Source organism: Camellia sinensis, chromosome 2 (genome assembly GCF_055761805.1).
Source record: "Camellia sinensis isolate YWXY chromosome 2, ASM5576180v1, whole genome shotgun sequence".
Taxonomy (NCBI): Eukaryota; Viridiplantae; Streptophyta; class Magnoliopsida; order Ericales; family Theaceae; genus Camellia; species Camellia sinensis.
Genome location: NC_138962.1, coordinates 136297793 through 136369881, shown reverse-complemented (window position 1 = coordinate 136369881; position 72089 = coordinate 136297793).

The following is a 72089-nucleotide window of genomic DNA, read 5'->3' as shown; positions in this document are numbered from 1 at the left end:
CAAAAGGATACGAAAAGGATACACCTTGTATTGGTTGGAGTGCTACGCACGGCAGATGCAGTCCGAAGTCAAAACGGAGGCCGGTTGAGCATCGGAAATGCACTTTCTTGCACTTTCTTGAGCTATGAAGACCAAAAACTTCTCACATGGCCTAAACAAGGCTGTGGGAACACCACCGGCTGGGAGGGGAGGCCACCGGCTGTCCACCGGCTGCAAAACAAGTCCATCGGCACAAAAAAGTGCCGGCCGGCACAAAACATTGCTGACCGGCAAACAGTTGCTGAATCGGGGCAGTTTCGACTTTTCACTTTGGGTGTTTTAAAATAGGGTTTCAAACCCTATTTCCTCACTTCCCTACCGCCGAAAACTCATGCCCTCTCTCTCTAGAGCGTTTTTGTCTCCCCGTTTCTCCGTTTCTTCGCGTTCTACGCCCGTTTCGTCGTTGGATTCGCGATTTTCTTCGCGTTTCGGACATTTTCAACCGATCACATTTTCGTTTCGGTGCCTCGTTTGGCGTTCCCACCTTTTCGGGGTTTGTTCCCCTTGTTTTCCTCTTCATTTCTGTGCCTTTTCACATTCCAGCCTTTCCGGCCATTTTCGACCCTCTCGGGAGTTGACTTTTCGATTGACTCTTCGTATTCCGGCCCGGTTTTCCTTCCTCCGGCCATTTTCTCATCATTTTCGATATGGCGGACGACATTCCACGTGGCGGGACTCCCCCGAACCACGAGATGGATCCCGGGGTCGAGCTCTTACCGTTGAGCGAGTGCCCGTTCGACCCGGCGACCTACCGACCGGCGATCCATGCTCTGTCCCCCGACGGCCTGCGTCAGTTCCGGAGCTTCAAGAGGCACGTGGCGCCTGAGCTACTACTGCGCGAGCCTACCTCCCACCTTTCATTCGGTGTTTCCGAGGTAACTTTCTCTCTTCTGCTTTACTTTTCGCAATGTAGGATACATAACTGTCATAGCTAGTTGTATTCTTTAACTGCTGAAAACTGATATGCTGTAGACTGTAGTTGACTGTAAACATACATGCAACTGATATCTGCTCGAGACTGACACATGCACACACACTGCACTAACCCCGGAATCACTCAAACACACTGCATTCATTGTATTCCACTTCATACACACTGGCACCCAGTATTTGTCTGAATCTGTTAAATTTGCACACATGCTATATCTGTTCCGAAACACCCAAACACGCTGACACATCACACGTATTTCACTGTAAGCACACCGGCACCCGGTATTCGTCTGAATCTGACAAACTTGCACACATGCTTTATCTGCTTTTTCAAAACTGCATTTTGAATGTTGTCTTGCAATTGTTATTTTCTGTTTACAGGAGGGTTCCCATACCATTCGCGGGTATGGGAATACTGGTGCTCGGGAGTGGTACGGTGAGCTCCCTGATGCAGTCCGGCGCATTGTGGATCGAGCGGGTTTCGGCGCCTTCTGCCGAGGACTCTCTAGGCTCTCCACATGCAGGCCTCTCCTTGCCACTCTGGCGGAGAGATGGTGGGACACCACCGATTCTTTTCACTTTTCTACTGCAGGGGACATGACGATGACCCCTTACGATTTCTCGATGCTCACTGGCATCGGGGTAGGGGGGATCCGATCCCTTTCGACATCGACATGGATGAGTGGACCGCCGCTCAGGTCCATCTACTGGGGGAGGCGCCACCCCTAGCTCGCCCAGGTTTCGTTCGATACTCCTGGTTCGAGGTCCAATTTCGGGTCCAGCCCGTGTTGGAGGAGGAGGCGGAGATGACCCAGAAGGACGTGGAGAGGTATGCTCGCGGCTTCCTTATGTTCCTGTTTGGGACGACCATCTTCGCCGACCGGGCGAACACTGTGCCTCCCTGTCTTCTCAGCGCACTGGTGGACGTCCGGGACATTTTGCACTATGATTGGGGCGGCGCCGCTCTGTCCACCCTCTACGGATCGATGAGCTCGGCTTCGCGCGGCAGCGGCCAGCTACTCGGAGGCTACTGGCGGGCTTGGCAGGTACACTTCTTCTCTGCTTTTTCATTTCTGTCTCGTACTTTCTGTACTCTGTACACTACACACACTGTAGTCTGCTTTACACTTGCTGTATACTGTACACACGGCACACACATACATTCTACTTTACACTGACTGTACACTGCTCACACTGTACACTGCACAAAATACACTGCACAACACACGGCTCTGCCATTTCTGCTTTATTCTGCATTCTACTTCAACTGATAAATGCACTGGTATTTATCTTGTAGTTGTGGGTTTACGCCTACTTTCCTAGGCTTGCTCCTGTGCCAGTTGCGGAGACTCCTCTGGCCGTCCCGTTTTCGCAGCGCTTCGACGGGAGATGCACCCGGCGACCACGGGAGACATTCGGCTTCTTCCGCCGATACTTCGACACCATCACCCTCGCGGAGGTATGTTTTACTTGCAGTTCATTTAAGCTTCGCTTTTCCACTGCATATTTTCAAAACAATAGATAACAAATCGTCTGTCACTTTCAGATCACATGGCGGCCGTGGGCTCCCTTGCCGGCGGCGATGCAAGATTGGTTCGCTGGTGCGGAGGAGACCTCGCATTTCCGGATCTTGCTTGAGGGCCCGGTCTGTCAGGCTTGGTACCTGTGGGAGCGTTTCCTACGCCAGACCCTGGGGTTACCTGAGCAGATAGTCCCGGTTCACCCTCCTGGGGATATGAGGGAGACCGAGGGGCTCACCAGTGAGCAGATGGACGACTACACCATTGGCTGGGAGGACGCCGGCTTCAGAGGTACCAGAGACTATCAGGAGTACGTGCGGACGTACCTGATGCGACCTTTGAGCAGCCGTCGAGCAGAGGGGGCTAGGCCTGTAGCATCGGCGGCTGGGGCCGGAGCGGGAGTTGGAGTAGGGGCTGCGAAGAGGGCCCGAGTTCGTGGCAGAGGCGGGGAGATGGCTGGCCTGCCCTGCCTGTTGTACTGACTTTCCAGGGGCAGGGTGGGTCGACCTATCAGATCCCTTTCGCCCCTCCACCGACTGGTCACGAGTTCATCGACGTCCCCGACTTACCACCGGTATGTATCACTGCACTTCGTACAGTCATTTCATTTTAGTTTATTTGATATTCCACAGAATATTGATGCATCTGATACTTTTGCAGGCTTCTTCTGGGTACACCCGTCAGTCGTTGGCGATGAATGCCTCGATGATGGGGATGCTCCAGCGAACATTTGATCTCCTAGCCCTCTACAGCATACCGGTATGTCCATCTGACACCGGCCTCAAACCATTCATACACTGCTTTACATAATCTGACGCACGGCACAACACCTGATACACTGATCTCATAGTATCTGACACACTGCATACACTACATTCTGCACTGTTAAACTGCCCACGGCATTCATACACTGTACTCACACACTGCATTCTGCACTGATAGACTACTCACGGCATTCATACACTGTACTCGATATTGCATTCTGCAATGATAAACTGCTCACGTCATTCATACCCTGGACTCTGCATTGCATTCTGCACTGATAAACTGTCTATAGTATACTGATGCATTTCCCTTTTATGTACTTTTTCAGCCTCCTTTCCAGATTCCCATGGCAGGAGGTGCTCCAGCTCGGCCTTCTGTCCCTGCCCGGGGGAGAGATGAGGAGGGCTGGATATTTCCCCGTACCAGGGGAGGGCGTACTCACGTCGGGAGTAGCTCGCGAGCTCCAGTCCCGGACGATGATGATGATGAGGAGTCAGAGGCGGAGGCAGAGGCGGAGTCAGTGTCATCAGAGGGGGAGACCGGAGGAGGCACTAGCTCGGGCTCTGACGACGATGCTGATGATACTCCTGGACCCTCGTCCAGGAAGAGGACTAGGACGGACTGACGGCCCCCCGGAGTGCTCGACATGGATGCAGATTTTTGCTATCTTTTCTTCTTTGTACTTTTCCTTTTGTTGGTAGTTAGATTACCTTGTACTGCCGCAGGCAGATTCTTGTTTCCAAAACTTGTACATTCGAAAAAGATTATGAAATGAACAGATTTTTGCTTAAAAAGTGTTACATTTACATATCTCATGCATTGCATCGCATTCCATCATGTTACACCTCAATGTAAATGAAATTGATTGGTTGTCTGAAAATTGAACACTCGCACTGTAATAATCAGATAACTTAAACAGCCAGCAGCAAAATAACCCAAGCAATCCACTGCCTGATTCCAGATACACAGCCCTTGCTCTACCGGGGATTAATCTGTATACAGCCCTTAACACAGCATTCGGTTCATCCTGCACACAGTAAATTCTGAACAAAACAGCCCAATCTGACAAGACGGAGCTCAAAGATGGAACCGGTTGGAGTCGAAACACGTTCAAATCTAGAGAATGGCATAGCATTCCGAGTGTAAATGATTTTTGAAATCGAATGAGGGTTTTTCAAACCGGGATATCGAGCCTACAACTGAACACAGCGGAAGAGGACTCAAATAAAAAGGTACACGACCTAACACAACGAGACACGCTCGGAAAAGACCTAAAACAAAGGTTGAGGTAAACAAAACCAAAGACACGACATACAGACGCGTTAGAGAAGATGGGGGACCTCGGACCACGAGGAGCCAGTTCAACCTGGGTATTGTTTCTCGTCCTCTTCTCATTTGTGATTCTCACATCACTCGGCTCTCGAGCTCGGATTTTCTCTCAAAACCCTTTTCCTCACTTTTCTCTCAACTTGCACGTCTCTATTCTTTATTCTCTCATTTTTCATCCCTCCTCGGGGTGATTGATGGATAAATAGAACGGTGTGGGTTCATGCTCAACACCGTTAGCTCACAGCCATTTCTTCTGGCGGGTAGAGCACTCTTCTGGCAAGTACGTCGATGACGGGGGAAAGACAGAACGCCTGGCTCAACTGTGCCCCTTGTCCATCATTTTAACCATTCTTTGTTTTTGCTTTCTACTAAAACAATTTTGATCAAAATGAGAGTCGAATTAACGTACTTTTTCGATTTTTGATTTGAAAAGCATGCAAGTCAGGCAGCAAGCACTGAAAATTTTCCTTTTTTGGGTCCAAGACAATGGTCCAGTTTTGGAAAATGAAATAGTTTTCGAGAAAATAGTCAGCCTCAGTAAAAATTTTCAAAAACTATTTTTCAAACAGCTGATGCTCAACGAGCATGGAACTTACTCTTCGAGATGCGCAACCTCGGATCGGAGGCAATGGAAAATTGCCCCTGGTTTGAAGGGAGTGGGAGGCAACGGAAAGTTGCCCTTGGTTTGAATGGCGGCTCACGGCGGCTCGTGGCAACGGAAAGTTGCCCCTTGTTTGGGTGGTGCCGTAACAATCTGCAAACAGTCTTCATTGGCGGTGGTCGAACTCTTGGACACAGCGATGACGAAGACGGTCACAACAAATATATGGGCACAGTCACCTTGGAAGCGTTGGCGACTGGGTCTTGGGATGAAATCGAAACCATTGCACGGACTGAGACGCTATGTAAGTGTTGGGGGCTGGACTTCATGATGAAGTTGCCTACGTATCCCAAACATGGGAATCAAGCCTCACGTAGTTCCGGTTAAGGTACACTCGGGTATTTTAACCTTCACTTTTTTAGGCTCTTACTTTTGCCAAGGTGCCCGATGCGGGTTTTCGACCTTCCGAGCTTCTTTCATTTTCTATTTCTTTTCTTTTTTTGATTTTCTTTTTTGTTCTTTTCTTTTCTTCTTTTTTGTATTTTTTGCTTTTTTGTATTTTTCTCTTGCTCTAACTTTTGCCTGGGTCGCCCTTCCGGGTTTTCGGCCCAGCGAGCCTCTCAAAGGGTAAAAGTGTAGCAAGTCCATGCCAAATGGTTTTTTGAATTGAAGCCTCTCTGTGTCTAGGGGTACGGCTGTTGCAATGATTTGCGGAGAATCCATCCCGGTTACTCCACAAGCTTCTTCCGGCGAGATCTAGTCCTTCCGATTCGGCTTTCGTGCCTCTTGCTCAAGGGCTGCTTCGAAACTGGCCGTACAGACCTTTCATGGCGTTTGTCCGTTGAACTTTCTGAACGTTCTGAACGGGTTCAAAGCCGGAAAACAAACAGGTTGAATCTTGAGGCTGAGAGCGATCCTAGGCTGCGCGACCTCAAGAGGGATTCCACACAAGTCTTCACAGGGCCGCGTAAAACATTTGTTTTTGAAAGTTTTTAAGAAAGCGACAAATCGCTCGCGCCGAAGATAGTGTGGAACCAATCTGGATCAGGCCAGGATCCTTCTCAGTACTCACGCTGACAAGCATGGTTCCATTCATAAAAAGGCTTAGCACGCTTCTCTTTCTCTCAAATGATCAAAATTTTGCAAAACCCGAGGAATTCCTTCCTCTTCGTTTTTATCACCGCAGTGTTCAAAAGGTTTGCTTTTTGAAAAACCTAGGTTAATGCAATGAGTTTGGCTTGCAGGAGAGCAGACGAGATGTACTGTCAGCCCAATCAAATGCTCTGGCCCTTATGCTGAAAGCAAGCACGAAGTTGAGATAGCAACAGCTGTTTCACTCGGATTTGTTGGTGCAACTGGCCCCTCGGCAGAAACAGATTCAAAACAAAAACAGATAATTACAAGACAAAACGGTGTTCGGGACAACAACCCCAGAATCACCTGGTATTATATACAAAGGGGACTGACTCGATACAACAAGACAGACCCTTAAGCAAAAAGACTGACTCAAGACAAAGAGACAGACTCAAACAAAAGACTAACTCGATATCCAAGCCAGGATTTACAAAGCTCGGTTTCACCGATGCTCAAAAATGCGTGCCAGACGCTACATCCAAAATATACCAAATGTCGCCCGCAGGCGGTCCACATCACATACTCGCAGTATCTGAGCCCTCAAAATCCAACAACTGGGTGGTGACGGACTTGGCCGAGGTGGGTGGAAGGATAACCTTGTTATCAATCAAATCCTGCACTTCATGACGAAGGCAGGAACAACCATCGGTACTGTGACCGGACTGTTGGTGGTACGCGCAGTACAAGGTAGCATCATGCGTGGGAGGAAGATTCTTCGGGAGTGGCCGAGGCTCCAAGGGTTTAAGATGCCCATTCTTCACCAATATTAGCAACGCCCTAGACAAAGGCATGTGGAGGTCGTGAAAGACCCTGCGCCCTCGGGGCAGGTACTTTGAAGTTTGAGGATTCTTGCCAGATGCGCTAGCGAAAGGGTCGGCTGGCGCTGCCTTGGCTTTTTGAACCTTTCCCGGTGCAGGGTTGGGAACTACAGGAATTGTCTGGGCATGACGGGGCCCATCCCGATTTTCTACCTGGCTTGAACTGCCTTTGATCGGAGCGGGGAAAGCATCATCCACAGCTTTGATCACGATTGCGGATGTTTGTTGCTTGTTCATCCCTCTGACTTTCAGAGCCTCGACTGCCCACAGCAGTTGTTCAATAGGATCGGCGTCTACCTTTGCCTTGTCTTTTCCTCTGGCCTCAGCCTGATCAAGGGTCTGGGTTGGTGCTGGTATGTCGCGGCTGTAGCTGGAAGCCACCTCTGGCTGGCTGAGCTCTATCACAATCCACCCCAGTAGCGGGGGCTCCTGTGGTACGAAATTCCCGGCATACGGCGCCGCTGGCGGTGAAGCCGACATTCCATAGGCCAGATCGGCCACGGACCTCTGGAGGTCACCTATCATTCCCATCAATTCAAAGGTGGTGGGCTCACGAGCCTGGTATAACTGGGGAGCCCAGACCGGGTGCACAACGGGCGACCTGGGTGGGTGTGACATACTGATGCTGGCCTCACTCTGCGGAGCGGTCCCCTGCTCCAATGCAGCCGTCATAACCACAACTTCTTCTGTATTTTGTGCCGCCATAAATCCTGCCTCGGCAAGGGGAGACACTGGCTATTCTGTATCAACTCTGCAACTCTCTGAACTGAAAGGAGAAAAACAGACAGCATTTCAGCCTAAACTGATCAAACACGGGTGTAGCCAAACAACTGTACCCTACTGCTGATCACTGTTCCCAGATTTCTGTTCCCAAAATACTGAATCTGATAACCGCGGATAACTGATTCCTGATAACTGATTCTCAACAATACTGATTCTGGTGCCCTCGGGCCCGATACTCAAACTCGAAAACTGGTATATGCGTTCCTGTTGAGATACACTCTAAAAGCACATAGCAAGTAAGTGAGAGCCAAAACACCTCTATGTTGGGATAGGGTTTCCCTGTCCTATTTTGTCAGGAGCTAGGGTTTCACTACGCACACAGCGGTTTTAAAACAACCTAACATCGGGTAAGCAACCTGTCCTAACGTAGAATGGTCACTATGGATCCGAATATGTACTAGGTCGAATGGTCAAAGAGGGTGCCCCGGTAAAAACCGGGGTTTGTGTTCCCATGCTGTCAGAGCCCATAGCCGGTCAGCCTTATGGACATGCCTTGACAAGACAAGCATCCGGCAAACCGTTCAGGAATGGCAGATGGCAAACACTGTGTTCCTAGGCGCACCAATGCACATGGAATGCAAAGAAACACATAAGCGAAATCAAAACAGGATATCATGAGTTCGAGTCAAACTCTCTAAACTCCCCAGCAGAGTCGCCAGAAACTGTAGCAAGCCCGTGGGCCTCATGCTACAGTTCGGACTCGATTTGTGTCACAGTTCTTAATCTGAACCAAAGAGTCCAAATCTGGCAAATCGTTTTGAGAAACAGATTTTTGAAAAAGTAGCGCCAAACATGGACTGCTTTTCCAGATACAGAGTCGCCACCTAAATATTTTTAAAATGGGAAAATTTAGGAAACCCTGACTCGGTGCCGAAGGCCACATGTCCGTCATCACCGGAGTTGTCTCGGCTCGGGAGCTTGGGTACGATCGGGGAAGGTCAGCTATGAGCACCCCCTTTCGTCCGGTCCGAAGACCGGCCTCTACTAACCGTGATATCCGTTTTTGAAAACTTTATGTGTTCTTAAACCAATTGTTAGCCTAGAATTACTATGTTATGCGCGCAGCAAACAAATATAGACTAGATTGCCTAATTTGGAAAGAAACATTGCGTATCCGTTTGTTTTGAAAATGCTTTGGAATTTGCTACTCGCAAGTAGGCTAAAACACGGATTTCAATGAGTTTTTCCAACTCAAACAATCCAACCTTCACCCACAGGCATTCAAACAGTTTAACCCATAAGCATTTAGCCGCATGGCAAGCATACTGTCATGTTAACATTCACACACATGCGAGATGCTAAAGCATAAATACTTTCATCGTACTCCGTGCCAAAACAGTAAACTAGTTAGCAAACACGCGTGTCCTAGTTCATGTTAAAAATGGCTAATGCATCACATGCAAAAATGCAATCTAGGCAGGCTCGGCTAACCCTAAACATGGCATGTGAAATGCGGTCAACTACCACATATTCAATTTGTGAATTGAAATACAAATGCAGTTAGCGTGATGTACCGAACCTAATGCATGCAACACAAATGCATGAATGCATGCATGCATAGCATAAGGCATGCTAAATTAAACATGCCCTAATCTACCATCATAAGCAGGTAAATAAAAGGGAAGAAAGAAGTGGGGGTTGGAAGACATGCACACACACGCACCCACACTTATTACAGATTTGCCCTCACTCGGAGGGACCGAATAAATAATACAAATTAATTAACTACGCAAGCTAATTAAATATTACAAATTGCCTAATCAACTAAGCAAAATAACCTAAGCTAAGAAAATAGGAAAATCGCCTCGGGGCGAGGGCCAGATGCAGCACATGCTCGGGATTAGCTCGGAATCGCACTGCCATGCATAGTTTGCCTCTGTTTTCCCTGCTCTGCTCCTCTGAAAACTGCCAAAGTCTCAGGGATGCCTCTCGGGACACTGGGGGATATCATCGGCTGAGCAGAATTACCACCGGCAGTGGTGTGTGGCCATCGGCACAAACTGGATCCACCGGCCATCGATTGACTGCCGGTCGGCACTAAATACTGCCGGCCGGCAATAAATTCCTGCAGAACCTGCAACTCACAGCAGCAGAGGGCAAAATCTTGCATGGCAATGCAGTTCAAGTAATTTATGCAACAATCATGTCCCTTATCATGATAATGACTCAAAGGGGCACGTGCCTCGATTCTCGGACCACCAATCACGCATTTCTATGCATGATGGCCCAAGGAACCAAGTATGCAACTTTCATGTCAAATGAAATGCAAACCAATCAAGCAAAACAAGGCCCAATTCCCATCACCAATTCAAGGAACAAGGCATGCATGCAAGATGCAATGCAACCTAGGCATACAAGCTAAGGATGCAACATGGCATGGCAACAAACTTATGCAAGCATACAAGCAAACATGAGGCAATGCCAATGAATGTCAAGGTGGACTTATACATGGTTTAGGTAGCTCTAATAAGGCCTTAAACAAGGGCCAAAATGACCAAAACAAGGGACCAAATACACATGTACGCATACACATGTTTAAGGGCCAACACTTAGGCACAAATTAGACAACCCTCAAGCACACTTGAAAGGGACAATCATGGACAATTAACATGCAACATAAGCATTGAAAGTCATGTTAGGATGGTGCCAAACCAAGCAACAAGATAAGCTAACATTAACATGCAAAATGGTCCGAGTACTTGAGACAAGTCATTAAGCTTTGAAGCACACTTAGCACAACAACCATGGCATGCATTAAACAACTAAAAACAGATTTTTAGCATGTTAAAACAAGACTAAAGGACTCCTTAGATGGCATCTAAGTGGCTCAAATACAAAGGCATACACAATAGCCAAAACATGGAGCATGCAACACATGCTTCCAAAACGTTAAAGGGACATGCAAGGCAATCAAACAAGCATGGAAATGGGACTAAAATAACATGTAGGGTGGTTCCAAACCACCTAAATGATGCAAGCAACGCGTACTACACATCCACATACTTGAGGCCAACAAGCCCGAATACAAAGGAGCTATACTAAGCATGCTAAAATCAACCCAAACACTTCTGGACAGACCTAAAACATGGCAAAACATGCATAAAATCTTCACAAGACTAAGCCTAAAACATGCTCCAAGAAAGGCTAACAACCTCAGACATGTTAAGGCAATAACATGGCATTACAAGGCAACTATGCTAAGCACGCATGGAGTACCAAAACCAATTTAAAATCATGTTATATTATGGATATATAAGCATGAAAAATAGCCTAAACATGCTTAACACACACTCAAGCATAGGCTTTCTTTAGAGACCAAAATATGTCCTTTTCAAGGACAACAAGGAGAGGGGGTGGCCTTCTCCTTCTTGGGACTTCAAGGCATCATCTTCACCACTGAAATCCCTCAAGATTTCAGTGGTGAAGAGACCCCAAAACCAAAATCCCGGAGCTAGCACAAAATGGCTCAAAATGAGGCCTTTCAAGGCCTAAGAGGGGTCAACTACCCTCAAACCAAGAAACACTCTTAATAAACAACAAACAGGGCCTAAAAATAGAACTTTTTTGTGTTATACAATAAGCACGAAAATAGCTCTATGATAGGTAGAAAATCAATGCAAAAATGGGGAATAAAGGTGTTAGTTTCTTACCCTTGATGACCCCTTCAACAATGGTGCTCCAATGGCCTTCCTTAGCTTGAATCCAACACCAAAACTCCAAAACCAGTCCTTTAGAACCTCAAGAGCTAAAGGAAGGTGAAACACTATGTGTTTGTGTGCAATAATAAGACACAAGTGCACTAAAACACACACAAGAGGGAAAAAGAGAGAGATAAGGTGTAACAAACCCTAACCCTAGAACTCAAACCCTAACAATGGCTGTCGAAGCTCTCAAAATATCCTAAAAAATGTCCAACCTCTTAAGCCAAGAGAGCCTTCTGTCTCTATATGGCACTTCTTGTCTTGTAAAGCTTACAAGACAAGCTACATAAGAGGGAGATCCCTCCATACACGTGTATGGAGGGGAGCAAAAGCAAGACAGCTGTCTTAAAATATCTGCAAAAGCAGATGCACAATAATCGGCCGGCCAAAAATGCCATCTTGGCCAAAAAGAGTGCCGGCCGGCACTAAAAAGTGCTGACCGGCAACAAATAGTGCCGGCCAGCAATATACATTGCCGGTGGCAGCAAAAACCAGCCGGTGGCCTCTAGCCACTGCCGGTGATGGGTGGGGATGGTCTAGAAGCCCTACCCTGCCTCTCCAAGGCAAAACACAAGTGTTTGGTGTGAAACCAGACACTAAACAGTCGAGTTCGGAGATCCTGAGACAAGGCGCGCGAGCCGAGACCTCCGGGAACTCCAAACGAACACAAACATGGATGATCACCGAGTGTTCAAACGGTGACGTCCAAGTCTTGAGGACGGTCAAAAATGCGGTGTCTACAGTATGCTCTTTAGTACATGCATACCTGTGAATCTTTTGTATAAAGTATAATGCAAGTTTAATCAGATAGTGAGAACAAGGGGTGATGAGATAAAGGAGTCTTCTACTGCCAGAATGGATAGAATGGAAAGACTGATTCAGAAAATGGCAAAGACATTGAGGCAACAACAGTAGTGGCAACAACAGTGGCAACAACCACACCCTTCGCCTCCTCCTCCAGTACCACCTGTGCAAGATAATCAGAATCATGATCGAATAATAGCTCTCACCAAAGAGTTTAAGAAAATGAAACCGCCACAGTCTCATGGGGGATTAGATCCGTTGAAGGCCGAAGCATAGGTTCTCCACATTGAAAAGTTGTTTGAGGTATTTCCTTGTTCAGAGACGCAGAAAGTACTTTTAGCCACCTTTATGCTAGAAGATGAAGCAAGAATATGGTGGATGTTAATGCGTGGGAATCATAAAGACATTGGCTGGGCAAAATTCCTAGAAGTCTTCTATGATAAGTACTTCCCTCAGTGTGTCCGTGATAGGAAAGTCTCAGAGTTCATGGAACTTAAACAAGACAGCATGACAGCGGCTGAGTATGAGGCCAAATTCACTGAATTGGCCAGGTTTGCACCACATGTGATCTATATTGATTATAAGAAAGCGAGGCATTTTGAAGGTGGGCTTCGAAGCGACATCTTAGGAAAGGTAAATGTCTTGAAGTTGGAAACCAATATTGGGGTGCTAGACAGGGCCATAATATCAGAAGCTAACATAGCTAGACAAACTAAGCCAACAACTGACTGGTAAGACAACAAAAGACAAGGCTTCTTTTTGAAGAAGAAATTTTTGAAGAAGCAGAATACAGGCTCCTTGAGTACTTCAAATTCTTCCCAAGATACATCCTTAATGTGTAATATTTGTAGTAAAAGGCATCATGGGGTTTGTTACCGTGTGTTAGGAGCTTGTTTTAAATGTGGCAAACACGGGCATATGGCCAAAGATTGTAACCAAAACAGTGGGAAATTAGCTGCCAGTTCAACAACATCAATCCCAAAACAGGAAAGTACTATGAGATCTGCTACCACCGGAGATACCGTGAGACAAGGAAGAGTTTTCGCGCTTGTTCCGGGCGATACTCGGAATACCAACGCAGTTGTCTCAGGTACTATTTCTATATGTAACCAGGAAGCTTTTGTGTTAATTGACTCCGAATCAACACATTCTTTCGTAACATGTGCATTTGTATCTAGACTGAGTAGACCTCTAGTATTATTGCCATATCTGCTATGCGTATCTGCTCCATCCGGGGAATCTGTATTATGTGAATCTATATATCGTTTTTATGACATGCGAATTGGGAATGCTATTCTGTATGTAAATTCATTGCCCTTGAACTTTAAACATTTCGATGTAATTTTGGGCATGGATTGGTTAACTAAATATTGTGCCACCATTGATTGCGTGACAAAAACGGTTGTGTTTAGACCACCAGAACAGGAAGAAATTGTGTTTGTGGGTAACGGGGTAGTACCTACACCTTATTTAATATCTGCAATGAAGGCATGTAAATTAATCAGGAAAGGGTGCCAGGGTTATTTGTGTTATGTGTTGTCTGAACAATCTGTGAATGTTGAATTGAGTAGTATCCCTATTGTTAGAGAATTTCCAGATGTGTTTCCAAATGAATTACCTGTGGAATTGGTAGACAAGGAGATAGAGTTTACAATTGAGATCATGCTGGGCACCCAGCCTATTTCTAAAACTCCCTATAGAATGGCTACTGCTGAAATGAAAGAATTGAAAGAACAGTTACAAAACCTGCTTGACAAAGGGTTTATCCGACCTAGCACTTCGCCATGGGGTGCACCAGTGTTGTTTGTGAAAAAGATAGATGGAACCTTGTGCCTGTGTATTGACTATCGAGAACTGAACAAGGTGACAATAAAGAATAAATACCCTTTACATCGTATTGATGACTTATTTGACCAGTTGCAGGGATCACAAGTGTTTTCCAAAATTGATTTGAGGTCCGGGTATCATCAGTTGAAAGTAAAAGCAAAAGATGTTGAGAAAACCACGTCTCGAACAAGGTATGACCATTATGAATTTCTTGTTATGCCATTTGGAGTGACTAATGCACCTGCAACATTTATGGACCTAATGAACTGAATTTTTAAAACCTACCTTGATGAATTCGTTGTGGTTTATATTGATGACAGTTTGATATACTCCAAGAATAGACTTGAACACGAACATCATTTGAAGACTATCCTGCAAACACTTAGAGAAAATATATTATTTGCCAAACTAAAGAAATGTGAATTTTGGTTGGATGAAGTTATCTTTTTAGGGTATGTGATCAACAAGGAAGGAATTTCAGTGGACCCACAGAAAATAGAGGTAATTGTGAATTGGCCTACATCGACAAATGTAATAGAAGTCCGTAGCTTCATGGGCTTAGCTGGGTATTACAAGAGGTTTGTGAAAGACTTTTCGAAAATAGCAGTGCCTCTTACCCAACTGACATGCAAAGGGCAACCATTTGAATGGAACGACGAAAGAGAATCTTCCTTTCATGAATTAAAAATGAGACTGACCACCGCACCAGTTCTGACATTGCCATCAGGTACAGAAAACTTTGTAATTTTCAGTGATGCATCTTATAAAGGTTTGGGTTGTGTATTAATGCAGAACGGAAAGGTAATTGCTTATGCCTCCCGACAGTTGAAGCCATATGAGAAAAAGTACCCATCACATGATCTAGAATTGGCTGCAGTTGTTTTTGCTTTGAACATCTGGTGCCATTATTTGTATGGGGCAAAGTGTGAAGTCTACACGGATCACAAAAGTCTGAAATACTTCTTCATGCAGAAGGAGTTGAACATGCGGCAGAGGAGATGGCTTGAACTAATTAAAGATTATGATCTTGAAATCCAATATCACCCTGGGAAAGCCAATACAGTTGCTAATGCTTTGAGCAAAAAATCGATGGGAAGTTTGGCTTGCTTGCTTACTGAACAGAAAGAGAATCTTGCAAGATTTTGAGAAGTTTGAAATTGAAGCGGTATTGTGTGAACAGGGCAGATTGATAGTCGCTATTTCAGCCGAACTGGCGATCATTGATGAGATTAAACAGAAACAAAAGGAGGATTACTTCCTCAAGAAAGTGATTGATGAATTTGAGACAAATCTGAAAGCAGATTTCAGCATTGAAGGCAAAGTGTTGAGATTTCAGAACCGAATGTGTGTCCCAGATATTCCGGAACTAAAGAAAAGAGTTCTAGATGAAGCTCACAAGTTGGTATTTTCCATGCATCCGGGTAACAATAAAATGTATCGGGATTTGAGGCAAAGCTATTGGTGGCCTAAAATGAAGAAAGAAATTGCAGAATATGTGTCCAAGTGCCTTCAATGTCAGCAAGTTAAAGCTGAACATCAGAAACCAGGTGGTCTACTCCAACCTCTCCATATTCCAGAATGGAAGTGGGAACATGTGACTATGGACTTCGTCGTTGGTCTACCTCGGACTCCTCAAGGTATGGATTCTATTTGGGTTGTAGTTGATAGACTGACTAAATATGCACATTTTCTACCTGTTAGAACTAAATTTGATGCTTATAGACTGGCTACTATATACGTTGATGAGATTGTTCGTTTACACGGAGTTCCAGTATCTATTGTCTCGGATAGAGATCCGAAATTTGTCTCTAGATTGTGGAAAAGTTTGCAAAGGGCTATGGGGACGGAATTGAGGTTTAGTACCGCATTCCACCCATAGACAGACGGACAATCAAAACAGACTATACAAATATTAGAAGATATGCTAAGAATGTGTGCCTTAGATTTTCAGGGGAGTTGGGAAGACTATTTGCCACTAGTAGAGTTTGCATAAAATAATAACTTCCACTCCAACATCGGTATGGAACCATACAAGGCTTTGTATGGTAGAAGGTGTAGATCACCAATTTGTTGCACAGAAGTCGGGGATAGAGCTTTACTTGGGCCTGAAATTGTGCAAGACACTTCTGAGAAAATTAAAACTATTCAGCAAAGGCTCAAAACAGTTCAAGACCGACAAAAGAGTTATGCAGATGTTCGAAGAAAACCTCTTGAGTATGAGGTTGGTGACCATGTGTTTATCCGTGTGACCCCAATGAAAGGCCAAGTCAGGTTCAGAAAGAAGGGAAAGCTATCGGCCCGTTACATTGGGCCACTTCAAATTCTAAAAAGGCTTGGTCCAGTTGCGTATCAAGTCGCTTTGCCACCGGGATTCGAACAAATCCATAATGTGTTTTGTGGAGAAGTGGTTTGGAAATACTCTTCAGATCCTGGGAGACGCTAGTGATCCTCAGCTAGTCACCTGAAAAAGTACAAACACTCCGGTCGGGGGTGCCGGGATTAGCACTCCGACGGACAAGTCAGTTCAGACACTCAAGATAGCTTGTTTACTAAGTTAAGTGAAGTGATTCTTACATACCGTTCTCAATCCATTGTTCCTGTATTTATACCTGTTCCTTTTGATCCTCGGGGCCAGGGCCTACTTTTTAATCATCGTCCTTTCTCCTATTCGGCTCTAAGGATCTACACTTATTCGGCACATATATTATATTTGGCTTCCCATTCTCGTAGGATATAGCCGATTAATATCAGTCTTCTAAGGTATGCACCTTCTGATTTTGCCATATATTCAGCTCCCACATGTTTCATGTATCAATGTTGAGGGGTTATCTTCGAGACCCGTTTCATGTGATTGATTATCACTAGGTAGCTCTTGATGAAAATATGGAGTACGCCGAATAACCGGAACAAATCATTGACCGGCAAGTGAAACAATTGAGAAGCAGGTCCATCCCAATGGTGAAAGTGGAATGGAAAGAACACTATGGGACGGATGCCACATGGGAAAAAGAGGATGAAATGCGACTACGCTTTCCACATTTGTTTCCCGACGAAGGTAACATAAGTTTGGAGGACCAAACTTCCTAAAGGGGGGAAGATTGTGATAACCATAGTCCGTATTATGCTAATTAACCTTAATTATGATTGTGATTATGCGTTTGATATGATTTTGTGTGCCATTTATGTGAATATATGTGGTTTTGATATTCTATCTGTTCACCGTAGGGATATCTGTTCAACTTACTGTTATAAACTGCAAATTGAAGGCCTTATCGGCCACAGAAACCGAAATTGACTACATCAATGTGATTTGCGTAATTTTTGGAGCCTACGGTGAAATTTAATTGAAAAATTGATTTGGGTCAGAATAATTAGATTCAGAACGATTAATTAAGCACTATTGTTAACCTTAATCAAGGGTGATTAGTGAGAGACTATAAAAGGGGCCCTAATACACTCATATTCATTTGTTTGAGCCCAAAAACCAAATTTTACACTTTAGTGAGAGAGAGAGGCCGACTCTAGAGAGAGAAAGGGGGAGAATTGTGTATTTTGGCTCAAGGTTTGTGAGATTGGAAAGCTAGGCTCAAGAATTAAGTTCAATTGTGAGGATTGAAGCTCCTAGGTGAGTAATCAACTCTTAATTTATGAATTGAGTATGTAATTTTGTGAATTCAAGTAGTATGGCAGCTCATGGCAAAGATTGAGCCAAATATGAAGTTAGAATGCACATGCATGCATGAAATTACAATGAATCGCCATGAATTGCCATGAATTTGCATAAGCTATCATGTAATATGTTGATTATGAAGAATTGAGCATTAAAGCATACATGCAATCATGGTTTTGTTGAGTTTCATAATTACGGACACCATTGGTGCCATTTGAAATGGAATTAGGGTAAAAAATAAGCATGCATGTATAATTCAAGGAGTTTATGGGGTTTGATATTGAAATTGAATTTTGAAGCTATGTATTTTGTTGTGATGAATTGAAGGTTGGATTACGATTTTGAGCAATTGGACTCATAATGCTTGTATACTCATGATATACGTTGCGTTTCCATGTTTTTTTAGCCAAAATCATGTGTTTAAAGCCTTTGAATATCGAAATTGAGCCTCAAGAATAGTTCTGGAAAACCCAGAATTTGGCTTGTCCGCTCAAGCGAGGAAAGCGCTGCTCGAGCGTGAAATGCGAGCTCCTAGAATATTTTGCAGACATTGATGTCCACTCGAGCGGGGAGCTATGTAGAGTGACTTTTAGCTTGAGCGTCCGAAGTCACGCTCGAGCATAAAAATGAGGCAACCAATACTTTTGCAGACCTAATGGGCCGCTCGAGCGAGAAAGTCCACGCTCGAGCGGGGACCCCAGTTTCAGAAAATTTCCAAAGGTGTTCTGTGTTTCATTTTCTGTTCTCTTTCACTTTTAAGTACTCTTAGGCTTATATTGAGCATTATGAATGAATTAAAAGAATAAGAAAGAAGCCTAAGAGGGATTTATGAATTAAGGAACAGATTGAATCATTTGTGACCCATGTGTGTTATGTAATATGTAGGGTCAAGCTCAACGGTGAATCCACCAGTAGAACACTGTGAGTAATATCTTAATAAAGATACCCGAAGTATGTTATTTGTCCAATTGCTCACTTCTATGTAAGTCTTATAAGTTTGTTAATTAGAATTGTGGGCAAATGTTTGTTATGCCTAATGAATGGCCAGAGGCCATTTGACATGAATGAAAGAATGAATGGGCCAGAGGCCGTTTGACATGAATGAAAGAATGAATGGGCCAGAGGCCGTTTGACATGAATGAAAGAATGAATGGGCTAGAGGCCGTTTGGCATGAATGAAGGAATGAATGGGCGAAAGGCCGTATGACATGAGTGAGTGGACGAAAGGCCGTATGACATGAATGATTGGGCCAAATGCCGTCGGATATGAATGAATTGGGCCCGAGGCCGTATGACGTATTTTGGACCGCCGTCACTTGACCTATATATATATATATATACTAGATAGAAATATGGATTGGGCCCAAGGCTGTTTGATGTATGTTGATCTAAATACCGTTCGTATATCTTCTTTATTTGATATTATTCACTTGGCTTTCGCTCACGCTAATTCATGTGTCTTTAGGTGAGCCAAGGGAGGTCCAAACCCAGCCTCAGTGAAGTTTGTTAGAAACAGTCAAGGTTTTGAAGAGTCAGCCCATACGTCTCATGCACGAGACTTGTTTTCGCCCTTTTGCTATTTTGCTATATTTTGTCATGTTGGCGAGAACTTTGGATTACGGTTGTATATAGTTTTGATTGGCTGACTTAGCCTTGAATGATCATGTATGTACAGAACTTTGTGTTCTTAAATATTTTGATGTGAGTTATTAACATGCACATGTATGGATTGTTATGATGTGCCATGTAAGCACAGCTCTATAGACAAACGTTTTGAAATTGTTTCCGTTTGGCCCCTTTACTCTGATGAGTTATGTTTGGGTTGGTTTGAGGCCGTAGGTAATCCCTTGATTACTGGCCGGCTATGTCCTTAACCCATCAGGGCGGCTTCGGGTCATGACAGTGGGTCAGCCCTGCATAAAAAAATTAGTAAGACCCACCATCTTGCAAAATAAAAATAAGGTTAGTATAATTTAATCATAAGTAACTTGTTGAATAAATATAAAAATGCACCGTTTCATGCTTAAATAATTCGAATTAATCAAAACTCAAAGAACAAAAGTTGTACAAAATTAAATTTCCTAACAAACAAGGAGGTTGAGAGAAAAACTTAATAGAAAATCCTAAACGAAAATTGATCGAAAAATCTGGAACTGAAAACAAAACGAAACTGTTGTAAGATGATTTTTTTTGAAATAGTTCAAGAAATGAAAAGTGTTTAGAATAACATTTTACTCAAGTTCACGTGAAACCAATAAAAAGAGTTCGTTTCGTGGGTTAAAACAACCTCTAAAATCTGCATTGTTAAAATAAATCCAAACTACTATAACCACGATCATCCGATTATAAGTTCTAATCGATCTTTTCAATAAAAAGTTAAAATAAAAAAGCTGTCTTGAATCACTACACATGCTTTTGCTAAAATTTCATAATTTATAGAGGTCGTTTACTTTTTTTTTTTTCAAGATGTATAAATCAGTACAATTCACACTATAACAACAAACTCATAATTAAATTCTTGGTACCTTAACACCACCACTTCGGCCTTCACTTTCGGCCTACACATAATTCCCATGTGCCTCCCATATACCTAACACCGCTCCGAAGCCAAACTTGCATGGAGATATCGTCCCAAGTTTGACCCACACTCCCCGGATAGTTAGCATATACGTGCGCAAATAAATCAAAGCACTCATCTACTCGCGAGAACGAGGCAACAATATATATATACAAAACAACTCACTCATGAGAACAAACATAACAATGCCAAGCCTAAAGGCATTCAAATAAATCACAAAATCTCACTCTTTTTATATACTCTTTCTCACCAACACTCAAATAAAACAACAATCCATGTAGTCATGGCAGAGTGTAAGGAATTTATCTATGGGTTCCTAATTTATTTTAATTTCATATATCCATAAGTGTGATTACAACCATAAAATAAATACATATAAAAACTCTAAACTTGGCATACACAACTAATCAAAATAATTAAAATTAATCAATCAACTAAAAATCCTAAACCTTACATACACAACTAAACAAAATAATTAAAATAAATCAATCATCTAAAAACCCTAAACCTTACATACACAACTAATCAAAATAATTAAAATCAATCAATCATCTACATGCAAATATGAAATCAATTCAACATCAAACAAATAAAAATAAATAAATAAAAACAACGAATTATATATAAATCAAGGGAAGTAGGTTTTGTACTCACAATATTATTTTGAAGATCAAAGAATTATTTGAAGAACTAACAGAGCCACCAAAACAAAACCCAAATCTTTTTCTTCCTTTTTCTTTTCTCCTCTTCCGTCGTCCCTTTTCACACCACACACAGTACTATGTCTTGATCTCTCTCTCTCTCTCTCTCTCTCTCTCTCTCGGTGCCGCACCACAAACACATGCCTCTTTCTTTGTTTTTGTTTTGCTAATAACCTAATTTTCCTATATAACCTACTTTACTACTATATTTATATTTTATTAAATAATACAACATAATTATAACATACATAAATATGATATATATATTTTTATCAATATATAAAACATTCCTTTTTTTTTTTATAAACAATATAAATATATCAATATTTGAATTAATTATATATAACTAAATATCACATTAAATTAATTAATTACCACATTAAATTATGATGTAATCACACAATTAATGAAGTCCCAAAATAAAATAAAGTGGTAATAAATAATAATAATAAATAATGACTTACGAAAATTAAGGTCGCTACAATATACACACCTCAAACGAATCTCGTCCCGAGATTCGATAAGAGAGAATACTAAGCAAAAAGCTCCAGGTGCATATGCTGAACTTTCTTTTCTAACTCCCAGCTAATATCATTCTCATCCTCGCTCCATTGCACTTTCACCAAGTTCACTTTCTTACACTGTAACTGCTTTACATCCCGATCTAAAATAATAACCGGTCGCACCACATAGGTTAGATCATCACTGATCACCAACACCTCTGGGGATGCTGCTTGGGAAGGGTCTTGCACACACTTTCGCAATAAAGATACATGGAACACATTGTGAATCATAGCTAAAGCAGGTGGTAGGGCTAATTTGTATGCCACATTACCAATCTTCTCAGTGATCTCATATGGTCCCACAAATCTAGGTGCCAACTTTCCCTTCTTTCCGAACCGCATGATACCCTTCATCGGTGAGACCTTCAAAAACATGAAATCTCCAACATTCAACTCAACCCCCTTACATTTTCTATCAGCATAACTCTTTTGACGACTCTGTGCAGTCTTAATACGTTCCCGAATAATATTCACCTTCTCTGTGGTCTCTCTCACCAACTTTGGCCGTAACAATGGCGCATCTCCTACCTTCACCCAACTAGTAGGTGATCGAAATGGCCTCCTATACAAAGCCTCTAAAGGTGCCACCCCGATACTGGAGTGATAGCTGTTATTATAAGCAAACTCCACCAATGGCAAGTGTTCTTCCCAACTGCCTCCAAGATCGAGGACACAAGCTCTCAACATATCCTCCAATATCTGATTTACTCGCTCAGTTCGGCCATCCGTCTAGGGATGATAAGCCGTGCTCCTGTCTAGCCTAGCACCCAAAGCATGCTGAAAACTCTCCCAAAACTCTTCTATAAACAACGGATCACGATCCGAAACTATAGAAACTAGTGCGCCATGAAGTCACACGACCTCCCGAATATACAGCCTAACCAGTTTATCTGCAGTTCGGTGAACACTGATTGGAATAAAATGAGCAGACTCGATGAGTCGATCCACTATCACCCAAATCGATTCATTGCCTCGCTTAGACCGCGGTAATCCATCCATGAAGTCAATAGAGATGTACTCCCATTTCCAAGTAGGAATCTCAGGAGGCTGCAAAAGTCCAAACGGTTATTGGTGTTCTGCCTTAACCTGGCAGCACACATAACATCGAGAAAGATACTCTCCTATGTCTTTCCTCATAGCTTCCCGCAAAAACGTCCTCTTCGGGTCATGATACATCTTAGTCCCACCAGGGTGAATGGTATATTAGGACCTATGGGCATCATCCATAATCTCTTTCCTCAATTCAACAATGATAGGTACACACAATCTGCCCTTGAATCACAATCCCCCATCTAAGTCCACCGAGCAATTAGTAGGACAATCATCAATCAAATCCACTACAAGGTCATCGAGCTTGCTGACGAACAACCCATCTAAATTCTGCATCTGATGAACTTTACCCAGTAACGTCGGCTGCACGGTCAAACTACCAATGTATGCCCTCTCAGCACTCTCTGTTGGTTGAATATCATGCATTGAAATTAACTCGAAGGAATTTCATTCCTGAATCATGAAAGAAGCTATAATCCCATGTTGTCGACTAAGTGCATTTGCGACCATATTTCCTTTCCCTGGGTGGTAAAGTATCTCAAAATCATAACTACTGGCGAATTCAACCCACCTCTATTTCCTCCTGTTCAACTCTTTTTGAGAAAAAAGATATTTGAGGCTCTTGTGATCAGTGTATAACTCAAAGCGCTTCCCAAACAAGTAGTGTCGCCACACTTTCAACGCAAAAACAATTGCTGCCAACTCTAAGTCATGAGTAGGGTGTCGTCTCTCATGAGGTTTGAACTGTCGAGAAGCATAAGTGTAGGTACCCCATTTTTGACCGTCCTCAAGACTTGGACGTCACCGTTTGAACACTCGGTGATTATCTATGTTTGTGTTCATCTTGAGTTCCCGGAGGTCTCGGCTATGCGCCTTGCCTTAGGATCTCTCGACTCGACTGTTTTGTGTTTGGTTTTGCACCAAACACTTGTGTTTTTGCTTCTGAGGGTAGGGGAAGGCTTGTTGGCCATCCCCACACCTCACCGGCCATGGCTTGAGGCCACCGGCCTTGTTTTATTGCCATCGGCCTAATGTTTGGCCGACCGGCACCTTTGGTGGTCGGCCGACCATGGTTTTGGCCAAATTGTCATTTTTGGTTGGCCGATCACTGTGCATCTGCTTTTGGCAAATATTTTATGTCAGCTGTGATAGTTGGCATACACTTTGCACCCCCTCCATACACATGGAGGGATTTGCTTCCTTAACTTAGCTTCCCTTGGAAGCTTGGATTGGCCTTGTCTATGAGACGAAGGCCTCCCCTCCCTTTCCAGAGGTTTGAACAACTCTGAGATTAGGGCATTGTTATGCACGTTCCAATTGCATTGTTATGCACCCACTTCACTAGCATTGTTATGCACCTTTTCACTTGCAATTATCATTCTTTCTCCTCGCGCGTGCGATGAGTTAGACCTTCTTTGGTTAAGAGCATTCGGAATACGTTCCAATGCTCACACCATTCCGAAACACCGGGAGATGTCCCTATGCTTCTCATTCTCTCCGAAACACCGGGATACGTCCTTATGTTTCTTCTCCTTCCGAAACACCAGGATACGTCCCTATGTTTCTTTCACCTTTTTTTGAAACACCGGGATACGTCCCTACGTTTCTCTCTCTTTCCGAAACACCGGGATACGTCCCTATGTTTCTCCACTCTTTTCGAAACACCGGGATACGTCTTTATGTTTCTCTTACCTTTCCGAAGCATCGGGATACGTCCCTATGTTTCTCTCTCTTTCAGAAACACCGGGATACGTCCCTACGTTTCTCTCTTTTTGAAACACCGGGATACGTCCCTACGTTTCTCTCTCATTCTGAAACACCGGGATACGTCCCTACGTTTCTCTCTCTTTCCGAAACACCGGGATACGTCCCTATGTTTCTCACTCTTTTCGAAACACCGGGATATGTCCCTATGTTTCTCTCTCTTTCCGAAACACCGAGATACGTCCCTACGTTTCTATCTCTTTCCGAAACACCAGGATATGTCCCTATGTTCCTCCTCTCTTTTCCGAAACACCGGGATACGTCCTTATGTTTCTCTTTCCATTCCGAAGCACCGGGATACGTCCCTATGTTTCTCTTTCCATTCCGAAGCACCGGGATACGTCCCTAATCCTTGGGATACGTCCCTAATCCTTGGGATACGTCCCTAACCTTTGGGATACGTCCCTAATCCTTGGGATACGTCTCTAATCTTTGGGATACGTCCCTAGCCCTTGGGATACGTCCCTAACCTTCGGGATACGTTCCTAACCTTTGGGATACGTCCCTATGTTTCTCCTTCTTCGGTTAAAAGCGTTCGGAATACGTTCCAATACTCACACCATTCTGAAACACCGGGATACGTCCCTATGTTTCTTCTATTTTTCTGAAACAGCAGGATATGTCCCCACGTTTCTCCTTCTTTTTCCGAAACACCGGGATATGTCCCTATGTTTCTCATTCGTTTCGAAACACCGGGATATGTCCCTATGTTTCTCCCTCTTTAGTTAAGAGCATTTGGAATACGTTCCAATGCTTGTACATTTTCGAAACACCGGGATACGTCCCTATGTTTCTTGCATGATCATAAGTTATGCTCGGCTTTGTGCATTGTCTTGCATTGTGCCCCTGCCCTCGGGCGCATACCTTTATTTGTAGCTTGTATGCTTTGTCTAAGTCTTCGTCCTTGTCAAAAATGGGTCGTCTCTGGGCTTGGACATTCACTCCCGTCATTTTTATGACTTTCGAGTTCTGTCAAAGAGGGGCAACTGTAGACACCCCATTTTTGACCGTCCTCAAGACTTGGACGTCAACATTTGAACACCGGGTGATCATCCATGTTTGTGTTCGTTTGGAGTTTCCGGAGGTCTCGGCTACGTGTCTTGCCTCAGGATCTCCGAACTCGACTGTTTAGTGTCTGGTTTTGCACCAAACACTTGTGTTTTGCCTTGGAAGGGCAGGGAATGCCTTGTGAGGCATCCCCACACACCACCGGCCATGGCCAGAGGCCACCGGCTGGTTTTTGCTGCCACCGGCAATGTATATTGCCGATCGACACTATTTATTGCCGGTCGGCACTCACTTTTGCCAAAATGGCATCTTTGGCCGGCCGACTACTGTGCATCTGCTTTTGCAAATATTTTATCACAACTGTCTTTCATTTGGCTCTCCACGTGTATGGAGGGATGGACCCCTTGTTAGCTTACCTTGTAAGCTTTACAAGATTGGCTCCTCTATAAGAGGAGCCCTCCTCTCCCTTGCTTAGGGTTGGTTGGGTTGGACATTTTAGAGATAGAAAACACAGAGGAAAGCTCTAGTTTTAGGGTTAGGGTTTGATACATATTCTATCTCTCTTTCACTCTCTTGAGTGTTCTAGGTGCACTTGTTCTTACTATTGCACACAAACACCTAGTGTTTCACCTTCCTTTGGCTACTGAGGTTCTAAGGGGCTGGTTTGGGTGTTTTGGAGCTGGATTCAAGCCAAGGAGGGCTGTTGGAGCATCATTTGTGAAGGGGTCTTCAAGGGTAAGAAACTAGTCCCTTTATTCCCCATTTTTGTATTGCTTTTCTACCTATCTTAGAGCTGTTTTCCTGCTTATTGTATAAGACAAAAAAGTTCTATTTTTTATCCCTCTTGATTGTTTATTAAGAGTGTTTTGTGGTTTGGGTTTGTTTGACCCCTCCTAAGCCTTGTAAGGCCCCATTTTGTGCTATTTTTGGTGAGTTTCGGGACCACCTTGTTTGGGCCTCCTCACCACTGAAATCCCTCAAGATTTCAGTCGTGAGGATGGTGGTTTAAGGTCCTAAGAAGGATAGGGCCATCCCCTCTCCTTGTTGTCTTCAAAACTTGTCATTTTAAGCCTCATGTGTGAGCACCATTTTTGAACTCATGTTGGCCATGTCTTAAGTAGTATTTGTGCTTATTTTTCCATGATATAGAACTTTTTTAAGTTGGTTTAGACACACCATGCATGCTTAGCATACTTGTCTTGTAATGCCATGAAATTGCCTTAATATGCTTTGTGCTTTGAGACTTGTTTCTAGCATGATTTTGGCTTAGCTTTGTGAAGCTTTTATGCATATTTTGGCATGATTTAGGTCTGATTTTGGTTGTCTGGGTCATCCATGACTTTCTTTGTATAGATACCATGCAATCTAGCTTGTATGCTTTGAGTGTTGGCTCCTCTACCATGCTCTATTTGCATCATTTCAGTGGTTTGGCACCATTAGCTATGATATTTCATTCCTTTCTCTATGCTTGTATGCTTGCATTTGATGCCTCTTTAATGCTTTAATAGGTTGGTGTTTCATGCCCCATGTTTCGACCTTTGTGTATGCTTCCTTGTGTAGGCCATTGAGATGCCATGTAAGTGTGTTTTGGGCCTTGTCTCAACCTACATTGGGACTGTTTTGAGTCCCCTCGGCCCTTTGGGGCTTGCTTCATATAGCCATGGTTTAAGCCCCTTGGCTTGCCTTGAGTTTTGAACATAATTGCATGCCTTGCTTGCATTGATAGGTTGACTTGGCATCATCCCTCATGTATTTTTCAGAGTTTAATGTGCTTGCCATTTGTCCATAATAGTCTCTTTTAAATGTGTTTAAAAGTTGCTACTTTGTGCTTAAGTGTTGGACCATGTGTGCATGCATGTTTGTATGAACATTCGCCCTCATTTCCATAGCATTTGACCACTGTTTCGGGCTTATTTGAGAGCTGCCCAAATTAGTCTGAGTCCACCTTTTGCATGTTGCTCAAATGTTGTCACATTGCTTCATGCCTTACATGCTTGTTTGCTTACGTTGTGTGCCTAATGTACATTACTTGCTAGCATGCTCATATTGCATATTTAGCTCACATGTTTAGGTTGCATTTGGCATGCATGCCTTGCCGCTTGAATCACCATGATTGAGGTTGGGTTCCTTATGTGTTTGTATGCATTACATTTGACATTAAAATGCACGCTTTGACTCTTTGGGCCATCACGCATTGAAATGCGCGATTGGTGGTCCGAGAATCGAGCACCATACCCCTTTGAGTCACAAACATGATAAGGGATGTGGTGGTGTATACATTTACTTAAAATTCATTGCCATGCCATGTTTTGCCCTCTGCTGCTGTCAGCTGCAGGTTTCAGCAGGAAGAATTGGCCAGCCGGCAGTGTTGAGCGCCGACCGGCAAAACATGTTTGGCCGAGAGCATAAGTTTGCGGCCGGTGGCCATTCTCCATGGCCGGTGGTATTCCCACTTGGCCGGTGGTGCTTCACAGCACTCAGAGAAGCAACCTTGGGAGTTATGCAATTTTCAAAGAAGCAGAACAGTCAAAGCAGAGGCAACTTGTGCATGGCGATGGATTTCCGGGCGAAGCCAATCCAAGCTTACATGCGTCCCTCTTCTCGAGGCCATTTTACTGCTTTAAATAGCTTAATTAATTTGTTAATTAGTTAAGGGTTTGTAATATTTAATTAGCTTGTAGGTTAATTAATTTGTATTATTCTTTCGGTCCCTTCGAGCGAGGGCGAATTTGTAATAAGTGTGGGTGCGTGTGTGCATGTCTTCCAACCCCCACTTCTTTCTCCCTTTTACTTACCTGCTTTTGATGGTTAGTATTAGGTCATATTTAAATTAGCATACATTATGCTATGCATGCGTGCATCCATACATTTGTCTTGCATGCACCGGGCTCGGCGCATCATTCTAACTGCATTTGTATTTCAATTCCAAATTGAATACGTGTTAGTTGTAGCATTTCACATGTCATTGTAGATTAGCCGAGCCTATCTCAGTTGCATCTTGCATGTGTTGCATTAGCCATCTTAACATGAACTAGGATCATGCATATGATTATTAACTAGTTTTTGTTTTGGCTTGGAGTACTAGGTGAGCATTTATGCTTTAGCATACCGCATGCGTGTGAGTGTTGCCATAACAGCATGATTACCATGAGGCTAGCTGCTTATGTGATATAACTGCTTGAATGCCTGTGGATGGAGGTTGAATTACCTAAATTGGAAAAATGCATTAAAACTGTGAGTTTTAAGCCCACTAGATAGTGGCAAAATCATGTTTTTTTAAAAACCCGCTCGAAGGTGGCAAAACCCGCATTTTAGCCTACTTGCGAGTAGTAAACCATTTTTCAAAACAAACATGAAATGCTTTGTTCCAATTTAGGCGATTTGGTCTATACTTGTTTGCTGTGCGCATAACATAGTAATTCTAGGCTAATAATTGGAATAAGAACACATAACGTTTTCAAAATCGGATATCACGGTTAGTAGAGGCCGATCTTCGGATCGGGCGAGAGGGGGTGCTCATAGCTGACCTTCCCCAATCGTACCCTAGCTCCCGAGCGGAGGCAACTTTGGTGATGATGGACACGTGGCCTTTGGCACCGAGTCAGGGTTTCCTAAATTCTCCCATAATAAAATATTTAGGCGGCGACTCTATATCTGGCAAAGCAGTCCATGTTTGGCACTTCTTTTCAAAAAATCTGTTTCTCAAAACGATTTGCCGGATTTGGACTCTTTGGTTCAGATTAAGAACCGTGACACAAAACGAGTCCAAACTGTAGCGAGGTCCCCCGCGGACGTGTTACAGTTCGGACTCGTTTTGTGTCACGGTTCTTAATCTGAACCAAAGAATCCAAATCCGGCAAATCGTTTTGAGAAACATATTTTTTGAAAAGAAGTGCCAAACATGGACTGCTTTGCCAGATACAGAGTCGCCACCTAAATATTTTAAAATGGGAGAATTTAGGAAACCCTGACTCGGTGCCGAAGGCCACATGTCCGTCATCACCGGAGTTGTCTCGGCTCGGGAGCTAGGGTACGACTGGGGAAGGTCAGCTATGAGCACCCCCTCTCGCCCGATCCGAAGATCGGCCTCTGCTAACTGTGATATCTGATTTTGAAAATGTTATGTGTTCTTATTCCAGTTATTAGCCTAGAATTACTATATTATGCGCACAGCAAACACGTATAGACTAGATTGCCTAATTTGGAAACAAGCATTGCACATCCGTTTGTTTTGAAAGACGCTTTGGAATTTGCCACTCGCAAGGAGGCTAAAACACGAATTTCAACGAGTTTTTCCAACTCAAACAATCCAACCTTCACCCACAGGCATCCAAACAGTTTATCACATAAACATTTAGTCGCATGGCAAGCATACTGTCATGATAGCATTCACACTCATGCGAGATGCTAAAGCAGGAAAATACTTACATAGTACTCCATGTCAAAACAATAAACTAGTTAGCAAACATACATGTCTTAGTTCATGTTTAAAATGGCTAATGCAACACATACAAGATGCAATCGAAGTAGGCTCGGCTAACCTAAGCATGGCATGTGAAATGCGATCAATTTGATGCACGTATTCAATTTGAAATTGAAGTACAAATGCAGTTAGCGTGATGTACCGAGCCTAATGCATGCAATACAAATGCATGAATGCACGCATGCATAGCGTAAGGTATGCTACATTAAACTTGTCCTATTACTAACCATCAAAGCAGGTAAGTAAAAGGGAAGAAAGAAGTGGGGATTGGAAGACATACACACCACTCACACACACTTATTACAGATTTGCCCTCGCCCAGAGGGACCAAATAAGTATTACAGATTAATTAACTACGCAAGCTAATTAAATATTACAAACCAATTAATTAATTAACAAATTAACTAATCTAATGAAAGCAGTAAACGGCCTCGGGAAGAGGGCCCAATGCAATTCGCGCTCGGCTCCGCTCGGAAAGTCACTGCCATGCACAAGTTTGCCTCTGTTTTCCTTGATACCATCCTCTGGAGATTTCCAAAGTCTCAGGACTGCTTCTCTGGACATTGAGGAGTTCCACCGGCTGAATAGGATTGCCACCGGCAGTGTGGTGTAGTCACCGGCACAAAATGAATCCATCGGCTGGTGATTTACTGCCGGTCGACAATGTATACTGCCGGTCGGCACAAAATGCCTGCAGAACCTGCAACTCACAGCAGCATAGGACAGAACTTGCATGGCACTACAATTCAAGCAATGTATGCACCAATCATGTCCCTTATCATGTTTGTGACTAAAAAGGGGCATGTGTCTCGATTCTCGGACCACCAATCACGCATTTCCATGCATGATGGCCCAAAGAATCAAGTGTGCAATTTTCATGTCAAATGAAATGCAAACCAAACAAACAAACCAAGGCCCAATTCCTATCACCAAGTCAAGGAATAAGGCATGCATGCAAGATGCAATGCAACCTAGGCATGCAAACTAAGGATGCAACATGGCATGGCAAGGCACTTGTGCAAGCATATAAGCAAACATGAGGCAATGCGAACGGATGAAAAGATGGACTTATACATGATTTAGGCAACTCTAAATAGGCCCAAAACAGTGGCCAAAGTGACCAAAATAAAGGACTAAATACACATGCACACATGCACATGTTAAAGGGCCAACACTTAGGCACAAGTGAGGCAACTCTCAAGCACATTTGAATGAGGCAATCCTGGACATATGGCATGCAAGTTGAGCATTGAAAATCATGTTAGGATGGTGTCAAACCAAGCAAACAAAGTGGACCAAGCATGCAATGAATGGCTCAAGTACTTGAAGCAAGTCAAAGGGACTTGAACCATGGCTAAGCCGACCAAGCCTCACAAGGCTAAGAGTTCTTAAAATAGGTTCAAGACAGACCTAGACCATGCAAAGGGGGCCCCCTAGATGGCATCTAGGTGGCTCAAATTCAACGGCATGTATAATGGCCAAAACATGGAACATGCTACACAAGCTTTCAAAGCATTGAAGAGACATCCAAAGAAACCATATGGGCATGCCAAAGGGACTGAAATAACATGTAGGGTGGTTCCAAACCACCGAAAATGATGCAAGCAACACATACTACACATCCACATACTTGAAGCATACAAGCTCGAATACAAAGGAGCTATACTAAGCATGCCAAATCCGACCCAAACAACTATGGACAGACCTAAAACATGGCAAAATATGCACAAAAGCTTCACAAGACTAAGCCTAAAACATGCTTGAACAAAGGCTAACAACCTAAGGCATATTAAGGCAATAACAAGGCATTACATGGTAGGTATGTTAAGCATGCATGGTGTACCAAAACCAACACACAACAAGATAACATCATGGCAAAATAAGCATGGAAAACAGCCAAGACATGATCAATACATACTCTAACATGATGCTCCCTGAAGAGGCCAAAAAGGGTCCCATTTCAAGGACAACAAGGAGAGGGGGTGGCCCTCCCCTTTTGGAGACTTCAAGGCACCATCTTCACCACTGAAATCCCTCAAGATTTCAGTGGTGAAGAGGCCCAAACACCAAAGTCTCGAAACTTGCACAAAATAGCACAAAAATGGGGCCTTTCAAGGCCTAGGAGGGGTCAAACACCTCCGAACCACAAAACACTTTAAATAAATAATTTAGAGGGCCCAAAAATAGAACTTTTTTATGTTATACACTAAGCACAAAAGTAGTTCTAAGATAGGAAAAGCTAGATGCAAAAATGGGTAATAAAGGGACTAGTTCCTTACCCTTGAAGACCCCTTTAACAATGGTGCTCCAACAGCCCTCCTTGGCTTGAATCTAGCTCCAAAACCTCCAAAACAACCCCTTAGAACCTCAGTAGACAAAGGAAGGTGAAACACTAGGTGTTTGTGTGCAATAGTATGGGCTAAAACACCTAGAACACAAAGAGAGAAAAAGAGAGATAGGAGATATGTATGAACCCTAACCCTAAAACCAGAGCTTCTCTGTGTGTTTCTCTCCCCAAAAATTTCTAAAGTCTCTCACCTTAAGCAAGGGAGAGAAGGGCTCCTCTTATAGAGCCTCTTGTCTTGTAAAGCTTACAAGACAAGCTTCTAAAGAGGGAGATCCCTCCATACACATGTATGGAGGGGAGCCAAATGCAAGACAACTGTGATAAAATATCTGCAAAAGCAGATGCACAGTAGTCGGCCGGCCAAAGATGCCATTTTGGCAAAAGGGAGTGCCGACCGGCAACAAATAGTGCCGACCGGCAATATACATTGCCGGTGGAAGCAAAAACCAGCCGGTGGCCTCTGGCCATGGCCGGTGGTGTGTGGGGATGCCTCACAAGGCATTCCCTGCCCTTCCATGGCAAAATGCAAGTGTTTGGTGCAAAACCAGACACTAAACGGTCGAATTCGGAGATCCTGAGGCAAGGCACATAGCCGAGACCTCCGAGAACTCCAAATGAACACAAACATGGATGATCACCGAGTGTTCAAACGGTGACGTCCAAGTCTTGAGGATGGTCAAAAATGGGGTGTCTACAGTTGGTCTCTTATGCTCCATGTTTGGACCTTTGTGCATGCCTTTAGACTTAGGCCATTTAGATGCCATCTAGGTGGGTTTTGGGGCTCATTTTAGCATGTCATATCTCTATTTTTGGTCGCTTAATTCATACCATATTTGGTTGCATTAAGTGTGGTGTAATGCCTCTTTAGTGGCCTTTTATGCCTCATGCATTTGCTCCTTTTGTTTTAGCTTGTTAGCTTTGGTCATCGCATGTGTTAAGCTTACTTTGCCATGCTTTAGGACCATCTCGAGTCATATTTGCCATATGCCCTCTGTTTTGCATGGTTTTGGTTCAAGTCCTCTTGCTATTTTTGGGCTTTAAGCTTTATTGCATGCCATGTTTGGTTTGTTTATGTGATTTGGCATCATTCTTAGCGCCATTTCAGAGCTCACAACATTGTCACATTTGCATGCTTTTCATCCTCTTTTAAGTGTGCTTAAAAGTCCCCTCTTTATGCGTAAGTGTTGGACCATGTTTGCATGCATGTTTGTATGTAAATTTGACCTCATTTCCATAGCATTTGGCCACTGTTTTGGGCCTATTTGAGAGCCGCCTAAATTAGTTTAAGTCCATCCTTCGCATGTTGTTGCATGCTCACCTCGCATGTTGTTGCATGTTTGAATCACATTGCATTTGGCATGCATTTTTCCTTTGTTTTGGTTGCTTAACATGTTACATGTCTTGCACGTTTGCATGTTTACATTGCATTTTGCATGCTTGTTACATGCTTGTACATTGCATACCTAGCTCACATGCCTAGGTTGCATTGCATTTGGCAGGCATGCCTTACCTCTTGAATCACCATGATAGAGGTTGGGCCTCTTATTTGTTTTGTATGCATGACATTTGACATTGAAAATGCACACTTGACTTCTTGGATCATCACGCATTGAAATGCGCGATTGGTGATCCAAGGGTCGAACACCATATCCCTTTGAGTCATAAACATGATAAGGGGTGTGGTGGTGCAAACATTACTTTGAAATGCATTGCCATGCCTTGTTTTGTCCTCTGCTGCTGTCAAAACAGGATTCTGCAGGCATAGATGGTCGACCGACCACATTGAGTGCCGGCCGACCACAAATCTCTGGCCGAGAGCCATACCAATGGTCGATGACCACTTTCCCATGGTCGGTGACCATTCCTCATGGCCGGTGGAACCCCACAATGTTCAGAGAGTGCTCCTTGGGACTTGTGCCATTTTCAGAGGCATAAAACAGTGAAAACAGAGGCGGCTTGTGCATGGTGGTGGATTTCCGAGCAGAGTCGAGCACGCATGCATTGAACCCTCTTCCCGAGGCTGTTTCATCGCTTTATTAGCTTAGTTAATTAGCTTAACTAGTTAATTGGTTTGTAACTATTTAATTAGCTTGTTAGTTGATTAAATTGTATTATTCTTTCGGACCCTCTGAGCGAGGGCGAATTTGTAATAAGTGTGCATATGTGTGTGAATGTCTTCCCACCCCACGTCTTTCTCCCTTTTACTTACCTGCTTTTGATGGTTAGTATTAGGGCATATTTCAATTAGCATCCTTATGCTATGCATGCATGCATTCATTCATCTGTATTGCATGCACCGGGCTCAGTGCATCATACTAATTGCATGGTATTTCAAATCTAACTTGAATACATGTTATCTGTTGCATTTCACATGCCATCTATAGATTAGCCGAGGCTATTCTACTTGCATTTTGCTTGCGATGCATTAGCCATCTTAACATGAACTAGAATCTGTAGACACCCCATTTTTGACAGGCCATAAGACTTGGGCATTACCGATGGTTTACTTGGTGATAAAAGCTGTGCAGGGCAAAGATCCAGTTTCTTCGGCAAGGAGAGAGACAAGTCTCAAATTCACACCCCATTTTGGACCAAAGCTATTTTGGATGGTTTTTAGACCTTAAAACCCTCTCTTTCAAAACTTTTTTGAAATAAAGTTTCTACGATGTTCCGAGGCTCGCATTTTGTCAAACGTTGCGCTTTTCAGTAAACCGAGCAGGGACAAAGTGGAAATGAATGAAGGAGAGATGAAATTTTTGAAAAATCTTTCAAAACACCTTGCTTAGGGGTTTGAAGTTGAAGAAAGGAGGGGAAGAGAGAAGAAACCAAGTTGGAGGAGAAGACAGGCATGAATCCGGGTAGAAGGGAGTCGAGCAGTCCTCGCTGAATCGGGCTTATTAATCTGCATACTTGGATTTTCGCTATGGAGCCACCACCGTCGGAAAGCTCACTTCCGGGGCTTCATTTTTCACTCAAGAATCTCTTAAAGCCAAGTTCGAGTGGGGGAGATATGATCAGTTGAAGTTGGGCATCATCTCGATTGGATCGAATCTGCGCGGTTTCACCAAAAAGGGCATAACTTTTTGCACAGGAGGAATTTTAATGCAAGGTTTGCAGCATTGGAAAGCTAACTTCCGGGGCTTCAATTTTGGTTACCCACCGGCCATTTTTTGACCTTGGCAGCATCTATCGGCAATCTATTTAGCCGACCGGCAATTTATTGTGCCGACCGGCCATTTATTTTGGCCGACGACCTCCTTTTCTGGCCGGTTTGACCTTTTTGCACCTTCCAGGCATGGTGCATGCCAGCTGTGGCAGCTGGGATGCACAAACCCGTCCCCCCATACACATAGGTGGTTATTTTGAGCCATTGACCCCTTTTTTTTGCACCCTTTGCTCAAGGCTTCTTGAGGAAGCCTTGACCCCTTATCTTGGCTTCGTCAAGAAGCTTGGCCGGCTGTCTTCGCTTCCTCTTGAAGCCTTGACCTCCTTTGCCCCCTTTGCCCCTTTCACTTAGCTTCTTTGAGAAGCTTAAACCATTTCCCTTTGCCTATATAAGGACCCCTCTTCTCTCATTGGCAAGGGTTAGAGATTTTGAACAAAAAACCAAAGATTATACATATATACATCTGTCATATACTCTCTCTCCCTCTATATTTTCCTCTCTCTCATCCTTAGTGTGTGTTTGAAGGCCTAGAAAGTGTGTTTTGGCCTTATTTTTGCACTAAGACACACACCATTACACCTTGCTTCGACCTTGAGGGGCTTTGAGGGTTTGTTTTTGAAGTTTTGGACTGATTTTGGTCAGAAGAGAGTGGCTGGACCAGCTGTTCTTGAAGTGTTCTTCAAGGGTAAGAGTTTTGCTTTATTTTCCCCAATCTTGCATTAGTTTTTGACCAGCCTTGCATGCTGATGTAAGCTTAGTGTATAACTGAAAAAAGTCTTGTTTTAGCTCCTTTTCAAGTTTGTTTAAGAACACTTTTGTGTTTGGGGTTGTCTACACCCTCTTAGGCCTTGTTTGGCCTCTTTTTTGTGCATTTTTTGTGAGCTCCGGGACAACCATTGTTTAGGCCTCCTCACCACTGAAATCTTAAGGGATTTCAGTGGTGAGGAGGGTGTGTTAAGGTCCTAAGAGGGAGAGGGCCATCCCCTCTCCTTATTGTCTTCATTACTTGCATTTTTCGCCTTACAAAGGGGCCTATGTTTGTACACTTCTTGAGCTCGGTTCAGGCATTTTTCAGTGGGTTTTAGGACCCTTAGAACTCATTTTCAGAGTTGATTTGGTCTTGCTAAATGTCTACCTTGCATGTGCTTAATAACTCCTTGCATGGCCCTCTAAAGTAACTCATCATTTTTGCATACCATGGTTGCATATCAGTGGTTATTTCGGCCTATTTTCACATGTTTTGTTCACTAATTTTTTGATGGTTTGGTGAGATTCCATGTGCATCATATACTTGCCATTCAACCCATGTTTGCTAGTCAAAGTTGCATGCTATTTTAGTCCATCTTGCTAACATCTTTTGGCCATGCTTTGAATTGATTCCATGCATGTTTTGGACTGCCTTAGCACTATTTTCATGCCTCATTGTTGAATAATGCTTGTTATGCATGCTTGTAGTGCAATGCCCATGCCTAGCTTTGAGTTTTGAAGCTTCTTGCATGCTTAAATGGTAGTGTTTTCATGTTTTGGGGTCATTTTGGAGTCATTTGGTATGCCATTTCAGATTTGGAACATGCACCATTGTATGCCATATTCCATGCCTTGCCATGCTTTGGTAGAGTGGCATTTGATGCCTTAGGTTCGGTCCTCGATTTGCGTGCATGCGTGCACGCATTTCGAGTGTCTCATTTTCATCTGATGGCCACTGTTTTGGACCTAGTAGGGAGCTATCCAAATTAGTTTAAGACCATCCCTTTGGAATGTTGTTGCATGCTATACATGTTTGTATGTTTTAGGTACTTGGTCTATCAACATGTTGTATGTTTAAGTGCCATTGCATTTGGCATGCTTCTTGTGTTGAGTTGCTTTGCATATTTACATGTGTTATGCGTTTCATGCTGTTCCATGTGTGTCATTAACATTGATGTTATATGCCTTGCATGTTTACTTGTTTAGTTCATGGCCCATTGCACATGGTCTTGTTGTTTGCGTGATCATGTTGCATACTTAGCTCACATGCCTAGGATTGCATTTCACTTGCATGCATGCTTGGCCTCTTGAAATGTTTGTGATAGAGGTTGAGTCTCTTCGGTTTGTTGGTTTGCATTACATTTGACATCAAACGTGCATGCTTGGTCTCTTGGGCCATCACGCATGGAAATGCACGATTGATGGTCCGAGAACCACGGAGCATGTCCCTTTGACTCATTTACATGATAAGGAACATGTTTGGTACATATATGGCTTGAATTGTATTGTCATGCTCTGCCTTGTCCTCTGCTGCTGTCAAACAGGTTCTGCAGGAGCTTTCTGCCGACCGGCAGTGTCATGTGCCGACCGACAATCCTCCCTCTGCCGATGGATTCATTGTGTGCCGGTGACCACATGCCACTGCCGGTGGCAATCCCATTCAGCCAGTGATGTCCCCCAACGTCCAAGGAAGAAGTCCTGAGACTTTGGAAGTCTCTGGAGGAGTATATCAAGGAAAACAGAGGCAGCCTATGCATGGCAGTGCACTTCCGGGCAGGACCGAGCATGCATTGCATCGAGCTCTCTTCCCGAGGTGATTTACGGTTTTTCCTAGCTTAGCCAGTTTGTTAACTAATTAGGTAATTTCTAATAATTAATTAGCTCGTGGGTTTGTTAATTTGTAATATTTATTCGGACCCTCCGAGTGAGGGCAATTGTGTAATAAGTGTGCGTGAGTGTGTGTATGTCTTCCAACCCACGTCTTTCTTCCCTTTTATTTACCCGCTTATGATGGTAGACTAGGACATATTTAAATTAGCATACCTTATGCTATGCATGCGTGCATTCATACATTTGCCTTGCATGCACCGGGCTCGGCGCCTCATTCTAACTGCATTTGTATTTCAATTCCAAATTGAATACGTGTTAGTTGAAGCATTTCACATGTCATTGTAGATTAGCCGAGCCTATCTTAGTTGCATCTTGCATGTGTTGCATTAGCCATCTTAACATGAACTAGGATCATGCATATGATTATTAACTAGTTTTTGTTTTGGCTCGGAGTACTCGGTAAGCATTTATGCTTTAGCATACCGCATGCGTGTGAGTGTTGCCATAACAGCATGATTACCATGAGGCCAGCTGCTTATGTGATATAACTGCTTGAATGCCTATGGATGGAGGTTAAATTACCTAAATTGGGATAACGCATTAAAACTGTGAGTTTTAAGCCCACTAGATAGTGGCAAAACCATCTTTTCTAAAAGCCCACTCGAGGGTGGCAAAACCTGCATTTTAGCCTACTTGCGAGTAGCAAACCATTTTCAAAACAAGCATGAAATGTTTTTGTTCCAATTTAGGCGATTTGGTCGATATTTGTTTGCTGTGCACATAACATAGTAATTCTAGACTAATAACCGGATTAAGAACACATAACGTTTTCAAAATTGGATATCATGGTTAGTAGAGGCCGATCTTCGGATCGGGTGAGAGGCGGTGCTCATAGCTGACCTTCCCCAATCGTACCCAAGTTCCCGAGCCGAGGCAACTACGGTGATGACGGACACGTGGCCTTTGGCACCGAGTCAGGGTTTCCTAAATTCTCCCAAAATAAAATATTTAGGTGGCGACTCTGTATCTGGCATAGCAGTCCATGTTTGGCACTTCTTTTCAAAAATCTGTTTCTCAAAGTGATTTGCTGGATTTGGACTCTTTGGTTCAGATTAAGAACCGTGACACAAATTGAGTCCGAACTGTAGTGAGGCCCACGCGGGCGCGTCTACAGTTTCTGGCGACTCTGCTGGGGATTTAGAGAGCTTGACTCGAACTCGTGATATCCTATTTTGATTCCATTTTATGTGTCTCTTTGCATTGCATGTGCATTGGTGCGCCTAGGAACACAGTGTTTGCCATCTGCCATTCCTGAACGGTTTGCCGGAGGCTTGTCTTGTCAAGGCATGACCATAAGGCTGACCGGTTATGGGCTCTGACAGTATGGGAACACAAACCCTGGTTTTACCAGGGCACCCTTTTTGACCATTCGACCTAGTGCATATTCGGAAACCATAGTGACCATTCCAAGCTAGGACATGTTGCTTACCCGATTATAGGTTGTTTGAAACTGCTGCGTGCATAGTGAAACCATAGCTCCTGACAAAATAGGACAGGGAAACCCTACCCCAACATAGGGGTGTTTTGGTTCTCACTTATCTGCTATGTGCTTTAGAGTGCGTCTCTACAGGGAATACGTGTATCAGTTTGCAAGTCTGGGTATCAGGCCTGTGGGCATCAGCATCAGTATTTGGGGAATTAGTTTTAACCGAGGGTATCAGTTTACGGGCAGATATTTGGGAAACAGTGATCAGTATTGAGTACAGTCATCCTAGTATGCTCAAATCCGTTCTACTGAAATTGTGCTGAGATGTTGTCTATTTTCTCTTTTGCAGGGTAGTCCTGAAACTATAGCTTCAGAAGGCCCCGATATCCCTGGCGTACGTTGGACTAGTGTTGATAGACTTTGTTAGGTCAGAAATTCAATTCAAGGGCAACCAGTGTTCTTTCGCTGAGGCAAGGCAAAGAAAGGCCAGTCAGGGCTCACCGGTTCATCTGATCCGTCAGTCGCCAGTCACATCACCTTTGTTCAGACTCAGCAGACCATGATGGCCCAGGGTTCAGAAGAATTTGTGGCAGTGATAGCAGCGTTAAATCAGGGAACTGCCATGCAGGCTGAGACCAGTATTGAAATGCTGCGTCCATCTGGGGCATCTGCCTCACATCCATCTTTGGGACCCCAGCCGAACTTTGACCCACCTCTGCCAGTTGAAGATTTGCAGTGTCCGAATCCTCGAGAAAGGTTGACTCAAGCTCAGGTGCTCAGACCCCTGCTACAGCCTAATGAGAGGCTTTATTCCCTTGATGTTAATGAGCTCGATCTGACCGCAGCGAAAATTGCAAACCTTGAGAAGTAATTCAAAAAGACACAAGGCCTTAACTCCATTCCCGACATTGAGGATAGGTACACCGAGTCTGCCATACGGCTCCCAGACAGATTTAAAATGCCATATATTGACCGTTTCGACGGGTGTGGAGATCCAATGGTACATATCCGACTTTTCTTGGATGTCCTGAAGCCGATGGGTCTGACTAAGCCACAGAAACTCTCTCTGTATGGAAGAACCCTGTCGGGTGTAGCAGCCACTTGGTATACTAAGTTGGAAGATAAAGTGAAGCAAGACTGGGAAGAATTGGCTGAGGCCTTTGTTTATCAGTATTCCTACAATACCCAAGTTGAAATGACCATGCAAGAGCTTGAAACAACCCGCCAAAACCCAATAGAGCCTTTTGTGGAATTTATTGCAAGATGGAGAGCAAAGGCAGCACAGATGACAGATCGGCCTTCCGAGAGGGATCAAGTGCAGATGGTGGTGCGAAACCTCGAGCACGATATGTTGCAAAAGTTGATAGTCGCTCCACTATTCACTTTCAAAAGTTTGCATGAACTGGGGGTTCAGGTCGAGAATGCGTTCAACAATAGGATCATCCCCAGAACAAGTGAACCGACAAGGAGGGTGATTTCAAGGAGTACCAATGCTGGTAGTAGCACTATTCCCAAACCCACCGAAATCAATACAGTTGCCACAGTCGACCCTTTTGCCAATCCAAGCCTACAAACCGCCGGCCCAGCCCGAGCTCAAGGCAGAACTTTCACTCCCCTCTATAGGAGCCTGACTAGCGCACTAAAAGCCATGATGGAAAGAGGGCATCTCAAACCCCTCGATCCTCAACCTCTGCCTGACCCACTTCCAGCCAGACATAATCCCTCCAAGTACTGTATGTACCATCAGCAGCGCGGTCGTGGCACCGACCGTTGCTACCGCCTTCGTCATGAGGTCCAAAATCTCATTGACAACCGGACGATAGCTCCACCTTCAGCCCCCGATAACCAAGTACCTCATCCACATCTCAATCTGATCCACACACTGGCCGTCCCTTACGACCCCAGCGTATACATCACCCCGGCCCATCTACCCAAGCCTGAGGTGTTTATCCCGGAAAGCATGGACTTATGCATGATGGGTGCATTTGAACCCCAATTATCTCAAACCCATGAACCCACTACTTCTGAGCTGATGAAGATGATCGACGATCTTCAGAGAACTGTGGCAGATCTGGCCTTTGGAGTTTTGGCCCCGTCATCAACCGCATCACATACCAGGGAGTTCAAGTCAAAAGGCTCCTCAGGACGGGCTGCATTTGAAGAAGGCCAATCCCTTGGCAAATTGGAGGCAAGTGGTAAGAACATGGTAAGGGAAGGCATTGGTCCCCATGAACACCTTCAGTGGGATATTGAGGCTTTGAAAGCCGAAGGGCTGAACAAACAGTAAGTACTCGCAGTTGTTGCAAAAATTGTAGATGACACTTTCGCCACTCAGAATGAGAGCAGTCTGAATCAAGGGGCAATCCAGGAGAAGGGTCGTTGTACCAGGAATGTTCCTTTCAGCTCTAAACCCTTGCTCAGAAGAGATCAGCAAACCCAGTCAGTGCCTACCAATCCCTTTGCTGGTGCATCCAGCAAAACTCCACAAACCTCAAAACACCCACCTCGAGGCCAGAGGGTGTTCGCACCACTGTACATGTCTTTATCAGCGGCCTTGAGGGTCCTAATTAGAGAGGGGGATCTGAAACCCCCGGAGCCGCGACCACTGCCAAATAGACTTCCTTCCTCCCATGATCCGACCAAGTACTGTGCCTTTCATCAGCAAGTCGGCCATGTCACTGATGGTTGTTTCCGTCTTCACGACGAAATACAAGATCTGATTGACAATAAGGTCATCGTCGCACCAACTCAACAAAGTCTATCGTCATTGGATTAGTGAACCTGGGGGATAATGCGGTGCGATCGGGGAATGAACCACCTGCGGGCGGCGCTCAGTTTACTTCAGATGTGGCGTTTGACATGCGCAGTTTTGAGCAATGTGCGAACACTAGTTTTTGTAGTTTCTGACTTAGGTATTGGGTCAGTTTTGTTGTTTTGTATATGGTCAGTCTTTTTGTACTAAGTCGGTCAGGTCTGTCTTGTTGTATCGAGTCAGTCCTGTTTTGTTAGAGTCAGGTGATTCCGGGGGTGTTACCTCGGGCATCACTATTTTGTTTTGTGTTTGTCTTTCCGCTTTCTTTTGAGTCTGTTTCTGCCATGGAGCCAGTTACACCAACAGTTATGAATGAAACAACAGTGGTTTTTCATGCTTTTGTGCTTACTTCTGCCTTGTGTCAGTTGTACCAGAAAGTCGAATGGAACGACAGTGCATTTCACCTGCTTCTCTGTGCTTTTAAGTCATTGCGTTGACCTAAGTTTTTCAAAGCTGTTTTTGAACATTGTGATGAAAACGAAGAGGAAGGAATTCCTCGGGTTTTTGCAAAAAATTGATCATTTGAGAGAAAGAGAGGCGTGCTAAGCCCCTTAATGAATGAAATCATGCTTGTTAGCGTGAGTACTGAGAAGGACCCTGGCTTGATCCAGACTGGTTTCACACTATCTTCAGCGCGAGTGATTTGTCGCTTTCTTAAAAAATTTTCAAAAACAAAATATTTTGTGCGGTCCTGCGAAGACTTGTGTGGAATCGCTCTTGAGATTGTGCAGCCTAGGATCGCTCTCAGCCTCGAGACTTGACCCCTCATTTTCAAACCTTGGACTTAAATTCAAAATGGTCAAGGGTCAACCATCAAAGGAGGCCTGTGTGGCCATATTTAAAGCAGCCTTCAAAGTAAGGGCAAGAAAAGTCAAATCAAGGGGATCAGATGTCGCCAAAAGAAGCTTGCAAAGCTAGATCAGAAGTATCCCTGGAACTAGGGGCAAAAAATTCCAGATGTGCTCGAAGAGCCGAAGATTGGTCGTCCTGCAAATCAATGAAGACTGGCAAGAATGCCAAACCCCAGAAGAGAAGAAAGAAAAAAGTATTGCCGAAGAACTACAGAGTTCCTATCCACAACACTAGGGGTAAATCCAGCGCCCATGGGATGGACTCCTGCATTGTCAACGAACAACAGTCACTCCCATGGATTCAGACGGATTCGAGATCTCAGAACCATTTGACATGGACAAAGCTACACTTTTACCCTTGAGAGGCTCGCTGGGTCGAAAACCCAGAAGGGCGACCCAGGCAAAAGTTAGAGCAAGGAAAAAAGGAAAAGAACGAAAAAGAAGAAGAAGAAAAATGCAAAGAACAAAAGAGAAATGAAGAAAAGATAAAAAAAAAAGAGAAAAGAAAAAAAGAAGGAAAAGAAAAGATGAAAAAAAAATTAAATGAAAAGAATTGAAAAGAAAAGAAAAACAGAGCTCGCAAGGTTGAAAACCCGGAAGGGCGGCCTTGGCAAAAGTTAGAGCGCAAAAGGAGAGGTTAAATACCCGTGTGTACCTTAACCCCGAACTACGTAAGGCTTGATTCTCATCTTTGGGATACGTCGGCAACTTCATTCCGAAGTCCAGCCGTAAAACACTTCAAAATCAACTGTGTCCATGTAATGGTTTTGATCATCTTTGCCTTCTCTGTATCCGAGAGTTCGGTTGTCATCGTCACTCTAAGGACTGATTGCAATGCGCTACGATGCTATCCAAACAAGGGGCAACTTCCCGTTGCCATACAGTGTGCCGTGGTGCCATTCAAACAAGGGGCAACTTTCCGTTGCCGTGCAGCTCTTTTCAAGCAAGGGGCAATTTTCCTTCGGATCTGAAGTTGTGCATCTCAAGAGTAGGTTCCGTGCTTGTTGAGCATTGGCCGTTTGCAAAAATAATTTTTGAGAATTTTTACTGAGGTTGACTATTCTCTCGAAAATTATTCCATTTTTCCAAAAAACTGGACCATTTCTTGGACCCAAAAAAAGTGAAATTTTTAGTGCTCATAGCCTGACTTGCATGATTTTCAAATCAAATATCAAACAGGTATGTTAATCTAACTCTCATATTGGTCAAAATTGTTTTAGTAGAAAACCAAAACAAAAAATGGTCAAAATGATGAACTAGGGGCACAGTTGAGTCAGATGTTCTGTCTTCCTCCTGTTGTCAACATACTTGCCAGAAAGGGAACTCTACTTGCCAAAGGGCACCGTATTTACTAGAAAAGGGCACCACTGAGGCTGATCACAAAACGATTGAAAGTTCTCTCATCCTCCAAGCAACGAGGTATCAAACCAAGTGCGAAGCACAAATTGGAATGGATTAGGATATTCCACTCCCTCATCTGGACAGATCTGATCACGTCCAAACTCCCCAGCAAAGCATCATCAACCGATGCTAGCTGCAGATTTGCTACACACCCAGTTGTAGCGCAGCCCCTCTGTGGGAGAAACTCACTGTTGTGAACAAGATTGAGAATCTGGTAGAATACCAGGGGCAAGAGCCCACAATTTCCAGCTTATCCATCAACCACCCAGGGGAGGGATGAAAAAAATGAGAGATTGAAGAATAGAGAGATGTGAGCTGAGAGAAAAAGTGAGAAAGGGGATTTTTCAGAAAAACGGAGCCCGAGGGCCAAGTGATGTGAGAATCACAAATGAGAAATGGTGGGAAACAATACCCGGGGAAACAGGCTCCATGTGCACATTTGAGTCTTGTTTTTTATTTTTTCTGTCTCGATTTTTGTTTTGAGTCGCTTTGAGTGTTACTCGATGTGTTTAGGTTGTTTACCTTTGTTTTTCCCTTGTCGAGTCGTTTTGGCTGTGGCCAGTCGTCGGCTCAATACCCGGTTAAAAACTCATTTCTCAATTTCCAAAAAATCATCTTGTGCTCAGAGTGCTGTGCCATTCTCCACATTTGTGCAAAACAGTATTTATTTTTTCATAAAACTGCAGGGTCCACCTCCGATAAGTGTGAACAGTAGAACAAGGACCTATCTGAAGCTATTTAGGTTCCGGACTGCAAAGCGAAAGAAAAGAGGGAAAATTTGGAGCATCTTAGTCTGTTTCAACGTCGGCAGATTCCGAGACTGCACTCCAGGTGCACCTTCTCGGGCCTCGCCATTTCTCTGGAGTACGAGTGTATCTCGACCCCAAGTGTGAGCCTGCTTCAAGCCGAAATGGCAGTCCAAGCAGCACCCGAGGGTTTCACATGCAGATGTTATCTCTCGCCAACATAAACAGGGTGTCCCCTTTTGAGCTGAGCGTATTGCCAAGTCCTCCGAAAGGTAAATCGAAGGCACCAGAGTACATGTTTGATGCCCTTCCATTGCATAGAATGTGCACTTTCATATACACTTCTGTGACATGCGTGCCGCGCATTGTTATGATTCATGCATAGAATATGCTTGCTTTCGATTCTGCATAGAATTTGCTTTCAATATTGCATAGAATATGCTCCTGTTTCTTGCATAGAAAATGCTCGTATCTTTTGCATAGAAAATGCACTCTTCCATACTTGCATAGAAAACGCACCTCATTTGCATAGAACATGCATTCACTCGCACTGTCTTGTGCACTTACACTTTGTATCTCACTAGAACTGTCTTGTGCATCTTGTGGTTGTATCTCACTTGCACTTTTTTGTGCATTGCAAATCACTCGCACTGTTTAGCGTATCGCACTGTCTTGTGCATTTCAAAATCACTCGCGCTGTTTAGCGTATCGCACTGTTTAGTGCATTTCAAATCACTCGCCCTGTTTAGCGTATCACACTGTTTATTGCATTTCAAATCACTCGCGCTGTTTAGCGTATCGCACTGTTAAGTGCATTTCAAATCACTCGCGCTATTTTACGCATCGCACTGTTTTGTGCAGTTTATCATTCGTGCTATTTTGCGCATCGCACTGTTTTGTGCAGTTTACATTCACGCTATTTTGCGCACCTCAATCGCACTGTCTTGTGCAGTTTATCATTCGCGCTACTTTGCGCATTGCACTGTTTTGTGCAGTTTACATTCGTGCTATTTTGCGCATCGCACTGTTTTGCGCAGTTTATCATTCGCGCTGTTTTGCGCATGGCACTGTTTTGTGCAGTTTACATTCGTGCTATTTTGCGCATCGCACTGTTTCGTGCAGTTTACATTTCGCGCTATTTTGCGCATCGCACTGTTTTGTGCAGTTTATCATTCGCGCTATATTGCGCATTGCACTGTTTCGTGCAGTTTACATTTCGCGCTATTTTGCGCATCGCACTATTTTGTTCAGTTTATCATTCGCGCTATTTTGCGCATTGCACTGTTTTGTGCAATTTACATTCGTGCTATTTTGCGCATCGCACTGTTTCGTGTAGTTTACATTTCGCGCTATTTTACGCACCTCAATCGCACTTTCTTGTGCATTTCAAATCACTTGCACTGTCTTGTGCATTTCAAATCACTCGCGTTTTCTTGCGGATAGCACTGTTTTGTGCACCTTACTTGCATTTTGCATGCATCCTATCGCGCTATCTTGCGCACCTCACTTGTACTTGTTAGTACATTGCATTGTTCTGAATACAAACCGGTTTCGCGTAACGTATAAGTCCAATTGTCAAAGTCTTCTTTCATATCATTTGCATCCTGCCCCTGAACTACGCTGGTTTGATTCCTTGCAAAGGGATACGTAGGCAGCCTGCGGGCACAACCATTCATTCATTTGTATTTTGTTTGTTTGTCCAAGTCTTCGGCCTCATCAAAAATGGGTCGTCTCTGGGCTTTGACATTCACTCACGTCATTTCATGACTTATGAGTTCTGTCAAAGAGGGGCAACTGTAGACACCCCATTTTTGACAGCCCATAAGACTTGGGCATTACTGATGGTTTACTTGGTGATAAAAGGTGTGCAGGGCAAAGATCCAGTTTCTTTGGCAAGGAGAGAGACAAGTCTCAAATTCACACCCCGTTTTGGACCAAAGCTATTTTGGATGGTTTTTTGACCTTAAAACCCTCTCTTTCAAAACTTTTTTGAAATAAAGTTTCTACGATGTTCCGAGGCTCGCATTTTGTCAAACGTTGCACTTTTCAGTAAAACGAGCAAGGACAAAGTGGAAATGAATGAAAGAGAGATGAAATTTTTGAAAAATGTTTCAAAACATCTTGCTTAGGGGTTTGAAGTTGAAGAAAGGAGGGGAAGAGAGAAGAAACCAAGTTGGAGGAGAAGACAGGCATGAATCCGGGTAGAAGGGAGTCGAGCAATCCTCGTTGAATCGAGCTTATTGATCTGCATACTTGGATTTTAGATATGGGGCTACCACAATCGGAAAGCTCACTTCCGGGGCTTCATTTTGCACTCAAGAATCTCTTAAAGCCAAGTCCGAGTGGGGGAGATATGATCAGTTGAAGTTGGGCATCATCCCGGTTGGATCGAATCTGCGCGGCTTCACCAAAAAGGGCATAACTTTTTGCACAGGAGGAATTTTAATGCAAGGTTTGCGACATTGGAAAGCTAACTTCTGGGGGTTCAATTTGGACACCCGCTGGCCATTTTTTGACCTTGGCAGCGTCTATCGGAAATCTATTTAGCCGACCGGCAATTTATTGTGCCGACCGGCCATTTATTTTGGCCGATGACCTCCTTTTCTAGCCGGTTTGACCTTTTTGCACCTTCCAGGCATGGTGCATGCCAGCTGTGCCAGCTGGGATGCACAAACCCGTCCCCCCATACACATAGGTGGTTGTTTTGAGCCATTGACCCTTTTTTTTTGCACCCTTTGCTCAAGGCTTCATGAGGAAGCCTTGACCCCTTATCTTGGCTTCCTCAAGAAGCTTGGCTAGCTGTCTTTGCTTTCTCTAGAAGCCTTGACCTCCTTCGCCCCCTTTGCCCCTTTCACTTAGCTTCTTTGAGAAGCTTAAACCATTTCCCTTTGCCTATATAAGGTCCCCTCTTCTCCCATTGGCAAGGGTTAGAGATTTTGAACAAAACACCAGAGATTATACATATATACATCTGTCATATTGTGGGCGCGCCCGCCGGAGGGGCCTTTCGCTACTACAGTTCGGACTCGCAATTTTTGTTGTCGCGGTTCTTAGTCTGAACCAAAGAGTCCAAATCTGGCAAATTGTTTTGAGAAACAGATTTTTGAAAAAGTAGTGCCAAACATGGACTGCTTTGCCAGATACAGAGTCGCCACCAAAATATTTTTTAAAATGGGGAAATTTAGGAAACCCTGACTCGGTGCCGAAGGCCACATGTCCATCATCACCGGAGTTGTCTCGGCTCGGCAGCTTGGGTACAATCGGGGAAGGTCAGCTATGAGCACCCCCTTTCGCCCGGTCCGAAGACCGGCCTCTACTAACCATGATATCCGATTTTGAAAACTTTACGTGTTCTTATTCAATTTATTAGCCTAGCGTTACTATGTTATGCGCGCAGCAAACAAGTATAGACTAGATTGCCTAATTTGGAAAGAAACATTGCGTATCCGTTTGTTTTGAAAATGTTTTGGAATTTGCTACTCGCAAGTAGGCTAAAAACACAGATTTCAATGAGTTTTTCCAACTCAAACAATCCAACCTTCACCCACAGGCATTTCAAACAGTTTATCATATAAGCATTTAGCCGCATGGCAAGCATACTGTCATGGCAACATTCACACGCATGCGAGATGCTAAAGCGAAAATACTTACATCGTACTCCGTGCCAAAATAATAAACTAGTTAGCAAACATGCGTGTCCTAGTTCATGTTAAATTGCCTAATGCAACACATACAGGATGCAATTAGATAGGCTCGGCTAACCTAAGCATGGCATATGAAATGCGATCAACTATCACATATTCAATTTTTTGAATTGAAGTACAAATGCAGTTAGCGTGATGTACCGAGCCTAATGCATGCAGTACAAATGCATGGATGCACACATGTATAGCATAAGGTATGATAATTTTAAAGATGCCCTAATCTACCATCATAAGCAGGTAAATAAAAGGGAAGCAAGACGTGAGGTTGGAAGACATACACACACTCACGCACACTTATTACAGATTTGCCCTCACTCGGAGGGATCAAATAAATATTACAAATTAATTAACTATGCAAGCTAATTAAATATTACAAATTGCCTAATCAACTAAGCAAATTTACTAAAACTAAGAAAAACAGAAAATCACCTCGGGAAACGCACCGCCATGCATAGGCTGCCTCTGTTTTCCTTCATTTACTCCTCTGGAGGTTGCCAAAATCTCAGGGCTGCTTCCTTGGATGCTGAGAGACATCACCGGCTGCCTGGAATTTCCACCGGTAGTGTGGTGGTGGCCACCGGCACAAAGTGAAGCTGTCAGCAGAGAAATGATTGCCGGTCGGCAGAGTGTTCCTGCAGAATCTGGAAATGACAGCAACAGAGGGCAAGGCAAAGCATGGCAGCACAATTCAAGGCATATATGCACCAACCATGTCCCTTATCATGATAATGACTCAAAGGGGCATGTGCCTCGATTCTCGGACCACCAATCGCGCATTTCCATGCATGATGGCCCAAAGAACCAAGTATGCAACTTTGCTTTCAGATGCATGCAAACCAAATCAAACCAAACAAGGCCCAATTCCTATCACTAAGTCAAGGAACAAGGCATGCATGCAAAATGCAATGCAACCTAGGCATGCAAGCTAAGGATGCAACATGGCATGGTGATACACTTATGCAAGCATGCAAGCAAACATGAGGCAATGCTAGCCAATGAAAAGGTGGTCTTAAACATGATTTGGGCAGCTCTAATAGGGCCCAAAACAGTAGCCAAAATGCTATAATATTGGGGGACCAAATACATACACACATGCACATAATTGAGGGCCAACACTTAAGCACAAATTGAACAACCCTCAAGCACACTTGAAAGGGGGAATCATGGAAAATTAGCATGCAACATGGGCTCTAAAATCATGCTAAAACATGGTGCCAAACCAAGCAATAAATCAAGCCAAGCATGCAATAAATGACCCAAATGCTCAAAGCAAACCAATAGAGTATTGAACTACACTTAGCAAGACCAAACATGGCATGAACTCATTGACCAAAAACAGAGTTTTGGGACATTAATACAAGGCCTAAGGACCACTTAGATGGCATCCAAATGACTCAAAAAACAAAGGCATGCATCAACACTAAAACATGGAGCATTGCTACACAAGCTTATGAGGCATTAAAGATGCATCCAAGGTAAACATATAGGCATGCAAATAGGACTGAAATGACATGGTGGATGATCCCAAATCACCAAATCAATGCAAAGATGTCATGCTATACATGCACATACTCAAGGCCAACAAGCCCGAATACAAAGAGGCTATATGATACATGCCAAAATCAACCCAAACACTTATGGACAGACCTAAAACATGTCAAGATAAGCACAAAATCTTCACAAATGTAAGCCTAAAACATGCTAGAAACAAAGGCACACAACCTAAAACATGTTAAGGCATAACAAAGCATTACATGGCAACTATGCTAAGCATGCATGGAGTACCAAAACCAAGTAAAAACAGAGGCACAACATGACATATTAAGCATAAAAAGCAGCCAAGTCATGGTCAATACACCCTCTATCATGATGCTCCCTTAAGAGGCCAAAACATGCCCTTTTCAAGGACAACAAGGAGAGGGGGTGGCCCTCTCCTTCTTGGGACTTCAAGGCATCACCTTCACCACTGAAATCCCTCAAGATTTCAGTGGTGAAGAGACCCCAACACCAAAATCCCGGAGTTCACACAGAAGGGCACAAAATGAGGCCTTTCAAGGCCTAAGGGTATTCAAACTTACCCAAACCAGAAAACACTCTTAACAAACAACCAAGAGCGCTTAAAAACAGAACTTTTCTGTATTATACACTAAGCTCAAAAACGAATTTAAGATAGGTAGAAATACAATGCAAAAATGCGGTAAAAGGGTCAGATTCTTACCCTTGAAGACTTCTTCAACAAAGATGCTCCAATGGCCCTCCTTGGCTTGAAATCAGCTTCAAAACCTCAAAATCAGTCCCTTAGAACCTCAGTTCCAAGAGGAAGGTGAAACACTAGGTGCTTGTGTGCAATAGTATGGACTAAAACACACACAAGAGCACAAAAGAGAGGGAAAGAGAGATAGAATGTGTATCTAACCCTAATCCTAGAACTCAAACCCTAACAATGGTTGTCTAAGCTCTCAAAATATCGTAAGTGTCTAACGTCTCAAGCCAAGAGACCAACCCCTCCCTTTATGGCACTTCTTGTCTTGTAAAGCTTACAAGACAAGCTTCATAAGAGGGAGATCCCTCCATACACGTGCATGAAGGGGAGCAAAAAGCAAGACAGTTGTCTTAAAATATCTGCAAAAGCAGATGCACAGTAGTCGGCCGGCCAAAAATGCCATCTTGGCCAAAAAGAGTGCCGGCCGGCACTAAGGTGGCAGCAAAAACCAGCCGGTGGCCTCTAGCCATTGCCGGTGGTGGGTGGGGATGGTCTACAAGCCCTACCCTGCCTCTCAAAGGCAAAACACAAGTGTTTGGTGTGAAACCAGACACTAAACAGTCATGTTCGGAGATCTTGAGGCAAGGCGCGCAAGCCAAGACCTCCGGGAACTCCAAACGAACACAAACGTGGATAATCACTGAGTGTTCAAACGGTGACGTCCAAGTCTTGAGGACGGTAAAAAATGGGGTGTCTACAGTTGCCCCTCTTTGACAGAACTCGAAAGTCATAACAATGACGGAGTGAATGCCAAAGCCTAGAGACGACCCATTTTTGACAAGGCCGAAGACTTAGACAAACATGCAAGACAATCAAGATATGCGCCCGAAGGCAGGGGCAAAATGCAAGACAATGCACGAAGCCGAGCATAACTTATGATCATGCAAAGAAAGCTGTAACGAAGCATACATGCGACAGTTTTAAGCTAGCATACACCAAACTACACTACAATGCAGAAAGGATGTAAGAGAATTATGCAATTCTCAATACGTCTCATTTGGGAGATACAATACCTGTGCGGCTCGTCTGGTTGCACCAGCCTCAAATGAACCGTACATACAATATCGTGCCTGAAAAGAAAACAAACTTAACAGGTACAATATCGTTAGCAACATGCATAGTAGTATACTCGAAATGCGTGACAGCGCAAAGCAAGTGGGGAGCATAACAATGCTGTGGAAATACAAACATGTAAGTGGAGCATGCGGTCTACGCCGGCAACGAAATTGATCATAAGCATGCGGTCTACGCAGGTAATGAAATCAATCAAATTATGCAGTCTACGCAAGCAAAACATGCGGTCTACGCAAACAATGAAATTAATATGGGGTCTACCCAAACGAAACATGCGGTCTACGTAGGTAATGATATAGTGCGGTCTACGCAATCAAAACATGTGGTCTGCGCAGGTAATGAAAATAATAATGCGGTCTACGCAATCAAAACATGCGGTCTACGCAAGTAATGAAATTAAGATGCGGTCTACGCAATCAAAACATGCGGTCTACGCAGGTAATGAAATTAAGCTGCGGTCTACGCAATCAAAACATGCGGTCTACGCAGGTAATGAAATTAAACAAGATGCGGTTTACGCAATCAAAACATGCGGTCTACGCAGGTAATGAAATTAAACAAGATGCGGTCTACGCAGGTAATGAAATTAAACAAGATGCGGTCTACACAATCAAAACATGCGGTCTACGCAGGTAATGAAATTAAACAAGATGCGGTCTACGCAATCAAAACATGCGGTCTACGCAGGTAATGAAATTAATAAAGATGCGGTCTGCGCAATCAAAACATGCGGTCTACGCAGGTAATGAAATTAATAAAGATGCGGTCTACGCAATCAAAACATGCGGTCTACGCAGGTAATGAAATTAAGATGCGGTCTACGCAATCAAAACATGCGGTCTACGCAGGTAATGAAATTAAGATGCGGTCTACGCAATGAAAACATGCGGTCTACGCAGGTAATGAAATTAAGATGCGGTCTACGCAATGAAAATATGCGGTCTACGCAAGTAATGTAATTAACATGCGGTCTACGCAAGGAAAGAGATTGAACAATTATGCTGTCTACGCAAGCAATACATGCGGTCTACGCAGGTAAAGAAATTGAACAATTAATATGCGGTCTACGCAAGGAAAGAGATTGAACAATTATGCGGTCTACGTGCGGTCTACGCAAGCAAAGAAATGATTACAAACGTGCGGTCTACGCAGGTAATGTAATTAACATGCGGTCTACGCAAGGAAAGAGATTGAACAATTATGCGGTCTACACAAGCAAAGAAATGATTACAAACATGCGGTCTACGCAGGTAACGTAATTAACATGCGGTCTACGCAAGTAAAGAAATGATTACGAACATGCGGTCTACGCAAGTAATGTAATTAACATGCGGTCTACGCAAGTAAACAAATGATTACAAACATGCGGTCTACGCAGGTAATGTAATTAACATGCGGTCTACGCAAGTAAACAAATGATTACAAACATGCGGTCTACGCAGGTAATGTAATTAGATGCGCAAAATCGCGCAACAGAATGCAATGCACAAAACAGCGTGACGGTTTGAAATGCACAAAACAGTGCGGCGGTTTGAAATGCACAAAACAGTGCGGCGATTTGAAATGCACGAAACAGTGCGCCGATTTGAAATGCACGAAACAGTGCGCCGATTTGAAATGCACAAAACAGTGCGATTGATTGAAATGCACAAAATAGTGCGCCGGTTTGAAATGCACAAAACAGTGCGATTGATATGCGATACATATGGGGCAACTTTTGGATCTTGTAAAAGTCAAAAGGATACGAGAAGGATACACCTTGTATGAATTGGAGTGCCACGCACGGAAGCCGCAGTCCAAGGTTAAAACGGAGGCCGGTTGAGCATCAGAGATGCACTTTCTTGCACTTTCTTGAGCTACGAAGACCAAAAACTTCTCATATGGCCTAAACAAGGTTGTGGGAACACCACCGGCCGGAAGGGGAGGCCACCGGCTGTCCACCGGCTAAAAAAATAAATCCATCGGCACAAAATATTGCCGGCCGGCACAAAATATTTTCGACCGGCAAACAGTTGCTGAGTCGGGCAGATTCGACTTTTCATTTCGGGTGTTTTAAAATAGGGTTTCAAAACCCTATTTTCTCATTCCTCTTCCACTGAAATCCTTGACACTCTCTCTCTAGAGCGTTTCCCTCTCCTCGTTTCTCCGTTTCTTCGCGTTCTACACCCGTTTCGTTGTCGGATCCGCGATTTTCTCCGCGTTTCGGACATTTTCCACCGATCACATTTTTGTTTCGGTGCCTCGTTTGGCGTTCCCGCCTTTTCGGGGTTTGTTCCCCTTGCTTTCCTCTTCATTTCCGTGCCTTTTCACATTCCGGCTTTCCCGGCCATTTCTGACCTTCTCGGGAGTTGACTTTCCGGTTGACCCTTCGTATTCCGGCCCGGTTTTCCTTCCTCCGGCCATTTCCTCATCATTTTCGATGTGGCGGACGACATTCCACGTGGCGGGACTCCCCCGGACCACGAGATGGATCCCGGGGTCGAGCTGCTACCGCTGAGCGAGCGCCCGTTCGACCCAGCGACCTACCGACCGGCGATCCATGCTCTGCCCCCCGACGGCCTGCGTCAGTTCCGGAGCTTCGAGTGGCACGTGGCACCTGAGCTACTACTGCGTGAGCCTACCTCCCACCTTTCCTTCGGCACTTCCGAGGTAATTCTCTTTCTTCTGCTTTACTTTCCGCAATGTAGGATACAAAACTGTCATAGTTAGTTGTACTCTTTAACTGCTTGAATTTGATATACCGTAGACTGTAGTTGACTGTAAACATACATACAACTGATATCTGCTTGAGACTGGCACATGCACACACACTGCACTAACCCCGGATCACTCAAACACACGGCGCACACTGTATTTCACTGCAAACACACCGGTACCCGGTATTTGTCTGAATCTGTTAAATTTGCACACAATGCTATATCTGTTCCGAAACACCCAAACATGCTGACACATCACACGTATTTCACTGTAAGCACACCGGCACCCGGTATTTGCCTGAATCTGACAAACTTGCATACATGCTTCATCTGCTTTTTCAAAACTGCATTTTGAATGTTGTCTTGCAATTGTTATTTTCTGTTTACAGGAGGGTTCCCATACCATTCGTGGGTATGGGAATACTGGTGCTCGGGAGTGGTACGATGAGCTCCCTGATGCAGTCCGACGCATCGTGGATCGAGCGGGTTTCGGCGCCTTCTGCCGAGGACTCTCTAGGCTCTCCACTTGCAGGCCTCTCCTTGCTGCTTTGGCGGAGTGGTGGTGGGACACCACGGATTCTTTTCACTTTTCCGTTGCAGGGGACATGACAATGACCCCTTACGATTTCTCGATGCTCACTGGCATCGGGGTAGGGGGGGATCCGATCCCTTTTGACATCGACATGGATGAGTGGACCGCCGCTCAGGTCCATCTACTGGGGGAGGCCCCACCTCTTGCTCGTCCAGGCTTCGTTCGATACTCCTGGTTTAAGGTACAGTTTCAGGTCCAGCCTGTTTTGGAGGAGGAGGCGCAGATGACCTAGGAGGACGTGGAGAGGTATGCTCGAGGCTTCCTCATGTTCCTGTTCGGGACTACCATCTTCGCCGACCGGGCGAACACCGTGCCTCTCTGTCTTCTCAGCGCACTGGTGGACGTCTGGGACATCCTGCACTATGACTGGGGTGGCGCCGCTCTTGCCACCCTCTATGGGTACATGAGCTCGGCTTCTCGCGGCAGCGGCCAGCTACTCGGAGGCTACTGGCGGGCTTGGGAGGTACACTTCTTCTCCGCTTTTCATTTCTGCCCTATACTTTCTGTACTCTGTACACTGCACACACTGAAGTCTGTTTCATACTCGCAGTATACTGTACACACGGCACACACATACATTCTGCTTCACACTGACTGTACACTGCTCACACGGTACACTTCACACAATACACTGCACAACACACGGCTCTGCCATTTCTGCTTTATTCTGTATATTCTGCTTTTTCTGATAAATGCATTGGTATTTACCTTGCAGTTGTGGGTTTACGCCTACTTTCCTAGGCTTGCCCCCGTACCTGTCACAGAGACTCCCCCGGTCGTCCCCTTCTCACGGCGCTTTGACGGGAGATGCACCCGGCGGCCGCGAGAGACTTTCGACTTTTTCCGCCGATACTTCGACACCATTACCCCGACCGAGGTATGTTTTACTTGCAGTTCATTTAAGCTTCGCTTTCCCACTACATATTTCAATAACAGTAGATAACAAACTGTCTGTTACTTTCAGATCACTTGGCGGCCGTGGGCTCCGTTGCCAGCTGTGACTCGAGATCGGTTTCCTGGTGCCGATGAGACCTCACGTTTCCGGATCTTGCTGGAGGGCCCGGTCTGTCAGGCTTGGTACCTAGGGGAGCGTTTCCTATGCTAGACCCTGGGGTTACCTGAGCAGATAGTCCCGGTTCACCCTCCTGCGGATATGAGGGAGACCGAGAGGCTCACTAGCGAGCAGATGGAGGACTGCACCATTGGCTGGGAGGAGGCCGGCTTCAGAGGTACCGGAGACTATCAGGAGTATGTGCGGACGTACCTGATGCGACCTCTGAGCGGCCGTCGAGCAGAGGGGGCCAGGCCTGTGGCATCGGCGGCTGGGGCCGGAGCGGGAGTTGGAGTAGGGGCTGTGAGGAGGGCCCGAGTTCGTGGCAGGGGCGGAGTGCAGGGAGGACGGGGAGCTGGCTGGCCTGCCCTGCCCGCTGTACTGACTTTCCAGGGGCAGGGTGGGTCGACCTATCAGATCCTCTTCGCCCCTCCACCGGCTGGTCACGAGCTCGTCGGTGTCCCCGACTTACCTCCGGTATGTATTACTGCATTTTGTACAGTCATTCATTTCAGTTTACTTGGTATTGCACAGAATCCTGATGCATCTAATACTTTTGCAGGCTTCTTCTGAGTACACCTGTCAGTCGTTGGCGATGAATGCCTCGATGATGGGGATGCTTCAGCAGACATTTGCCCTCCTAGCCCTCTACAGCATACCGGTATGTTCTTCTGACGCTGGCCTCAAACCATTCATACACTGCTTCACATAATCTGACGCACGGCACAACACCTGATACACTGATCTCACAGTATCTAAACACTGCATACACTGCATTCTGCACTGTACCCTACACTGATAAACTGCTCATGGCATTCTCATACTGTACTCATATACTGCATTCTGCACTGATAAACTGTCTACAGCATATTGATGCATTTCCCTTTTTATGTGCTTTTTCAGCCTCCTTTCCAGATTCCTATGGCAGGAGGTGCTCCAGCTGGACCTTCCGTCCCTGTCCGAGGGAGAGATGAGGAGGGCCGAGTATTCCCCCGCTCCAAGGCGGGGCGTGCTCATGTCGGGAGTAGCTCGCGAGCTCCAGTCCCGGATGATGATGATGACGAGGAGTCAGAGGCGGAGGCAGAGGCGGAGTCCGAGTCATCGGAGGAGGAGACCGGAGGCGGTTCTAGCTCGGGCTCTGACGACGATGCTGATGATGCTCCTGGACCCTCGTCCAGGAAGAGGACCAGGACAGAATGACGGCCCTTCGGAGTTGCTTGACATAGATTTTTGTTATTTTTCTTCTTTCTTGTACTTTTCCTCTTTCCCGTGGTAGTTAGATTACCTTGTACTGCCGCAGGCAGATTTTGTTTTCCTCAAAACTTTGTACTCGAGAAAAATGAAATGAACAGATTTTTGCTTAAAAAGTGTTACATTTACATATCTAATGTATTGCATCGCATTCCATCATGTTACACCTCAATGTAAATGAAATTGATTAGTTATCTGAAAATTGAACACTCGCACTGTGATAATCAGATAATTTAAACAGCCAACAACAAAATAACCCTAACCAATCCACTGCCTGATTCCGGATACACAGCCCTCGCTCTACTGGGGATTAATCTGCATACAGCCCTTAGCACAGCATTCGGCTCATTCTACACATGGCAATTCCCAAACAAATAGCCCAATCTGACAAGACGGACCTCAAAGATGGAACCGGTTGGAGTCGAAACACGTTCAAATGTAGAGAATGGCACAGCATTCCGAGGGTAAATGGTTTTTGAAATCGAATGAGGGTTTTTCAAACCGGGATATCGAGCCTACAACTGAACACAGCGGGGAGGACTCATTTATAGGTACACGACCTAACACAACGAGACACGCTCGAAAAAGACCTAAAACAAAGGTTGAGGTAAACAAAACACGAAGACACGACATACAGACGCGCTGACGAAGACGGGGGACCTCAGATCACGAGGAGCCAGCTCAATCTGGGTATTGTTTCCCACCCCTTCTGATTTGTGATTCTCACATCACTCGGCTCTCGAGCTCGGATTTTTTTTTCTCAAAACCCTTTTCCTCACTTTTCTCTCAACTTACACCTCTCTATTTTTCATTCTCTCATTTTTCATCCCTCCCCGGGGTGATTGATGGATGAATAGGAAGTTGCGGGTTCATGCTCAACACCGTTAGCTCACGGCCATTTCTTCTGACGGGTAGAGCGCTCTTCTCGCAAGTACGTCGATGACGGGGGAAAGACAGAACGCCTGGCTCAACTGTGCCCCTAGTTCATCATTTTAACCATTCTTTGTTTTTGCTTTCTACTAAAACAATTTTGATCAAAATGAGAGTCAAATTAACGTACTTGTTCGATTTTTGATTTGAAAAGTATGCGAGTCAGGCTGCAAGCACTGAAAATTTTCCTTTTTGGGTCCAAGACAATGGTCCAATTTTGGAAAATGGGATAGTTTTCGAGAAAATAGTCAACCTCAGTAAAAATTTTCAAAAACTATTTTTCAAACAGTCAATGCTCAACGGGCATGGAACTTACTCTTTGAGACGCGCAACCTTGGATCGGAGGCAGTGGAAAATTGCCCCTGGTTTGAAAGGGGGGGGGAGGCAACGGAAAGTTGCCCCTGGTTTGAATGGCGTCTCACGCCGGCTCGCGGCAACGGAAAGTTGCCCCTTGTTTGGGGTGGTGCCGCAGCAATCCGCAGACAGTCTTCATTGGCGGTGGTCGAACTCTCGGACACAGAGATGACGAAGATGGTCACAACACATATATGGACACAATCACCTTACAGGGTGTTGGCAACTGGACTTTGGGATGAAATTGAAACCATTGCATGGACTGAGACGCTATGAAAGCGTTGGGGGCTGGACTTCATGATGAAGTTTCCTACGTATCCCAAACATGGGAATCAAGCCTCACGTAGTTCCGGTTAAGGTACACTCAGGTATTTTAACCTTCACTTTTTAGGCTCTCACTTTTGCCAAGGTGCCCGATGCGGGTTTTCGACCTTGCGAGCTTCTTTTCATTTTCTTTTGTGCATTTCTTTTTCTTTTCTTTTTTGCATTTTTTCTTTTCTTTTCTTTTTGGCATTTTTTGCTTTTTAGTATTTTTCTCTTGCTCTAACTTTTGCCTGGGTCGCCCTTCCGGGTTTTCGGCCCAGCGAGCCTCGCAAAGGGTAAAAGTGTAGCAAGTCCATGCCAAATGTTTTTTTTTTGAATTGAAGCCCCTCTATATCTAAGAGAACGGCTGTTCCAATGATTTATAGGAGAATCCATCCCGGTTGCTCCACGAGCTTCTTCCGGCGAGATCTACTCCTTCTGATTCGGCTTTGATGCTTCTTGGTCGAAGGCTACTTCAAAACTGGCCACACGGGCCTTCTCTGACAGTCGGCCGTTTGAATGTTCTGAACGGGTTCAAGATTCGAAGCGGGCGGGTTGGATCTTGAGGCTGACAGCGATCCTAGGCTACGCAATCTCAAGAGCGATTCCACACAGGTCTTCGCAGGGCCGCGTAAAATATTTGTTTTTGAAAGTTTTTAAGAAAGTGACAAATCGCTCGTGCCGAAGATAGTGTGGAACCAATCTGGATCAAGCCAGGATCCTCCTCAATACTCACGCCGACAAGCATGATTTCATTCACTAAAAGGCTTAGCATGCCTCACTTTCTCTCAAAATGATCAAAATTTTGCAAAACCCGAGGAATTCCTTCCTCTTCGTTTTCATCACCGCAGTGTTCAAAAGGTTTGTTGTTCTTTTTTTTTTGAAAAACTTAGGTTAATGCAATGAGTTTGGCGCGCAGGAGAGCAGACGAGATGTACTGTCAGCCCAATCAAATTCTCTGGCACTTACGCTGAAAGCAAGCATGAAGTTGAGATAGCAACAGCTGTTCCGTTCAGATTTGTTGGTGTAACTGGCTCCTTGGCAGAAACAGACTCAAAACAAAAACAAATAATTACAAGACAAAACGGTGTTCGGGACAACAACCCCAGAATCACCTGGTATTATATACAAAGGGGACTGACTCGATACAACAAGACAGACCCTTAAGCAAAAGGACTGACTCAAGATAAAGAGACAGACTCAAAACAAAAGACTGACTCGATATCCAAGCCAGGATTTACAAAACTCGGTTTCACCGATGCTCAAAAAATGCGTGCCAGACGCTACATCCAAAATATACCAAATGTCACCCGCAGGCGGTTCACTTTACATACTCGCAGTATCTGAGCCCTCGAAATCCAACAACTGGGTGGTAACGGACTTGGCTGAGGTAGGTGGGAGGATAACCTTGTTGTCGATCAAATCTTGCACTTCATGACGAATGTGGGAACAACCATCGGTACTGTGGCCGGACTGTTGGTGGTACGCGCAGTACAAGGTAGCATCATGCGTGGCGGAGAGATTCTTCGGGAGTGGCCGAGGCTCCAAAGGTTTAAGATGCCCATTCTTCGCCAATATTTGTAATGCCCTAGACAAAGGCATGTAGAGGTCGTGAAAGACCCTGCGCCCTCGGGGCAGGTACTTTGAAGTTTGAGGATTCTTGCCAAATGCGCTAGCGAAAGGGTCGGCTGGCGCTGCCTTGGCTTTTTGACCCTTTCCCGGTGCAGGGTTGGGAACGACAGGAATTGTCTGGGCATGACGGGGCCCATCCCGATTTTCTACCTGGCTTGAACTGCCTTTGATCGGAGTGGGGAAAGCATCATCCACAGCTTTGATCACGATCGCAGATGTTTGTTGCTTGTTCATTCCTTTGACTTTCAGAGCCTCGACTGTCCACAACAGTTGTTCAATAGGATCGGCATCTACCTTTGCCTTGTCTTTTCCTCTAGCCTCAGCCTGATCAAGGGTCTGGGTCGGTACTGGCATGTCGCGGCTGTAGCTGGAAGCCAACTCTGGCTGGCTGAGCTCTATCACAATCCGCCCCAGTAGCGGGGGCTCCTGTGGTATGAAATTCCCAGCATATGGCGCCGTTGGCTGTGAAGCTGACATTCCATAGGCCAAATCGGCCATGGACCTCTGGAGGTCACCTATCATTCCCATCAATTCAAAGGTGGTGGGCTCACGAGCTTGATATAACTGGGGAGCCCAGACCGGGTGCACAACGGGCGACCTGGGTGGGTGTGACATATTGATGCTGGCCTCACTCTGCGGAGCGGTCCCCTGCTCCAATGCGGCCGTCATAACCACAATTTCTTCTGAATTTTGTGCTGCCATAAATCCTGCCTCAGCAAGGGGAGACACTGGCTATTCTGTATCAGCTCTGCAACTCTCTGAACCTTGAAGGAAAAACAGACAGCATTTCAGCCCAAACTGATCAAACACGGGTGTAGCCAAACAACTGTACCCTACTGCTGATCACTGTTCCCAGAAATCACTGTCCCCCAAAACTGAACCCGATACCCGCAGATAACTGATTCTCATAACTGATACTGATACTGGTGTCCTGAGGTCTGATACTCAAACTTGCAAACTGACACGTACTTTTCCTGTAGAAATACATTCTAAAAGCACATAGCAAGTAAAGAGGACCGAAACACCCCTATGTTGGGGTAGGGTTTCCCTGTCCAATTTTGTCAGGAGCTAGGGTTTTCACTACGCACACAGCGGTTCTCAAACAACCTAACATCGGGTAAGCAACCTGTCCTAACTTCGAATGGTCACTATGGATCCGAATATGCACTAGGTCGAATGGTCGAAAAGGGTGCCTCGGTAAAAACCGGGGTTTGTGTTCCCATACTGTCAGAGCCCATAGCCGGTCAGCCTTATGGTCATGCCTTGACAAGACAAGCCTCTGGCAAACCGTTCAGGAATGGCAGATGGCAAACACTGTGTTCCTAGGCGCACCAATGCACATGCAATGCAAAAAAACACATAAATGAGATCAAAACATGATATCATGAGTTCGAGTCAAGCTTTCTAAAAATCCCCAGCAGAGTCGCCAGAAACTGTGGGCGCGCCCGCGGAAGGGGCCTTTCGCTACTACAGTTCGGACTCGCGATTTTTGTTGCCGCGGTTCTTAATCTGAACCGAAGAGTCCAAATCTGGCAAATTGTTTTGAGAAACAGATTTTTGAAAAAGTAGTACCAAACATGGACTGCTTTGCCAGATACAGAGTCATCACCTAAATATTTTTTAAAATGGGGAAATTTAGGAAACCCTGACTCGGTGCCGAAGGCCACATGTCCGTCATCACCGGAGTTGTCTCGGCTCGGGAGCTTGGGTACGATCGGGGAAGGTCAGCTATGAGCACCCCTTTTCGCCCGGTCCGAAGACCGGCCTCTACTAACCATGATATCCGATTTTGAAAACTTTACGTGTTCTTATTCCATTTATTAGCCTAGCGTTACTATGTTATGCGCGCAGCAAACAAGTATAGACTAGATTGCCTAATTTGGAAAGAAACATTGCGTATCCGTTTGTTTTGAAAATGCTTTGGAATTTGCTACTCACAAGTAGGCTAAAAACACGGATTTCAATGAGTTTTTCCAACTCAAACAATCCAACCTTCACCCACAGGCATTTCAAACAGTTTATCATATAAGCATTTAGCCGCATGGCAAGCATACTGTCATGGCAACATTCACACGCATGCGAGATGCTAAAGCGAAAATACTTACATCGTACTCCGTGCCAAAACAATAAACTAGTTAGCAAACATGCGTGTCCTAGTTCATGTTAAATTGCCTAATGCAACACATACAGGATGCAATTAGACAGGCTCGGCTAACCTAAGCATGGCATATGAAATGCGATCAACTATCACATATTCAATTTTTTGAATTGAAGTACAAATGCAGTTAGCGTGATGTACCGAGCCTAATGCATGCAGTACAAATGCATGGATGCACACATGCATAGCATAAGGTATGCCAATTTTAAAGATGCCCTAATCTACCATCATAAGTAGGTAAATAAAAGGGAAGAAAGACGTGAGGTTGGAAGACATACACACACTCACGCACACTTATTACAGATTTGCCCTCACTCGGAGGGATCAAATAAATATTACAAATTAATTAACTACGCAAGCTAATTAAATATTACAAATTGACTAATCAACTAAGCAAATTTACTAAAACTAAGAAAAACAGAAAATCGCCTCGGGAAACGCGCCGCCATGCATAGGCTGCCTCTGTTTTACTTCTTTTACTCCTCTGGAGGTTACCAAAATCTCAGGGCTACTTCCTTGGATGCTGAGAGACATCACCGGCTGCATGGAATTTCCACCGGCAGTGTCGTGGTGGCCACCGGCACAAAGTGAAGCTGTCAGCAGAGAAATGATTGCCGGTCGGCACCTCACACTGCCGGTCGGCAGAGTGTTCCTGCAGAATCTGCAAATGACAGCAACAGAGGGCAAGGCAAAGCATGGCAACACAATTCAAGGCATATATGCACCAACCATGTCCCTTATCATGATAATGACTCAAAGGGGCATGTGCCTCGATTCTCGGACCACCAATCGCGCATTTCCATGCATGATGGCCCAAAGAACCAAGTATGCAACTTTGCTTTCAAATGCATGCAAACCAAATCAAACCAAACAAGGCCCAATTCCTATCACTAAGTCAAGGAACAAGGCATGCATGCAAAATGCAATGCAACCTAAGGATGCAACATGGCATGGCGATACACTTATGCAAGCATGAAAGCAAACACGAGGCAATGATAGCCAATGAAAAGGTGGTCTTAAACATGATTTGGGCAGTTCTAATAGGGCCCAAACAGTAGCCAAAATGCTATAATATGGGGCGACCAAATACATACACACATGCACATAATTGAGGCCCAACACTTAAGCACAAATTGAACAACCCTCAAGCACACTTGAAAGGGGGAATCATGGACAATTAGCATGCAACATGGGCTCTAAAATCATGCTAAAACATGGTGCCAAACCAAGCAAAAAATCAAGCCAAGCATGCAATAAATGGCCCAAATGCTCAAAGCAAACCAATAGAGTATTGAACTACACTTAGCAAGACCAAACATGGCATGAACTCATTGACCAAAAACATAGTTTTGGGACATTAATACAAGGCCTAAGGACCACTTAGATGGCATCCAAATGACTCAAAAAACAAAGGCATGCATAAACACCAAAACATGGAGCATTGCTACACAAGCTTATGAGGCATTAAAGATGCATCCAAGGTAAACATATAGGCATGCAAATAGGACTGAAATGACATGGTGGATGATCCCAAATCACCAAATCAATGCAAAGATGTCATGCTATACATGCACATACTCAAGGCCAACAAGCCCGAATACAAAGAGGCTATATGATACATGCCAAAATCAACCCAAACACTTATGGACAGACCTAAAACATGTCAAGATAAACACAAAATCTTCACAAATGTAAGCCTAAAACATGCTAGAAACAAAGGCACACAACCTAAAACATGTTAAGGCATAACAAGGCATTACATGGCAACTATGCTAAGCATGCATGGAGTACCAAAACCAAGTAAAAACAGGGGCATAACATGACAGATTAAGCATAAAAAGTAGCCAAGTCATGGTCAATACACCCTCTATCATGATGCTCCCTCAAGAGGCCAAAACATGCCCTTTTCAAGGACAACAAGGAGAGGGGGTGGTCCTCTCCTTCTTGGTACTTCAAGGCAACACCTTCACCACTAAAATCCCTCAGGATTTCAATGGTGAAGAGACCCCAACACCAAAATCCCGGAGTTCACACAGAAGGGCACAAAATGAGGCCTTTCAAGGCCTAAGGGTATTCAAACTTACCCAAACCACAAAACACTCTTAACAAACAACCAAGAGGGCTTAAAAATAGAACTTTTTTGTATTATACACTAAGCTCAAAAACGAATTTAATATAGGTATAAATACAATGCAAAAATGGAGTAAAAAGGGGTAAGATTCTTACCCTTGAAGACTTCTTCAACAAAGATGCTCCAATGGCCCTCCTTGGCTGGAAATCCGCTTCAAAACCTCAAAATCAGTCCCTTAGAACCTCAGTTCCAAGAGGAAGGTGAAACACTAGGTGCTTGTGTGCAATAGTATGGACTAAAACACACACAAGAGCACAAAAGAGAGGGAAAGAGAGATAGAATGTGTATCTAACCCTAACCCTAGAACTCAAACCCTAACAAAGGCTGTCTAAGCTCTCAAAATATCTTAAGTGTCTAACCTCTCAAGCCAAGAGACCAACCCCTCCCTTTATGGCACTTCTTGTCTTGTAAAGCTTACAAGACAAGCTTCATAAGAGGGAGATCCCTCCATACACGTGTATGGAGGGGAGCAAAAAGCAAGACGGCTGTCTTAAAATATCTGCAAAAGCAGATGCACAGTAGTCGGCCGGCCAAAAATGCCATCTTGGCCAAAAAGAGTGCCGGCCGGCACTAAATAGTGCTGACCGGCAACAAATAGTGCCGGCCGGCAATATACATTGCCGGTGGCAGCAAAAACCAGCCGGTGGCCTCTAGCCACAGCCGGTGGTGGGTGGGGATGGTCTACAAGCCCTACCCTGCCTCTCAAAGGCAAAACACAAGTGTTTGGTGTGAAACCAGACACTAAACAGTCATGTTCGGAGATCTTGAGGCAAGGCGCGCGAGCCGAGACCTCCGGTAACTCCAAACGAACACAAACATGGATAATCACCGAGTGTTCAAACGGTGACGTCCAAGTCTTGAGGACGGTCAAAAATGGGGTGTCTGCACATGTACTCTCTCTCTCTCTCTCTCTATATTTCCCTCTCTCTCATCCTTAGTTTGTGTTTGAAGGCGTAGAAAGTGTGTTTTGGCCTTATTTTTGCACTAAGACACACACCATTACACCTTGCTTCGACCTTGAGGGGCTTCGAGGGTTTGTTTTTGAAGTTTTGGACTGATTTTGGTCAGAAGAGAGTGGCTGGACCAGCTGTTCTTGAAGTGTTTTTCAAGGGTAAGACTTTTGCTTTATTTTCCCCAATCTTGCATTAGTTTTTGACCTGCCTTGCATGCTGATTTAAGCTTAGTGTATAACTGAAAAAAGTCTTGTTTTTAGCTCCTTTTCAAGTTTGTTTAAGAACACTTTTGTGTTTGGGGTTGTCTACCACCTCTTAGGCCTTGTTTGGCCTCTTTTTTGTGCATTTTTTGTGAGCTCTGGGACCACCATTGTTTAGGCCTCCTCACCATTGAGTGTCTTAAGGTCCTAAGAAGGAGAGGGCCATCCCCTCTCCTTATTGTCTTCATTACTTGCATTTTTGGCCTTACAAAGGGGCCTATGTTTGTACACTTCTTGATCTCGGTTCAGGCATTTTTTAGTGGGTTTTAGGACCCTTAGAAGTCATTTTCAGAGTTGATTCGGTCTTGCTAAATGTCTACCTTGCATGTGCTTAATAACTCCTTGCATGGCCCTCTAAAGTAACTCATCATTTTTGCATACCATGGTTGCATATCAATGGTTATTTGGGCCTATTTTCACATGTTTTGTTCACTGATTTTTTGATGGTTTGGTGAGATTCCATGTGCATCATATACTTGCCATACAACCCATGTTTGCTAGTCAAAGTTGCATGCTATTTTAGTCCATCTTGCTGACATATTTTGGCCATGCTTTGAACTGATTCCATGCATGTTTTGGACTTCCTTAGCACTGTTTTCATGCCTCATGGTCGAATAACGCTTGTTATGCATGCTTGTAGTGCAATGCCCATGCCTAGCTTTGAGTTTTGAAGCTTCTTGCATTTTTAAATGGTAGTGTTTTCATGTTTTGGGGTCATTTTGGAGTCATTTGGTATGCCATTTCAGATCTGGAACATGCACCATTGTACGCCATATTCCATGCCTTGCCATGCTTTGGTAGAGTGGCATTTGATGCCTTAGGTTCGGTCCTCGATTTGCGTGCATGCGTGCACGCATTTCGAGTGTCTCATTTTCATCTAATGGCCACTGTTTTGGACCTAGTAGGGAGCTATCCAAATTAGTTTAAGACCAACCCTTTGGAATGTTATTGCATGCTATACATGTTTGTATGTTTTAGGTACTTGGTCTATCAACATGTTGTATGTTTAAGTGCCATTCCATTTGGCATGCTTCTTGTGTTGAGTTGCTTTGCATATTTACATGTGTTGTGCCTTTCATGCTGTTGCATGTGTGTCATTAACATTGATGTTATATGCCTTGCATGTTTACTTGTTTAGTTCATGGCCCATTGCACATGGTTTTGTTGTTTGCGTGATCATGTTGCATACTTAGCTCACATCCCTAGGATTGCATTTCACTTGCATGCATGCTTGGCCTCTTGAAATGTTTGTGATAGAGGTTGAGTCTCTTTGGTTTGTTGGTTTGCATTACATTTGACATCAAACGTGCATGCTTGGTCTCTTGGGCCATCACGCATGGAAATGCGCGATTGATGGTCCGAGAACCAAGGAGCATGTCCCTTTGACTTATTTGCATGATAAGGAACTTGTTTGGTGCATATATGGCTTGAATTGTATTGCCATGCTCTGCCTTGTCCTCTGCTGCTGTCAAACAGGTTCTGCAGGAGCTTTCTGCTGACCGGCAGTGTCAAGTGCCGACCGGCAATCCTCCCTCTGCCTATGGATTCATTCTGTGCCGGTAACCACATGCCACTGCCGGTGGCAATCCCATTTAGCCGGTGATGTCCCCCAATGTCCAAGGAAGCAGTCCTGAGACTTTGGAAGTCTCTGGAGGAGTATATCAAGGAAAACAGAGGCAGCCTATGCATGGCAGTGCACTTCCGGGCAGGACCGAGCATGCATTGCATCGAGCTCTCTTCCCGAGGCGTTTAACTATTTTTCCTAGCTTAGCCAGTTTGTTAACTAATTAGGTGATTTGTAATAATTAATTAGCCGCGGGTTAGTTAATTTGTAATATTTATTCGAACCCTCCGAGTGAGGGCAATTGTGTAATAAGTGTGTGTGAGTGTGTGTATGTCTTCCAACCCCACGTCTTTCTTCCCTTTTATTTACCCGCTTATGATGGTAGACTAGGGCATATTTAAATTAGCATACCTTATGCTATGCATGCTTGCATTCATACATTTGCCTTGCATGCACCGGGCTCGGCGCATCATTCTAACTGCATTTGTATTTCAATTCTAAATTGAATATGTGTTAGTTGAAGCATTTCACATGTCATTGTAGATTAGCCGAGCCTATCTTAGTTGCATCTTGCATGTGTTGCATTAGCCATCTTAACATGAACTAGGATCATGCATATGATTATTAACTAGTTTTTGTTTTGGCTCGGAGTACTCGGTAAGCATTTATGCTTTAGCATACCGCATGCGTGTGTGTGTTGCCATAACAGCATGATTACCATGAGGCTAGCTGCTTATGTGATATAACTGCTTGAATGCCTGTGGATGGAGGTTAAATTACCTAAATTGGGATAACGCATTAAAACTGTGAGTTTTAAGCCCACTAGATAGTGGGAAAACCATCTTTTCTAAAAGCCCACTCGAGGGTGGCAAAACCTGCATTTTAGCCTACTTGCGAGTAGCAAACCATTTTCAAAACAAGCATGAAATGTTTTTGTTCCGATTTAGGCGATTTGGTCTATATTTGTTTGCTGTGCGCATAACATAGTAATTCTAGACTAATAACCGGATTAAGAACACATAACGTTTTCAAAATTGGATATCATGGTTAGTTGAGGCCGATCTTCGGATCGGGCGAGAGGGGGTGCTCATAGCTGACCTTCCCCAATCGTACCCAAGTTCCCGAGCTGAGGCAACTTTGGTGATGACGGACACGTGGCCTTTGGCACCGAGTCAGGGTTTCCTAAATTCCCCCAAAATAAAATATTTAGGTGGCGACTCTGTATCTGGCAAAGTAGTCCATGTTTGGCACTTCTTTTCAAAAATCTGTTTCTCAAAACGATTTGTCGGATTTGGACCCTTTGGTTCAGATTAAGAACCGTGACACAAATTGAGTCCGAACTGTAGTGAGGCCCACGCGGGCGCGTCTACAGAATCATGCATGATTACTAACATGTTCTTGTTTTGGCTTGGAGTACACTGTAAGTGTTTTCTTTTGCTTTACCATCTTGCATGTATGTGAGTGTTAACATGAAAGCATGCTTGTATGAGGCTAATTGCTTAGTTGGTATAACTACCTGAATGCCTGTGGGTGAAGGGTGGATTGCTTGAGTTGGAACAACTCGTTGAAATCCGTGTTTTAGCCTACATGCGAGTAGCAAAATTCAAACTATCTTTCAAGCGAGCGGATATGTAATGCTTTGTTGCAAATTAGGCAATCTAGTCTATGCTTTGTGTTGTGTGCATCACATAGTAAGATTAGCTAATTAATCAGAATAAGAATGCATAATCTTCTCAAAACTAGATATCATGGTTAGTAGAGGCCGATCTATGATCGGGCGAGAGGGGGTGCTCATAGCTGACCTTCCCCAATCGTACCCAAGTTCCCGAGCCGAGACAACTTTGGTGATGACGGACATGTGCCCTTAGGCAACGAGTTAGGGTTTCCTAAATTCCCCCAAAATAAAATATTTAGGTTGCGGCTCTGTATCTGGCAAAGCAGTCCATGTTTGACACTTCTTTCTAAAAATCTGTTTTCCAAAACGATTTGCCGGATTTTGACTCTTTGGTGATTTATCAGTCTCGCATTGCACATTACGAGATCAGATTAAGAACCGGCACAAATTGAGTCCGAACTGTAGAGTGAGGCCTACGCGGCGCGTCTACAATAAGATACAACCTTCTAATGCTGCATCAACACACATCCCAACCCAGTTCCACTCGCATCAGTAAACATAGCTAACTTTTCCTCTTGTACCGGTATAGTTAACACTGGAACTATAGTTAATCGCTGCTTTAACTCTTGGAAATCTTTCTCACAATCATCTGTCCATAAGAACTTCACATTCTTGCGGGTCAACTTGGTCATGGGTACTGCAATAGTGGAAAACTTCTCTATAAATCTCCTGTAATAACCGGCTAGTCGTAAAAAACTTCTCACCTCTATAGGGTTCGTGGGTCGCTTCCATTCTTTGACCGCAACAACTTTCTCAGGATCTATCGCTATCCCCTGATTGGATACAACATGTACCAAAAATCGAACTTCTTTCTCCCAAAAGTGACACTTACTGAACTTAGTGTATAACTGTTACTCCCTCGAAGTCTGCAATATAACTTTCAAGTGTTCTCTGTGTTCCTCCTCATTCTTAGAATACACCAGGATATCATCTATGAAGATAATCACAAACTTATCTAGATACAGTTGAAAATTTCTATTCATCAAGTCCATGAAATAGGCAAGGGCATTTGTCAAACCAAAAGGCATTACAGGAAATTCGTACAACCTATACCGAGATTGAAAAGCAGTAAGCGGTATACTTTCTTCTGACACACTCATCTGATGGTAACCCATTCTGAGATCAAACTGAGAGAACATGGCTGTCCGCTTCAACTGATCAAACAAGTCATCAATTCTTGGTAGCGGATACCTGTTCTTGATAGCCATCTTGTTCAGCTCTCTATAATCTATGCACATGCAGAGAGTATCATCTTTCTTGGAGACAAAGATCGTGGGTGCTCCCCACGAGGAGTTACTTGAACGAATGAACCCTTTCTGAAGCATCTCTTCCAGCTGCTTCTTCATCTCCACAAGCTCTTTAGGCGCCATTCTGTATACCGCCTTAGAAATTGGTTCAGTTCTTGGCATTAAGTCAATGCGAAATTCTACTATCCGTTGAGGAGGAGGTCCAGGTATCTCCTGGAATACATCCTCAAACTCACACACCATATCTACCTCACTAATATCCTTCTTAGGGATTTTTACTGAGCATAGACAACTCATCATCACCGACTCTTCTCCATCGCTAGAAGTATGGGTAAGCCGTGGCATATCGGGAATATCTATATTTATAGTCCTTCCAGCACAATCTAGAGTCACAAAGTATTTTCCCAGCCAATCCATACCAAAAATAATTGTAAACCTCTTAAACCCTAACATAATTACGTCTGCATACAAGACTTTGCCCGCAAAGTCAATGTCAAAATCTTTACACATCTCATAAAGAGTAACTGCCCCTCCTGAAGGGGTCTCAATATGAATAGGTCTAGACAAGGCTATAGTTACAATATGTTCTCTTCCTATAAACTGTCTAGATATAAAAGAATGAGAGGCACCGGTATCAAAAAGTACTCTAATGGGTTCTTCAAAGTGATTAAAAGTACCTTGCACTTTGTCAATTCTTGGCATCACTACAAATGCCCTGGCTGGAGCTGCCTGACCCTGTTGCACCTGCTGTCTTTGAGGGCAATCCTTGATTACATGCCTCAACTACTGACACTCAA